Here is a 72089-nt window from a genome sequence, read left to right on the forward strand (position 1 = left end):
ACTTCATTGTAGTAAATACAATTTTTAATATATGTATGGTCTTCATCAATTCAGAAGATTAAAAACCATGTGGAAGAATATTTAAAGAATGTTAGAATCATTAGTATCTGTAATATGTTTTATCCCTGACAAGCTGGAGAAGCTTAGAATGCAATTACATTAGAATTGTTTCTTATAATGTTAATATAATGTTTTACATAAGTAATAAAATGTGAAAATTATTTAATCTGTTGACTGGAACAAATGAAATTAAAATATAATAAATTAAATAAATGTACTTTCATTTAACAGTCAACAAGCAGGGAATGTTTCTGTTACATAATAAGCATTGTACCTTAGTGGAAAATTTCTTCATCACAGTGTCTTTGTTCATTTAAATATATAAAAGGTTTCAGCATAAAATGTTTTAGGCTAGAAGAATATTTACAAAACTTTTATTCTCTTTTAGTCAATATTGAGAAATTTTGACATCTTTGCTCTGATTAAAAAATGTTCTGCAGAATGCAAAGTTTTTTCTCTTGCTGGTACTATTTACAAAAAAAATTGTTGAGGTTACTGTATTAAAAAAAAAAAAAAAGGAACCAGAATTTGACGACTCTTGAACCCATATAATAGTGCATTGTCTGGTACAAGACCAAGACTATGTCTGAGGTCTTTGTATTGTTTGTATTTTTAAATATGTTCCTATTTTTGTCCCTGATGCTACACAATTTGTACACATTTCCAACACTTGCAAAAAAACAGTAGATTCACTATTGGAAACCACAAGGAGACATGTAATATTACTCAATGTGGCCAAGAAATCCTTAGAGTTTCAAAAAAAGGCAAACATTATACACTGATTTTAAGGGGTGGAATTATAAAGCAATCAAAAAAAAATAAAACTGCATTATATATTTTGAAGACACTGAGGAAGGCATACTTACACATTTAGTCTTCCTTAAAGAAAAAAAGAAAAAAAAGAAAAAAAAGAAAGATATTTGCAATACAAGCACCAGAAAAAAGGAGTTACTCTCATATGTAAGTATATCAGAGAATAAGAGAACAAAATAAAGAGATAGCCATGTTACATGTGCTCTTTACTTACAGTGTTTCTTTAGTTCTTATGGTCATTGGAGGGGCAGGAGAAACATACTCTTGATGTTAAGAGGACTCAACTAGTAAAAGATGAAAAGTCATACTTTGATAAAAAATGTAGATGTTTTCTAATTCATACATTTACATCTTCTAATACAAGTTAATTTGAATATCAAATGGACCAAAACTCTATTATTGTGGTATTTCATGGACTGAATCATTATTTAGCAGAATCACAGAATAAGCTGAGTTGGAAGGGACCCACATCAAACTCCAACTCTTGGCCCTACACAAGACAGCCCAAGAGCAACACCATGTACCTGAAAGTATGGTCCAAACACAATATTAAACATATCAGTTCACAATATTATGAACAAAAGAAGAATCCTTATGCTTCAAAAGGATCACTCTCAGAATAAAGGGAAATACATAACATTATTTTAATCTCTAGAAGTTCATAAACCCACTGAATACTAACACCACTTCATATGACAGAAGTGAATCCTTTGAACACTGCTTATATTGGCCCTTGCCTATTCTGTAGCCAATAAAAGGTATCCACTAGATAATAATGCATATTGTGAGATCATTAGATTTCTTTTCACACTAAAGTTCATTTGCTCTACATTGTAGTGAAATATGAATACAGTGAGTGAAACATGAGTATTTCAATTTATTATTTTTTAATGTATTATGTGTGATCTATTTCGTCAGAGAATGAGACTGTCTTATATGTACCTGTAGATTTTTATTAAAGTGATTTTAGGTGAAAAAACCAAAATGTTAAAACAGCTGGGATTCCTGCACTGTATAGATCTCTCAAGAAGTAGCATATTTTTTGAAAAATACCGAACTCTCTTGACATGAAATTTTATTTTGCTTCTGTTAATTTTGTGAAGAGAATGACTTATTTTGATTGTCTTCAGAGTCAAGGAATCTTGTGACCAAGTGATCTCCAAATAGTAAATTCCTGTGGAAAAGGAGAATTCTAAACTTCTGGAGATTTAAACACATGCCAACCTAATAGTAAATCAAATCAATTTTTGAAGTTTGCCATAATTTTGGCTGAATCATCTTTCTGAAAAATTATATTGCAAATTATATATTTAAGAGTTGACAGACAATGTGATATAAAAAGTGTTAAGGTTTGAGTGATACTGGAAAACAAGTAGATGTGGCCAAAAAGTCTGAATTCAGGAAAGTATCAGTACGTGCCACCAGGTAGCCAGAGCATTTAAAAAAAACATTTATATGCCTTGATTTTAATAGTGAACTTTATATAAATCAACCACTGAAATATGGAAACCCCAGAAAATTAAAGCTGATGTGAATAATCATGAAAAATAGATGCACATTTATGTTTATGAGAACAGTTTCATTAATCCCAGCACAACAAAAATTTAGTGATTGAAATACTAGTGGGTCATCCTGATGTTGTATTAGGCACTAACCAAAAATTCACAATCATGCAAAAATTTACAAATAAAAAAATTATAACGATTTTCTCTTTCATGCACAGAAAATAACTTGCATGTAAGAATCAAAAACCTTACCATGTTGTTCCATCCTGTGCATATTTTGAGAAGGTATCATGGAGCATGGCTTTAGACAGCAGAATATATTTTCTATACTCCACTTAAAGAATCTGAAATTTTACCAAACATGTAAAAGAATTAATATTTAACAAGAACTTCCAATAATTCTTTCCAGAAATGGTAATATCATCTTCATTCCTTCTTTAAATTCTCATTGAATGTCTCAAATATTTAAATAGTTTTTAATTCATAAAAAATATTATCTTTTTCTAAATATTTATAGAATAAACATTTATATATTCTAAATATTCTATTCCATGTTTTCTTTGTTTATTATATACTTTTCTGATTTTCCTACTGAAAATCACACTTTTTTCCCCATATTTTGAAGTATTTCTTCAGCGAAATTTTAAAAATTTTCATGCATGACCATCCTTTCCTGTTGTCCACAGTATTTATTAAATAAGAGTAAATAGGTGAATTATATTTTTAAATAGTAGTTGGTCCAATTAACTTTTTTTCAGTTTACTCATCTTCAGCTTCAGGAAGATATTTCTTAGGATGGTACTACAAAGAAAGACGCTGGAAAGAAATTGCCTTTGACTTGTTTGTACTAAACTACAAGGTGAAGAAGTATTTTAGAATTTTTCTCACAAATTTCCTCGAATAGTCTTTTTCACCAATTACTCATATGTCCTCAATTTCTCTCAAGTGTTTCTTACAGAGCTATGAAAAATATTTTATTGGTAGTTTTCACAGTCCTCTTCTTACATCTTCCTCTTACATCTTCTGGCCTCAACTTTTACAGTTTTACGGTTTACTTGTCAGAAATTTCTTTTTTTCATTTCTTGCATGATTTGGGCATGACTTCCACTTTTTGATGGCTATATTATACTTCTAATATTCCCCTTTATTCTGCTATTGTCCCTTTATCTCTGAACTTCTATTATAGTGTGTCTCAAAAAGATTCCCTTACATTTCATTTTACCCATTCTCCTTCTTGCAGATTTGCCTGTGCAGCATTCATATTTTAACTAAGTTCCCATTCTGAAATAAATATGAATGCAGTTATTACCTGAGATAGTAATAAGTAGTAGTGGCCTCATCTTACGACAAATATTGACTAGTCTAAATCTAGTCAACATCTAATCAATCTAGTATTGACTAGTCTTTAATCTTAAAACAGATATAAAATTAACCAAGGTACATAAATTACAAATTCTTTTCTATAAAAACAGCCCTGATTCAGTTTATTTTCTGTTTATAAAAAAGATTAAGTATATATTGGAGTTTTATTAGGGTGGTGCAGGAGAAAGACAAAGGCAAGAGAGGGAAGGCCAAGCAAGGCAGGGCAAGCAAGGAATGAGAAGGCAGCTACTGTTGAGATTAATTTTTTCTTCAAAGCAGAATATATAGGAGTATTTTTGGTTTGTCATTTGAATCACTGTTATAATTCCCAACCATTTATCACTTATTTTGTGTAGTGAAAAAAAATTCAGATTCTCACTGTTTTTTTTCTGAGAAACTTTATCCTAAGGAGAAAATCCAAGAAAAAAAAATTGGAGGAAACAGAATAGATCTTTTTTGCCTACACATTGCATACTTGCTTAAATAACTGCAGGTCACCAATGTGCTTACTTAGCACCTCTGCTCAGGATAGTGTGCTCAGGGACAGCTGTGAACCTACATCTGCCCTCTGTGCCTGTCATTTCCTCATACCACCTCAGCTTTTATTTTGTACTTTTCTGTCTGACAGATTAAGAAGCAGCAAACCCCATTTGCACAGTTTGATTCACACAGGACTCTCATTACCTATTCTCCCATGTACAGTCTCCTTATTTATTCTCTCTTCTGAGGAAACATCAGAGAAATGACTCATGCACAGAAGGGAGCACCCATCCAGTTATTCTGGAGGGAACTGATAGACCCACTACCTGTTAGACAATCAGCTCAGTTGCAGTTGCTCCAATTCAAGAATATAGCCACAACATGTGGGAAGAATCATGAATCAGAAATTACGAAATTCAGAGCTATTATCATGAATCATGCTGTCACCTCAATGCAGGAATTGTCATTCTGGTGCTGCTCCCAGCATGCAGAAAGAAAGTGAGCTGTATTAATTTAGAAAAAAATGCCCTTTACAGAGTGTGATTTTCATAAATATCTTAGACCAATAGGTGCCACCATTGCACTGTGACAGTCACACAAAGTCTGAAAGAAAAAAAGAGAGGAAATCTTTTGTTTCATAGTTCAGAAAATGCATTTTCTGAATGCATTTTCTGGGGGCAAAAATAAGTCGGTTTCCTTTTTTTTCCCCTTGGAAAAAGCAATTTTGGAAATGTAATTTTGTTGTTGGGGTTCTTCTTTTTGTTTATTTTCTGTTCTGTCTTATTTTTTCTGTCTGATTTATTCTAGCCACAATGTCACAACCTTGACATTTCTTTGTAATCATTCAAAGCCTTTGATCACAAGTATCCAAATGAATTAAGCTTTAGTAAAGCGTGTGGATGTGCCTTTGTGTCATTTTGCTGCTGAGCCAACACTACTACAGCATAACTACGATTGATTAATTTCTCATTCCTTTCATGACCTAAATAGGGCTGCTCTTACAATTCTTTATTGGATTTTTTTTTAATGGAAGTCACACTAGATATGCTGTTGCAAGTTACAAGGTACCATGGAAAATGTTGAGAACAGAACGTTTTGATATTGGTATTCCTTTGTTCCTAATGTAAAGAATGGAAGTATGGGTTTTGGATATATTACTGACTTCTGTGCCCATACTAGATTATGCTTCAAAGCCTCTGAATACTGCTATTTACTAGATAAAGATTGAGGAGAGCAGCAATCTTCACAGTTAGAAATTCTGAAACTTAATTATTAATCAACTTACATTGCTTTAGAATGTACCATATTAAATTCAATTTCTCTTCCTATTTGTAGGCAACTGTAATATCATGGTACTGAGAAATAGCTTATACACTTGCAAAGCCAATTTAGATGATAAGGGAAGTTTCCTATACTACCCAACTTTCTTGTCTGAACTCAATTTAGTTTGAATCTCCAAGATGAGAAGAAAAATCCATAATCAATATCTTTTCAGTTCTGATCTTTCAGTTCTTAACTCTTCTAGATGAATCAGCAATTATTGAAGGATTATGTGTAATTGAAATGGATGCAGAAAATATGATAAATTAACTTCACTTTTTAGTAATTCTAAAACAATTTGCTAGCAGTAAATCAATACCAGTATGACCTGAATTACACCAAACAACATAAAGATGAAAGACTTGCTCTACTTTCTTTGGTTATTTGGACTTATCTGCATGACCATATTTTATTTGGTTTTATTTTGCTTAATCATGTAATGTGTTGCTAATGTACTAGTTGGAATGCCCCACTCAATCACTTTCAAATTGCACAGGTATCTAGGGATCCCAAGTTTTTCCCAGTAAACTAACCAGTTTTTCCATCTTTTACATGAAGCCATTGTCAGGAGAGAAAAGCAGATCTATGATGTTCCACATCTTAGTGAGTCAATGCCAGTGTGGTGAGAAATGCTAGGGGAGACCTTAAAAACACCCTGCTTTATTGGCTGACAACAGTGCAAAAGAAGAGCTTGTACACATCAGTGCAGCATAATGTCTGGACCACTATGCATTAATTTTAAAGAGAGTTTAATTAATCAAAATTAATTTCTGCTATATCTCTGCCTTATCCAGAAAAGGCATGCCATATGTTGTTGGTTGTTTTTTTTCCCAGTAAATTTATGCTAGCTCATGTATCTCTGTATTGTTTTCCCTACAGAAGGCTACTTGGAAATATGAGCAACAGTAAACTAAATAGGGTAAGGAAAGATGCTGATACACCATTATTTTTATCATTTGCTCAACTACAAATTGGCAGTTTTGGTCTTTGTCAGCAGTACAGTGGCAGCCCCCAGGCAGTGTCTGGCTGCAGCCTGGGGGTTACCTCAGGGTCGTGATTTGACACTGGCCAAACCCCAGGCACCCATGAAAATCTCTCACTCACTCTCCCCTGCCACAGCTCAGCAGAGGAGAGAAAAATGTAATGAAGGGTTCATGAGCTCAGATAAGAACTGAGAGAAAACACTCCAAGAGCAAAGGAGGCTCATCTTAGTGATACAAAGTGAGTTTATTACTAACAAAATCAGAGGAGGATAATGAGAAGTAAAATAAACACTTAAAGAACACCTTTTTTTTTCCCAACCCCTACCTCTTTCCCACTGACAGTGCAGGAAGACAGGGCATGGGGGTTTTGGTCAGTTCATCACCCAATGTTTTCTTCTGCTTGGCTAGGGAGAGGAATCCTTCTCCTGATGCACCGTAGGGTCCTTCCTATGGGAGACAGTTCTCTGTGAACTCTGGTGTGGCTCCAAATCTCATGAACAGCAGTCCTCCCAAAACAGCTGCAATGTGAGTCCCTCCCACAGGCAGACACTCCTCCCAAAACTCTTCCACGAGGTGCAGTCCTCCAAGGACAGGCTGTTCCAGCCTGGGAGCAAGGTCTCTCTCTCTCTCCACCAGGTCTCCCATGGGATCACAGCCTCCTGCAGGCATCCAGCCCCTCCGGCATGGGTACCTCCCCCACGGGCTGCGGGTGGATCTCTGCATCCCCCGTGGATCCTCACAGGCTGTGGGTGGATCTCTGCATCCCCCGTGGATCCCCATGGGCTGCAGGGGCACAGCTGCTTCACCATGGCTGCTCCACAGCCTGCAGAGGAGTCTTGGCTCCAGTGCCTGGAGCACCTCCTGCCCCTCCTTCTCCACTGACCTTGGTGTCTCCATGTTGTTTTCCTTCACATGTTCTGACCCCCCCTCTTCTCTCACCCACCATGTTGTTTTGATATTCTTCTTAAATACGTTATTGCAGAGGAGTTACTATCATCTCTAATTGGCCCAGCTTTGGCCAGCACCGTGTCCATCTTCAGAGCCATCAGGGACTGGCTATGCTGGACATAGGGGAAGCTTCCAGAAGCTTCTCCCAGAAGCCACCTCTGTGACCCCCCTGCCACCAAAAACCAGGCCATGCAAAACCAACATCCTCAGGAGGAGTACCACACCTGAGAGAGAGAAATCCAAGTCTAAAGAGAGAGAAACCTGAAATATTTCAACATTGGCAGTCCGACTTTGGTTACAAAACATGTTAGTGTCACTGACATGTTTTTATTTTATATAAAATATTTCATGACACACAAACCTTTCTTTGTTTCTGTCAGCTAATATTTTCACTAAAAATACAGGTAGCTTTTGCTGAGGAGCTTTCAGAATCTGCATCTGTCTGTCAGCTCATACATCAGGAAAGGCAGTCATACCATCAGTAAGTGATAGAGAAGCTCAACTCAGATGCAAAAGGCAAGCTTAGAGGAAAAGATGAGTCAATGAGGTGATCAATCAAGACTATTTAATGTACCAGGCTGTCAGTTGTCTGTGAAGTTGACTTGACATCTAACTCCAGGATAAGGGTAATAATGAAAGGTTCTAAACATACCAAAATACTTACCCTACTCTCCTTTCTAGTCTCTGCTCTGGCCCAGAAAACCAATTCCACTGCTTTCATGCTCCCTCTTGTACCTGGCCTTTCCTTCTTAATTTGCATACAGGAAAGCATTTTCTTCTTCTAAACCATCAAGACTTTGTTCTAAAGTGTTACAGGAGTCTGCTTTGGTTAAGCATTTCAATAATTTTTCTACTAACTGCAATAACATGTCGTAAAATATTAAGCCAGAAAAAATCTACATTGTGTTTCCAAACTCTACTTGCAGTAAGCCCCATAGCAAACCCAAATCTTTTGTTTGTTACTGTTTTGCAGCACTGAATGTTGCTGCAGAACAATTCTAGAAGCCTCTCTGTCCTCTTTCAATAACATAATTATAGGTCTTCTAGAAATGTATTGTACACCGAGCTGAGGATTATCAGCTCTGGTTCCAAAAGAGACAGTAAGGTTCAAAATAAAAGACTCTTCTAAAGCAGATCTGAAAACAGTAGGAGACATCTAAAAAAAAGTGGTAAAATATTTTGAAATAAGTATTATAGGTTCTTGTAGCTTATTGGCAGTCATTTTACAGAACTTTGTGATACACTTTTGATTAAAATCACTGATATCATTGGAACAGCTGTCATATAAAAATAAGTAAATCAGTTTTCTGGACTTGTCAAGTGAATGTTCTTCCTCTTGCAAGCCTTTGTGTCTACCAGTATTTTGAAGCAGTCCTTTGCTATTTTTGTAAACATTTCAAGGAGAGAGATTTAAGGCACATTATCCTGCCATTTTATTTTTTTTTTCTCTCAGACTATAGCATAAGTGGAAAAATTTGCCATATTTTTTTTTCTGATAAAATATCTCAGTTAATGGAATGTTCTGACCTCTTGAGATCCCTTGTTTAATTTCTCTCCCAGACCTCTTGAGATCTCTTGTCTAATTCCTTCTCCTATATCTCTGCATCTCTTGGCTTTTTTTTTTGTTGTTGTATTTTTATTTGGACCAATTTCAGAAAACATTTGAGCAAATGGTCCTTGTCATAAAGAATGATGTCATGTCATCTGATGTCTAAATCAGAAGGCATCTATATCTTTAGCTAAGTACAAATTAGTTGGGTGCTTAACATAAACCAACTGATTAAAGGCGTATTATTGTGTGTGTAGTCCAAAACAGAATCTATCCTTCTTGTCCAGTTAAGATATATGTAATCAGAATGTTTGTTGTACTGGTATTCAATATCATATTTCTTGAAAACATTCCCTATATTTAACTTCCATGTATGGATGGTCCCATTGACATCAGAGAATTTGCCATGGCAGAATCTTATGAAATATTAAGTAATCTCAAATCATTTTGTATTACCAGGACATCAGTTCGATGATTGGTTTTAGTACACTTGTTTTTCAGGTTGTCTGGGAGAAATCCTAAATGAATTAGCAAGAATCAATGCAGGTGCTCAGAGTGTGGCATCCCTCATTTTCATGCAATTATAGATTAGGTGTTTCTTCATGTGGAAAAATCTCTGTAAGAAGGTTTTTATAAGGATGCATTTTCAGGAATTTTTGTCTGTTTGTTTGCTTTTTTTTTTTTTCCCCTGGCTCTTTTTATAAGCCTTAGGTGCCAAAAGATTCAGCATCAAGGATACTCCCATTCACCGCCCCTTCCGATAAACTACAGATACTTTTTCAAATATATTGTTTATATTTCAACACAGGTGAAAGATGTTTCTAGAAAAAAAATCATCATCATCACGGGTATCATTGCAATGCTATGGCAAAAATACTGGTTGCTGATAGCTGATTAGAGTTACACAAAGCATTGTTTTAATTACATTATTAATGAATTTTTTATCAGTAGGGTTAACCAGGAAATTTATGACAGGGAATACTCCTGAAACTTTTTTGTTCAACAGCTCTTCAGTCATCAAACCAGAGACTCATAATGAAACTTGAAGAAATTTTATTCTTAAGGGAACTCTCTGTAGTTTGGTAGTTTTTTCTGAAGCTCTCATCCAGATATTGGTCCAAACATAAAGTTCACATCTCTTTTTAGCTCTACAAGTGTCAAGCAGTATTGCTACATATTACAACTGTGTAGAGCCTTCTGGCAGTCAGATCATCCTGAGAACAGGCTGCTGAGCCAGAGTGTGGGGGAGACCCAAAATAAGGAGGACCTGGACCTGTTGAAATGAGTTCAGAGTTGGGGCAGAAGAGGATCAGAGGGCTGCAGCACCTCTCCTGTGAAGACAGTCTGGGGGAGTTGGGGTTGTTCAACGTGGAGAAGAGAAGGCTCTGAGAGGTTGGAGCATCTTCCAGTACATGAAGGAGTGGAAGTCAATTACTCCGGTACTGCAAGAGAGTGGAAAAGGGGATTTTGACTAGAGTGTGCAATGACATGACAAGGGGGAATGGCTTTAAACTGAAGAAGGTAGAATTTTATTAGATAGTAGGAAAAAATCTTTGCTGTGAGAGTGGTGAACATCTGGAACAGGTTGCCTGGAGAAATTATAGATACCCCATCCATGGACGTTTTCAAGGCCAGTTTGGACTGGGCTTTGGGCAACCTCATCTAATAGTTTTGTTCCCTAGACTGAATACCAGAAGCAATGTCATCTAGTCCATGAAGACATTGTTTGGCATTTTATATTGAGATTTCACTGACTGATTCACCTTTGCAGTATAGCTGCAAGAAAATATTTAAATAAAATATGCCATTAGAAATGGAGGTCAGATGATTACCTTGTTTACTTCATACAATTTACAAGAGGAAAGAATGTAATGTAAATGGCTATCAGTCTTAAAAAGGAGATTCAGAATTTTGGGCTTTTTTCACATGTCAGGTATTTTATAAACCGGTCTTAGAGAAACAGAGGAATACATTAAGGAAATATTTTATTTGCTTTGGACAAATATTAAATGAGCAGAGTGAGATTCATAAGCCTTCTCATAAAAAGTTTCTATAAGAATAAATCTCCTAGATTTAAATATATCTTCCTATATCCTTCAACAGATCTTTGCCATGGAACCAGCTAGAAAAACCAAGCAAGGCAGCAGCTATCCCTCTGTAATTAAATCTGCACTCTCTGAAAATTACAGACCAGTAGCAGTAATGAACAATTATGCAATGAGTTGCTGCTTTGCACAGCTGAGACACAGAGCTTACAAACTTTTACTAAATCAGTTCATGAGTCAAAGAGAGTCCAGGTGAATTTTTTCTTAGCTAGGACTGTGTATGAACCAACAGTGGAACATCTGGACTGGCATGAGCTCAGATATCTCAAAATCTGCTTAAAGTGAACAGAATGAAGTAAAAATGTTTTGATGGTATGTTTTGATTCTAAAAAGAAAACATTTCAATGGTTCAAGAAATACTAATAATATATTAATTATATTTTCCTAGATTAATAATTATTTTTGAGACGCTGAGACCCCCAGATTTTAAGCTGCACAAACATAGTTAAAGGGAAAAGTCACATGACTATTATTTATGCCACCGGTTCCATTCAATCAGTAAATCACCTTAATAAATGAAGGTTCATAGAGAGGTGTTGAAGATCAGTCTGACAGATTAGTTTAGCAGAACTAACACTCACTCTTGGGTCAGTTAAAGGACTCATGATTTGACTAGGAAAATAGCAAGGGAAAGGGAAAGGGGAAGGGGAAGGGGAAAAGGAAGGGGAGGGGGAAGGGAAACACTAGTTGTAAAAAGAATTGTATATATATCTAAGCAGGTATTCACATTTTGGGGCATGAAGGAGTGCATCATAGATGCATTGAATCATAAATGGCTTGGTTTAGAAGGAATCATAAATATAATCTAGCTCAAGTTGCCTGCCATACCCATGGACAGCTCCCACTAGATCAGGTTGCTTAAAGCCCCAGCCAGCCTGGCCTTGAGCACTAAGGGAACAGGGCATCAGCCCCATCATAGCAAAGAATTTCTTGCTAATGTCTAATCCAAATGGCTCTTTTTAATTTAAATTTTTCCCCTGTTATCCTATTGCTATCAGCCCATATAAAATAGTTATGTTATTCCTTTGGGACAGTGCTGTCCTTTAGGAAAATGGCGTGCATTTTTCTGTCCTATGTGGCAATTCTCTGTGCCCAGGTAAGTGTGAGAAGTAACTAGTTCCCCATCTGAACCCGTCCCGGCACATTCAGGTTATTCAGAATTGATCTACACAGTGTATGACAAGCACAGTGTGGCAGCTGTCCTCACCTACATGCCAAGTCCCCTGTTCCCAGACCTAGGAAAGGCAATACCTGCTGTGCAAGCAGTCCTTCTGAGCAGGTGTGCATCCTGGAGTTTTCTTAAACAAGGAGTAATAAAGCTTATCTCATTTTCATTCCCTTGAACTCTTCACCAAAGAAACACCATGTCATTGGCTTCAGGAAGTTGCTAGCTGTAGTTTCTAAATTTATAAGAAATAGTGCATCAAAGAACAGAATAGAAGACATCAGTTTGGAAGGTTTTCTTTGGTATGTTTGGTGTTATTCTGGTCATTTTTTTGGTTGGTTGGTTAGTTTGTTGGTTAGGGTTTTTTGGTTTTTTTTAGTGTCTATATAGAAATGGAGTGTTGATTTCCCTTATGGATTGGTTTGGAGACTACCTCAAGAGGTTCTGCCTAGTAAGTTCTTCTTTGATTTTTATTTTTTTCCTCTTTAGCAGGTTAAGTATAGACCAAGTGATCTGATAAGGAATTCAGTAGAGGTCTGTCAATCTGAACTAAAACTCTATTATTTAATACTCCCTCTTTAAAAGTAATAAAGATTTGATTTTTTTTGGTTAATTGAACCTTCTAAATTGAAATAGACACTGATGGTTTGAACAGTCTCAGTAACAAAACCATCAGTCTCAATATACACTATGGCTGTTAACTTTGTGAATTTTATAGGAGCATCAGTTTTATGTATTTATATAAATATTTTCACATTCTTTGCTGTGTATAAAATTTGAAGGTAATTTCTTTAGTGCTCTAAAAAAACCTGAAGTAATTTGATCTTTTTATAACATGACTATCAAGTGCATATCCAAGCAACGATGTGTTACATACAAATATATCATGTTATATATGGCTGTCAGAGGCAAAGCACTGTCAGGAGTTCTAGACAAGCTGACTGATAGCAAAATAAAAAGGAGACTGTTGTGTCAGATCAGCATTTCATGGATTTAAGGCAAAATGTTTTCCCCGTCTTCTTAAGTAAAGCTAAATGAGACAAAAGAACAATGTACCCAGGTTGACTGGGATTTCATTGGACACGGAATAGATGTGAAAAAATCTGGTTTTGCAAAAGAAATTAATTTTCAGTTATCCAAATGAAAATTATTTCCCTTCTGAAAGTGTATAAGATTTAGTAGATAATTTTCACTTTTCTGGAAAAAAACCCCCCAGTACTAACCAATTACTCAAATCTAAACACAACTTAGAGAAAATATTAACAGAAAACCCTAGTTGGAGAAAACCACTGCTGGTGCCAATGACCTTATGCAATTGCAGCATAAGTACCTGATTTGTGGTTTTGTGCTTTTTATGATTTATTCAACTCTTAGATACTGACATATAAACTTTTTAAAGACAATTTTAAATTATCTCAAAAATGCTATCAGTGTCAGCAAAATTCTCCACATAACTAATTTCAGATCTCTGCTCATTGTTCTTTCCTTTCTGGGACTGCCTGGACCTGAATTTCAGAAGCTGAGATGTGACTGCCTAGACTGTAGTTTCCCCACACTCTCTTCCCTTTTATTGAAAAAAGGTGTAAAGACATCAGCCAGCTTCATCAGCACCTGAAACTGCAAACGACCCTGTGCTATGGGCTGCAGTGTTAGACCAAGCGGGTTAAGTGATCTCTCACTCCGCCTTGATTTTCACTCCCACAAAGTCTGAATGTGGAAGGGGGCCTCCAAGACCAAGGAATAAAGCTTTTTTAAAAAACCCAGTGAGTACCTCATCTTTCTCTATGTCTATCATCACCAGGTCCTCTTTCCATGAAGCAGTGGACAGCAGCGCACTCAGCATTTCTTCTCCTATGGGTGAATTTCCATAAGCTTGTCCTCCTGCCCTTGACATCTGTTCTGAGTGCTAACTCGCGCTCTGCTTTGGCTTTTGGATCTCCAACCAAGCACATACAAGCAATGTCTCCTTGGTACCACTCAAGTGGCCAGTGCTTGCCTCCACCCCTCCTTGCACCTCCTTTCTCCATCTGAGCTCAGTCAGGAGTTCCTTCTTTATCTGCACTGACCTTCTGCCTCACCTGGTTAATTTCCTGCATGTCAGAACAAATCCTTCTGTGTTTTGAGGACATTGTCGTTGGAGGTCAACCAGCTCTTGGGTGCCATTTTTCTTTTCAGGACAATCTCCAACAGGATCTCGCCAAGCAGAGCACTAAACACACAGGGATCCTCCCCAGAGGCTTGTGGTTGTTGATCTGTTGTTTTTCTTGGTCATTTTTCTCAGGATCTCAAACAGCATTTTCTCATAGGAGCTGCAGTCAAGGCTGCTCTCAATGGGCATCTCACCAATCAATTCTTCTTTATTCATTCATGTGAAATAAACCCAGCACAACTGCTTCTGTAGATTCCTGGCATCAAGAAATTGTTTTGGTTCTCAGCAGAAACTTTGTATAAAGTTCTTCTCTCAAAGTTAGCAAGCCAGATGAGAAAGAGTGTGTGTGTGTGTGTGTGTGTGTGTGTGTATCTGTGTCAGTTCTTTATTAACTATTCTTGCAAACGGCCCCCTATTTGTTTGTGAGCCACAAGACTTTGCTTTACCTGATATTCTGATATTAACTAATTTGTATGATTTTCCTTCTTCCAATAAATATTTGCTTTTAATGAAAGTTAAAAAAATGAGGAAAAAATGTAAAGTATTCACAAAACACAATTCATTTCTATTTTTTATATTTTAAACATAAATATACAAAAAAAACCCCCCAAAAACATTCTTGCACCTTTTATTATAGACATGATTGTTTCAGGGGAGGGATAAGGGGAGGATACTTTGTGTAGTCTTTCTCACATTTATTTTATGCTTATTGAAATATGCATATGAATTTTTGAGCTGCATTAGCCTAATTTAATTTTATGAAGGCTTCACATTTTAGATGTTAGCAGTGCTTTATGAAGTAGAACATTTTTGTACTTCTCAGCTATCAAAAGTAAGGGGTTTTTTTAACTTAGAATAATAGAAAAAATGTGAAAATATGCCTTCAAAATAAAATAAAAAAGAACAAAGCAAAATCCCTAGAATTTTCCTATTTTATTAATGCTGTTGAAAACAAAATAAAAAACTGTGTTTTCCAGGTGTTTTTAAAGTTATAATGCTTATAAACTAAGGGGAAACTTTTAAATGGGTGCCATTTGTTCAAAGCTACCTTTTAACAACTTTTTCGACAGAAAGACTTAAAAATTTTGGTTGCAGTAAACAGTAAAATTAATTTGACTTGAGGTCCTTTCTTTTCCTTTGGTTATTATAGTAGGAAACTTCTTTTCCTTCCCCCTTTAGCAATAAAGTTGCAACATTCAGGCTTTATTCAAGTAGAAAACATTGAATAACATGTAAGAAATCCTGAGTAACATCTGTGATTTAGTCAGTTTGCTAATAAAACATGACAAGGTACATACAGAGTGTCTACTCCCCAGGAACTGGCTGGACATTAGATATTGCATGAGGACTGGACATAAATAATAAATCTTCTTGCTTTGCTTCACTTCTTCATGTAGCCTTGCTTTTCTTCATTAAACAGACTTTATCTTAACCCATGAGTTTTTGATCTTATTTTCTCTCTGCTGTGCTGCAGAGGAGGGGAAGTGAGAGAGTGGCTCAGTGGGCACTTGGCAGCCAGACAAAGTCAACCCATCCCACTAAAAAGAAAAAAAAAAACCAAAAAGCAGGGTTTGAATGACCCCATGTATATAAGAGAGAACATGATGAAATTATTAAATTAATGTTGACAGGTCATGCAGATTAACACAAATCACTTAGACATATATTTCAGTAAATATTTGTTAAATCCCCTCTTCAAAAATTACACTGAAAGAGCTTTAATAGTTTTCTATAACCTTAACAGTTGTGGTAGAGATCAGTTAGGTGTTGGGTCATGAAGACATTCATAATAGATCATAGTGAAAAAAGATACCTTAAAATGAATGCAAAGAGTTTTTTGTTAAGATGGAGACAAGTGAAATTGGTTTGATTGTGATGGCATTTTTGTAAATGACAGAGTTAAATTTTTATGTTATTTATATATACAGATTGTATTATATAAATTTATAGAAAATTATTATCCATAGGTTATGTGCATTTAATATTTTCTGGGAAAATATTATTGTAAATCCATATGAAACCCTTAGCAACAAGTGGTAATAGGTAATACTAAACAGTAGTTAATTATATTGCAAATATTTGCAATAAAATAATATATAAATTCAGAATAATAGTTCATATCTAGATGCACATTTTGCAAAAGATTTTGTTAAAAAAGTATTTAAATGTTCAGTTGTGTGTCTAATCACATGTTAGTCCATGAATTTTTTAGTACAAACTTTGTATTTTTTCTTTTTTTTAATTCTATATTTTTATTAAGTTAAAATGAGAAATGTCTAATACTGTGGGATACTTGTCTGTCCCATGCATGCTGTAATAAATGTTTGCATAGACTAATCATTTCTTCTAAGTCTCATGAGATTTTACTTCTGGTTCAAATATGCAAATGACTGCATAAAGAATCATCAGATCAGTGTGCTTCCACCATTCCTGGAAACATGTCTAATTTATCCTTCCTAATTCCTTTTCCTCAGTATGCAAAAAGATTTCAGTTAACATTGCAATCCTGTCATGGTACTCCATGAAACAATCAGAGCAAACTCTGCTGAGAATACATTACACTTCATACATTGAAGTGTAGTTGAGCTTGAGCACTTTTATAGATAGGGAACAAAAAGCGGAAGGTAGTGACAAAGTCCCTAATTACTTAAATGGCACAGGATTAGGCCACTAGTGGATTCTGCATGTTGGAGTTTCTATAGTGTATTAAAGCTTGTTAATGATTGAATTTTTAAAAGCCAGAATGTCATGAGAAAAAAAAAATTCTAAAATTTCAGTCAATAGGTTTTATTACTTGGTGCCAAAACATACATTAACAGTTATCTGTTAAGCTGACTAACAACAAACTCCCTCATCTTTTAAGAACTGAAGATACAGAAAACACATAAAATTCCTGTAAATTTACTAACTTCTTGGTGTGTTTAGATAAAAGCAATGCCCTGTCAGATACAACATAATATTAATACTAAGTGACAAATTGTAATTCATTGTAACATGTTGTGATGCACTAATAAAATACAACTTGTAAATGTGTATTACCTATGGCAAACTAAGTCCTGTCAAAACTAATGAAAATTAAAATATTTTCCTGTCACTGATGAGTAGAATTTATTTTTATGCTGTTTCTTTCTGGCATGTAAACATTGGGGTACTGATAAAGTAAGTCTAAAAACTATTTCTGTCTAAAGAAGTGGAATTTAGAGAAAGATCAAAACAGTTTGGAAAAAGTTGGAATTTATGAAAGGGAAGCACAGGTTGAAAATGTTGCACTTGGCTGGCTGTGGTCACATATGACATGGCATAACCCATACATCTGCAGTGAGATGCTATTGAGTTTCTCATATCATGCCTGAATACTGTCCTCAGAAACATTGTTGTCAAAAGAGATTCAGCTGAAATAAAATGTTGATTAACAGACACAGTGACATTTTCCCATGAGTAGAACCTGTGGCAGTTCTGCATCTGGCTGGTATTTGGAAGATATTTCAGCTATTTTTCAAGTTCATCTCCAGTTGAAGATGACTAATGTGCTAACTATAAAGGATTGCTGGAAGCTAAGCCCCAGGGCTGCTTGAGAGCATAAACTTTAGCTCATAGTTAATCTGACCAGACTTCCAAGTAAGGAACAGGTATAGAAAATGTTTTCTAAATATTGTGTGCTTGGAAGGATCAGCATGTGTGCCAGCAAATCTGACTGCTAGAAGTCTTTGCCCACTTCCCAAAATTTAATTCTCTGTCACTCTCTTCTAAATCCTCTAAAACTTCATGCCTAAGCTCACACACATATTGGTGTGCGCACTTAAACTGATTCTTTTTTTGCTTAAGTTCCAGCCAGCATTGCTTCTCTATGTGCTTCATATCATGCTTGCTGTTTTATTTTAGCTTTTCTAGCAGTTGAGATTCATTTTCCCTACTAAAATATCTTTACTAAGACATTTCTAAGCCAGCAGATGATTACATACACAAAGTGAATGATCTAGGCTGGAGGTGCCATACCACTCATAATCAGGACGGATAAAAGTATTAAACCTTCAGTTAAAACATTTGAATTTCCCACTTGAGATTTGAGTCTGATCTTCCCTAGTGCAAAACTTGATTGGTGTAAAACATGGAGATCCAAAACATTGGAATGGGAAAATCCTTTACATACCTCATATATGGTCTTGGTCTTCTTTTTTTTTCTCTGATGCTACAAGTAGGGTCACAAAGTAGTTTCACAAAATCCCTTTCTAAGGTTAATAATTTGTATACATTTGAATGTTATTCTCAATTCTTTGTATTTTTCTGGTGTACACTTTTGTGGAAGAGGTTTTTGACAGGAGTTTTAAACTCTATATCTATTAAGAAGCTGATTTTGATAAAAGAGTATTATTTACCTAGTACGCACACAGCAAAGTAAGTTATTCTCTTTTGCTTTTTAGTCATATTTCAGGGAAACACTAAGTGCTGTTCTATTTACAACAGCTGAAGTAAGAAGCAATCTTGTGGTAAATAATCAATCTCTTCTCTGTGGTGACCAGCAACAGAACCCAAAGGGATGGCCTGATGTTGTGTGGGAGGTTTAAGTGGGATATTATAAAAAGTTTCTTCACCCCAGAGAGTGGTTGGGGCACTGGAACAGACTCCCCAGGGAAGTGGTCACAGCACCAAGCCTGAGACAGTTAGAGAAACATTTGGACAATGCTCTCAAGCACATGGTATGACTATTGGGTACAGTCCTATGCAGAGCGAGGGGTTTGACTCAATGACTCTTGAATGTCCCTTCCAACAGAGCTTATTCCATGATTCTGTGATCTATTTGAGTTTAAAGATTAAATGAGAGTACAGAGAAACAGAAATTAAACATCACTACTGTGTCATAGTAGTGAACAGAAGTTTGAACTGAACTGAAAATTAAGGGAGGAGCATCATCAGATTAATTAAAAGCCAGATAAGAAGCTCCCAATGAGCAAAACATTGGAGAGCCTGCCTAAGTAATCTTAAAGTAATTTACACTCAGATTAATGTTTAATTTATTCTTACACATGGCACAAAAGCATTTTTCTCTTCAACTGACCCTGGCCATTATTATCACCCCTAAAAGAGAAGCTGAGCACTGCAAACTGGACTGAATCAGGCCTGCCAGTGTATGAGGCTGTCCAAAAGTGTGAGCGCTTCTTCTACAGAAATGTTTCAGAGAGCTCATCCCATGAGTGTGAACTTCTTTGCAGCTACTAGTCAGTGTCAATAAAATTAAAATTTTGGTAAGTTTTAAATTATTATATCTTTAATCAGCAGGAGTCATCAAGGTGAGCATGAAAATGTATGAAATTTGCTGATATGCTACTAAATAATTTGGCTAAAGTATTTAGGTTTTTATTCCTACTGAAATTCTTTAATATTAGAGCTAATATTAGAGTTTAATATTAGTGTTTTAATATTAGAGTTACAATGGGATGAAGATCATGGTCATTGATCTTCATTTCACTGGAACAACAGGTATGGTAAGAAACTTATGAAAAGGCATCACATCTAAAAATATAAACTAAATCTCTATTAAACTGAAAATTAAATTTTCATTCATAACATCACAATAGATTATTACCTATAATTTCTGCATATAAACATCCCAGAGTTATGTCCTGGCAGAATAAGACTTAGAGTGGAGAAAAGATCCTAGAACAAAGCAATAAACAGATGCAAATTGAGATGTACAATTGAAAGTCTAATAGAATTTTAACTATTATGACATTAGTAATGGAAAAAGATTTCCTGATCAAAAATTTCCATTGCAATGTTTAGAAAATTTACAAGTTTCAGACAGACAGGGTTTGGTTTTTTTTTTGTTTGTTTTGTTTTTTTGGTTTTTTTTTGTTTGTTTGTTGTTTTTGTTTGTTTGTGTTGTTGTTGTTGTTTTGTTTTTTGGGGTTTTTTTGTTGTTGTTGTTTGGTTTTTTGTTTTGTTTTGGTTTTGTTTTTGTTTTTGTTCTTTAATAAATTCTCCCCAGTGAAGTGAAAATATTTTTTATTCTATAGTGGACATCTTGTTACCTGTACATTTCTAATTGGAAATAAAAGAGCCTTTATATTCACTATATGAATATTCATACCTACCAATTTATTGAGGAAGACAGTTGTGATGTTATGAATGTGCATTCTCTAAATCTGTTAAATTGTGATTGGTTTCATTATGTGCAACTGATTTGTCCTTCACAAAATTAAGTAATATAACTTCCTTACATTGTTACTATACTGAGATTGAAATAGTATTTACCATCACCATGTACTGTAGGCTGTAAGATATCAATGTCCAAAATTTCTAATTCCTTTACATTGTACTCCTGCTTTTGGCTGGGATGGATTTAATTTTTGTCCTAACAATTGACTGATGTTAAACTACAAGCACCTTTTCACAGAACTTTATTTTGTAATTGCTTAGCTAAGTCTTGGGAAGAAGAAAAATGAGACATCTACAAAAATAAGTGGGAGCATTTTCTTAGGATAACTTGAGAAACAAACTATACTGAAATAGAACTATGGTGAGAATTTCCAGCATAAATAAGGGCTTCTCCAAACATAACTATAGAAGGCAGAAAATAAAGCAAAAAAAAAAAAAATCAAGAAAAGATAGTTTTTAATAGGATAAAGAAGGGAAAGTGAGATTATTCAGCATATACTTCAGTTTTTCCCTTAAATGACTAGGAAAGGACCTCAGGAGGCAGTGCAAGACACTTACTATTATTTATGAGCAGGATATTTTTAATATAAACTATAGTACCTGTTATAATATTAAGAGAGGTGCTACCTTTAAAAAGCAAATACACTTCAGATTCACATTTTGTAATTTATCTGTGGACTCCTTCCAGCTATATCTCTTATGAACAAAGGTTTGTTTGTTCAATTTATTCCATTCTTTACAGACAGGATCTAGTACTTCCAGCTCTCTTTCACTTGTGATTCCACAGATGGGTTTAACTTGCCTCTCCTGCCACAGATTTCCCATGTAACCCAAAATTACTGGAAGTGACCTGAAAGTGACACCCCTCTGTGTTGCATGAAAGAATGAGGTTCCGTGTTCTACTGCTGTGCTTGAGGGGTAGAAAACATTGTTCTCTCTTCATTCCACTGGGATTTGGCAACCAAGATACACTACTTAGAGGAGGACTCAACCTTCATATTGCTAAAATTGAGATGAATCCTTAATTCTCTTGTACAGTGTCATAGACAACATCACTCTCAGATCAAGAAAATATATGTGAAATATTGTATCAGGAAACACTTCTCATGTTTGCAAGCAAAATGGAAATAATTATATTCTGTAATGTTAAAAGAAGGCTTTTCAGAATGCAAGAAATCTTCAGGCAAAATAAAGGACAGAAGGCCTTACTTTGTGGGCCAGGATCTAAAAATGAGAAAGGCGCAGATTTCCTCTTCCAAATTTTATTTTCTTTGATCTTGTTTCTTTTAGTTTTTTAATGTAGAGACAGTTCTAGGTCACAAGCGCCATAGCAAGTGTTATTAGATAGTTTGCATTTAAATACCTTAACATAACAAAGAACAAATTTAAAATCATAAATTCCATCCTTTTGAGTTTATATTCAAGTGAAAAAAGAATTTTTGAAATGAATAATGGGGATTGTCTTAAATATGTTGAACTGTTTAAATATTGTTATATTTTGTTCTAAAAATTATCAAAGAAAATTAAGTATACATGTGACTAACCAGTGTCAATAGCATGCAAAGTTTAATTACCTCACCCTGAAGTACATCTAATGTTAAATTCAATTAACAATGCCATCTAAAAAATGTTTTCATAATGAATTTCAAACAATTGACTGGTCTTTTAATAATAGTTGATGGTTAGACATTCCAAAGGCCAGTGGCAAAACACTGCCTTTTAAGGAAGAAAATTACAGCAACATTGAATTTAGTTGTGCTATTTTTTTCTTTGAATGGTCTTCTACAGCAAAATAATAAATGTGAGAAGAACCTTTGAACAATCAGAAATTAGTCAAGGCATCTTTGCCTAAGAAAGACACAAAGTAAAGGTAGTCTGCTGAAAGTATCACATTAGGACAAATTAGATTTCTAAGTTTTGACTGATTTCAGAAGACAGATATTTAAATATTGCTGAATCTATTATAAGTGTCTTGGATGTGTTTTGAAGTAGAAACTCTTCAGAAAAATCTAGAGAAAAAAATGAACAAATTCTATTGAATTTAATTCTAAGGAAAAAAAAATCATGCATGAACAATGGATGTGATTGAAAAGAAGCTAAGGAAAAAGGGAGGATCTTTAGGGTTGGTTTGGAAGAAACACCTTTACAACATTTTCCCCTCTCGTGGCTTTTATTGCTGAGCAGATGTTATAGGTATGACATCTGACAGCAGATTTCACAGATATGGAATATCCCTTTGGTCAGTTTAGGCAAGCTGTCCTAGCAATGTCCCTTCCCATTCTCTCTCTACTCCACCCCCACCCTCTTTTGCTGGGGAGGGATGTTGGAGACACAGCCTTCATGCTCTGTGAGTACAGCTCAGCACCAGCCACTGTTCTGTTATCAACACTCTTCTGCCTACAAATACAAAAGAACAGTCCTGTAAGTATTGCAGTCTTTGGTTTTGGTTAGCTTGGAACCTAAATAGCAGTCTACAAAAGGTTTCCCTGTTTTTACATCCCTAGAACATTATATTATCTCACACCAATTATATACTGTGTATAATTCTAAAATGTTTTACAATTCTAGCATAAAAATTGCTTTATGCCCATTATCATTACAAAAGAGGAAATAACATGTTATAACAATTTAAATTCAAGGAAGGGAACTCGGCACTTATGATTCTTGTAAAAAATCTTCTTTGGATAATAATAATTTTTATCATAGCTGTTATTTAATATATCATATGTCATAGCTTGGAAATGTCAAGTGATACCATAATAAATTGCAAATCCATTCAAATTCTACCTTTTGCTAAGTGCTTACCCCCCTCAAATCTGAAATATGACTAGATAATATAAAGGAAATGATGTTATCCTTTAACTACAGGCTTGGAGAAAAATCACTGAGGATTTAAGGAAAACAATCTTAAGAAACATGATACATATGCTTTTTTCCTAATCCTCAGGAATGTGTTTGTCTAGCAAGGCTAATAATTTGATTTATATCATATTTAAAAGCAAACAAGGTGACCTTAAAGAATTTGGACCCAAGTGAGAGGTAAAGCTAAGATGAACAGCCTGTAATAGTCTTGCAACAAATCCTGAACAGCGCTTTATTCTCTAATCCATTACTGTTCTCCTTGGATTCACCTCCACTTCAGTTAAAAACTAACTAAACAAGAAAAGGTCCAGCCACAAAAAAAGAAAAAAAACTCCAAACATGAGACTCTGAGATCAATCATATACATTTCTTGTTAATAATAAGTAGAAGACCTCAGAACTGTGAAAAACCCTTTTATTAGAATTCTTAATTGATGAACTTAATGCATAGCCCATTCCTTTTTTGTATGCACTGCACACAGCACAGCAGTGATGCATATTGAGAAGGAGAGATATTATTTACCATTATAAAATGTCATGTCTTATCCTGCCAAAACTCTTTAAAGTAATTAGTTTTGTCACAACTATTGAGAAGTCATTAATAGGAAATTCTGGCTGATTAAGCACGTCCAGGGCCAAGACTCACAAACAGCAATTCCTCTGATTTTCATGGATTCCCAAAGTAAATGTTTATCTGATACTGAGCCAAATTGCCTACATCCTTTGTATTATGTTGTTAAAGATTACTTTTGCTCTTGATCACACAGTTTCACTGCCCTTATAAAAAAAATGGGAGAAAAGGCTCAAATACCTATTACTTACCTGTGGGGACTAAACTCTAAATGCATTTAGTCACTGTTCAAGAGATAGCAATTCCAATAGCTTTTGAATTTCCCTGTTGGTAGGAGAGAGAAATTTGAAACATTAGCACAAAACCTGCTTTTTTTAAAAAAGAGCTCCCACTCCACACAATAAACCAAGAGCGTGTAGTCTCTGTTGACCGTTTTGTTTCTTCCCCATCTACCATTTTCATATATCCTATTGACAAGCCTACAGAGAAATTGCATTGCTCACATTTTGAAAATGTCTAAATTAACCGCTGTGAAAGTTAAGAACATGTAAGAGTGGTCTGCATTCAAAGAAAGGGGCAAAACAAACAAGGAAACAAACTTCTGTGATGGGAACACAAAAGTAAATTCTTAGAAATTAATTTTCTTCTGAAATTCATATCATTACTTAAATTGCTTCTTTCAACAAATTGTTTTCTAGATTTTTCTGCAAAGGCACATGAGTTCACAAGGAGATAAACTTGAAAACTGTCTATAACATTGTGTGTGTTGTGGAACTCTGCTGATTAAGCAGAAATTAGGACATTTCTATTCAGGAGTTGTTTCCAGTAAGATAAAGAACGTCATGAATCATTCTTAAATTGTGGAGGTGGTGTTTCTAAGTATTCTTAATTATGTTCTGTGATGCCTTATCAATAGGAGGAAATGCCAATCAAATTCTGTATGCACTGTTATGAATAATTTTAGTGTAAATATTTTATTAACACTGGTCTTTTCTGTTGTGAGTTTATAAGGTTCCAGCTTAGTATTACAGCTCGTGCATTAACAATATCTGTTTTCTATTAAACAAAGGAGCCACATAAATTTGTTTTATTACTGTGAATAACATATAACAGTGAGGGAAGCTATATACTGAAACTCATGCTGAACAGAAAGCTTTTAAAATTACACTGGCATTGCAGCAATGGAAGCCCACTAGGATTTGGATTAATATTCTAAAAGTTCAAGAAGACAGGTGGAAAGTAACATTTTGAAAGATTTCTACTCCCATTAGACCTGTAAAGTTAAAGAAGGTTTGAGAAGTGTTTGTACATTTGGATAAGCAAAATGTTTAAGACTATTTCCCTTGACAGTTTTGCTCACAGCTACAAAAACATGAAAAAGAAGTCATTCACATGGTAGCAATGATGCAACCTAGGAATAAAACAAAATTATCTCTTTCTGTCCTTCAGCTTCCTGCCAGACTGAAACAGTTTATATATAACCTTTTACTAATTTTTTTTTTTTATAAACCTCCCAAGGCTTAGTTCACATCAATTTTCATTAAAGTGATAGCTGTTTTGTAACAGTAACATAAAAGTGTAAATAAAAATAACTTGAAGATGATGTAAATCAGGGCATTTTATAGAGAATATTCCACATATAGAATAAAACCTAGTCCCTCTTAAAGCAAATTATTAAGGATCATACATTTGACAACATAAATATGCACATTTATATTGCTGTCAGCAGAAAAAAGTAAGTTATTTACAACAGCAAAAATAGTTTTTCATATTAGTTTTTGAACACTTGAGGAATGTTTCATTTCCTGAATACTGTCTCTGTCAGCATTCTGGAAGTGAAAGAGTCAGAGAGACTTTGCTTCAGCATCCAACCAGATGTGTCTTTCTCTTCTGAACTTAGTTTTGTGAAGTGTATAAAAGCAAATAATAGAATCGATTACTCAGCTCCATAATGAATATTCATTGTGCATTGTTTGATTGCAGCCCCTGGCAGGAAGAAATAAAAATAGTACAGAGGCCTTCAGAGGATATATTTTCGCTCATTTCCATACTTCTCCTTTGACATCCTGTACTAGTTTCACTACTGTTTCAAAGAGTGAGAAAATTATTGGGTTTAGATATAGACTCTCACTTAAATCTGTTGTGAGCTACTAGTGTGGTTTCAGTTTAGCAGCTTCGAAAAATGGTCTTTCTATGCTTTAATTCATTTAATGAAAAAATAAAATGCAGGACAAACATTCAAAGCAACACTCAGTACCATTACAGTAAATTATGAAAGGTTATAGTTGTATTGAACAAATAAATTATTAAACACACCAAATAAAAATAAAAGTAAGATAAATAAGTATAATAATATAAAAATATTTTTTTCAATTTTACACTTAATAATCATGTGATGCCAGGTTAAAAAAAGTGCATGTTTTTTCTTTTTTTGCCTTTCCAGAAGTCCATTCTGGGACTTAACATTAGGACAATAAAATCCATGTTTCCACATGTGCAGGTAAGCTACCTGTTTAAGGTCCCATTATAGTCAACAGATATTTTGTTGGGTAGTCAGTGTGACTTAGACTTTCTCAGCTTGTCTGTAGCACAGGTGAAGGTTAACCTCCATAGCAAATTGAACTGGTTTCATGAGATGTCATTTAGGGGTGATGTACATGTATCTCCCACTATAGCTCATGCTTTCTTATATTTAGGCAGTATGGTAATCAGAACCAGAATATCTTAGTGCTCTTAGACTAAGATATTCGCATTTCAGATGGTAGTAATGAGAAAAAGATAGAATTGTGGATATTTGCGATATCAGAGGTGATTTATCTGTCTTGTGGAAAAAGGGAATCAGTCTTAAGATTGCCTGTAGGCCAGGAGATTTCTAGTGTGTGTCCTCATAGCAATAGTGAATTGTCCTTTGGAACAGGCAAGGCACAAGGCATAGATATAATGTACCAAATTCCATCTTTTCCTTGAAAATTCTTTAAGATGAGAACTTTATATCATTGGGGGATTTTCTGCCAATTTTTGCACATTTTCTGGCTTTTCTCATTAAGAAGCCTGGGGAATCAGTTTTCTCTCCTATTGCATTTCTACTCATAGGTCCAGAACATGTTATTTGTGATCTGACATGATTCTTTAATTTCTGATGGAAGATCAGTAATTTTGTAAAAAATTGTATTTTTACTTCCAGAGGATTCTTTATATTTTTCAGCTAGTTAATTGTAAACATGGAGAGACTGGTAAAGAGTAGATTTCCATGTATAATGTGCAGCATTAGACCTTATTTGTTCTACAATTCATTGCATCCCAGAGGGCTCTGATTCTGTGTTATTATGCTCTTATTGGAGTCCTGCCTCTTCTTTAGGATAAATGTAAAATATTCCTAATCAGATCTGGAAATTTATCATACTCATTTTGAAAAAAAACCAATTTACATCTGCACAAGGAAAAATACCAGGCAAGGAAATCATCCAAGCATTTAAGACAAAAAGAAATATGATGCAATCAGTTTGCTCCTCAACTACAACCCTGCAGATATTGAACAGTATTAAAATCTCAAAGAAACAAAATATATTTTACTATTAAATAGGATATATAGCCAAATGTCTTTACCCATTGTCTCAAGACCTTCCAGTAAGCTGCTAACAGCATACAACTATTTGTTACTTTCCTCTCTATATTCTTACCTATATTTTTCAAACTAAGGCAAAAAAATGGAGCCTGTACTTTTATATTTTATCTTGAGTGACTAACACCTTGCTTAGTGATCTGAAAGTGTTCTAGTGCTGCTAGGTACCCCATATTCTTTCTGCTTCAGCAGCTCAATTTGTGACCCAGGGTCATAGAATTGTTACTGACTCTATCTTTTAGTTTCTTGGTTGTCTTTTGGTCAATAGAAAACGACAGGAGCTGGCAATGTGCACTTGCAGCCCAGAAAGCCAACTGCATTCTGGGCTGCATCAATGGGAACGTGGCCAATAGGTCAAGGGAGGTGATTCTGCCCCTCTACTCTGCTTTTGTGACACCCCACCTGGAGTGCTGCATCCAGTCCCCAACATAAGAAGGACGTGGAACTGCTGGAGGAAGTTTAAAAATAAAATGTGCCATCTTTGTTACAGTATCGTGGGCTGAATATTGTGGGGTTTTTACCACTTAAAATTTTGCACAAAATCCATACACATTCTGCTAGAACATTTCTTTTACTGGACAAAAGTATACAGCAATATATTCACATCTCAGACACAAGGGGGTTGTTGGAGTTTCTGTCTGTGACCATTGTTACATGTCAGTGAAACAGTGAATGAATTAAACAAGTGAGCATGGAACAATGAAAACTAAGTATATCCTGGGAAACTAACTAGGGATATGCATACTATTAAAAGTTAAAATATTAATAGCCTTATTGTGTTCCAATAATCATTGAAAGGGTTTAGCCAATGACTCTAAAGACTCTAAGGAAGTTATTGTCTCTTTAATTTGAGCACAATTTGTTGAAGAAGTAGGAAATAATAAGGACTAGCAAGAGAACACAAAGACCGGAAACAATACAGGGACAAAGTGGAAAGATAGTTTAATAATTAAGACTTCAATTTACAAGCAATAAGGTGAATCTTGTACTTGTGTCATCTATGAGCTCTGGGACAAATTATCGCCCATGGCACTCATCTCAGCAAATGCTATCTATAGTCATAATCAATACAGAGAAAGTGTGGCTGAGCTTATCAGAACACTTGAGCAGATGTTTATGGTCCCTAGATGTATCCGTTTGGCTTTAGAAACCACCTCATGATTAGTGATGGCTAGATAAAGCAGCTGGATGTCTCTCCCTGAAAGCAGTTACAGTACTAAGTGTAGCAGATAAAAAGACAGGTTAGGATAGTAGGCAGAGTTCAGACAACTAATTAAATATAGTGATATAGGCACTTAAACTTAACACCTGGAGTGCATCAGACTTCAGGCTGCACAGTCTGAGTGGTATAGCTAATGCCTCTAAGACCCCAGGCAAAAATTGGAATATCCAGCAGTTTGGTATCCCATGGAGAAGAGGAAAAGAATCAGTAACCACACAGTGGTAACCAGTATTAGTAACAGAAAATCCTACTTAATGTCAACAGAGTAAGACTTGTAGACAAAGGTTTTGTCTAAAAGAGGATGGAAGAAAATGTAAATGTGAGGATTAGGATGTTTATCTTAATCCATACCAGAAAGTCTGATAAAAAAGGAGCAGAATTATCATCAAAGGAATCTAATGAAAAATAAGTAACTCTCATCAGTGCAAGCAGCTAATTACATAACTTATACTAAAAATAATGAGCTGTAACTTTGATTTTTCCAACTTTTTCTTTTTTTTTTTTTTTTTCTCCCAAGGATAGCTCTGCAAAACCATTAATAAAATTTTGCTTGCACAAGCTGCCTAAGAAACAAAATGTCTGACCTGTAAAACATGTCAAACATTTATAAATGGCTGCAACCTAATTCAAACAATGCAAAGTTAAGAAGTATTGGGTTTTGTTTAGCAGAACTAAAATTCCACAGGATTGCAGTGAGTTTCCAAATTTCTCCAGATGTTCATTAATGAATTGCTTCCTTTGTAGAAACCAGCACACTAGCTAAGCGAGCTCTGTGAGTCAGCAAGGGGAGCATGGGACAGTAGTTTCTAGAGCTGCTGATAGAATGCATCTGCTACCAGGAAAAGTACTTCTACCTTCTTGGGATTTCAATAGTCCAATGAGCCTGGCAGTGAGGCGGGCAGCTGTGTTGGAAGGGAATTGCTCTGGCCATCTGGAAGGCTTGGGAGATGGTTAGTCAAATCTGCAGACCATGGGAAAAAAAAGAGAGTGGCTAAAGAAACCTTGAAACTTTCACCTGTGAAATGCATTTAACTAAATATTGGCCTACAAACCTGGTCAAGCTTGTGCCCTGACACCTGGATATGCTGCTGTCTGCCTCCCTGGGACCTCTGGTGCTTTGCTTACCAGTGCTGCAGTCTTTTTGGCTGGTTCACAGGAAGAACAGCTGTGGTGTGCACAGGATTGGAGAGACAAACAACTCAGCAGATGGGGAGCAGCAGAAATGTGTAAAATGAGTTGTAGGAGCCTGGGAAAATCACTCTAAATTTATTTGGAAGACAGGAAACTTAATGATTTGGTTTCTTGATTTCCATATGAAATATGGATATGCTTTAGTATTTCCCTGAAATATTGCGTTTCTGTCAATATTTTTTAACCAGCTCTAATTTCATGACCTATTCAAAGAAGTTAAACATTTGTGCTTGTTCCACATAAGTGGACAACAGAATAGCTCATACTTAATATTATTATGCATTTTTAATTTATACTTTTAAATTGAAGAGTCAATTTAGTCTTGCAAGAAAAACAGACTAAAAAAATGCCAGCAAGTTTCATATAAGTTGGGGCTGTAATATCCAATTGAGAAATCCAACCCAGCTGTTAAAACTGTCAGCATCCATTCTCTTGATCTTTTAGTCCTGAACCCATGTCTTTTTCCTTGACTCTTGAGGTTTCTCAGCCTGGAAAGAAGTTTTTTTCTTTTAATTGTAAAAGATCACTCTCTAGCTTTGTGGCAAGATTCAAAATCTGCTTGTCTGATTTAACACTTAAAAATGTTATTGGTTTTCGTATCATTACCGACTAAAGTATTTGCTGCTCAGTTGTGGGTGGAAAATAGCTGCTCAGCATTGAACCTGGATTGATTTTCATTCATTAACTTTGAAAGGACATAAACATCCTGAACAATGTATTCATTCAAAATATATCATTTCTCCTTATGTTTCAATCATGCTTTAACAACTGAACTCATTCTTGAAAGTCAGTAATAAGATAATGAATTAGAACTCTACTAAAAAAATGAGTTGAAACTGCTTTTCAGCAGATTATTTAGCCCTACTAAAATGAAACATTTTAAGGATTTACACTTAGACACAACATCATCTTCCATGTGCATATATATATATATGAACATATGTGTGTATATGTATGGAAAAATGAAATCCAGCTTCATAGTTTCTATTTGGTGTGATTAGCATGGACTGTAATTTACAATAATTTTATGTACACACACACACACATATATGTATTATAATAATTTTGAATTTATTTTCTAAAATATTTTTCAAATCCTCGTGGTGGAATTCACACAATTGTTTTTCTGATAAGAGGAGAAGCTGAAGAAATGTGTAGGGAAATCCATTGTCATACATACACATACATCCTACATTTTACTATTTATCAACAGATATTGGAATGCCACCACATTTTTTTTTAGTTCTTAAAATGTTTATTTTTGCATCTGTCATATGAATTGCTTCACTATAAAATTTTCCAAATATAGCAAACTACAAGTAGTTAAGTATTTCAGGTACTTACCAGAGGATGGGGAGTTCCACAGAGTGAAAACTGCCAAAACCTTGATCTTCACACATCTTATGGCTGCCTTAACCCTTAGAAGCTTTGGCACCCTATTATGTCTTTCTCTTGTTTACCATAAACTAACTTCTGGTTAGATATTTGCTCTTCAGGGAATTGATATTTTCTCAAAAAAAGAAAAAAAAAAACCAGAACTCAGCAAAACTTTTTTGTTGCAAGCTGTTTAATCAGAGTTATTATTTGGTTAGGTAGCTGAGCAAAAAGGGTTGAAGGAATCAAATCCATCCACACTTGTACTGTGAAGTTTTATGAAAGTCTCTAGAGATGGAAGCATTATTTTCTTGCTTTGCAGGTATGTAGAGTTGCTTTAAGAAAACAGAAAACTAAAGAATATAGGGAACTTCTACACATATTAGGTAAAAACGCTTATAGAAAGTTCATGCTGTTTCTTTCTACCTTCTACACACCTAAGTACTTTCAAATACAGTTCACAATAAAAAATCTGTATGCTGCATCATACAACAGTGTGTAATGAAATTATTGTTAAACCATTCTAGATTTCAACTATAGCTTGATGCCTTATCACGTAGAAAGAACAATTTTGCGTAAGTAATTTATTGATTTAGAAGCCCAGAATTTCTTTTTCAGGATGCTAGGATGGTCATAGATACAAATCACTTTTGAAAGGTGATTAGGCAAAATCTTGGGTGAAAGCTGAACTCAATCATTCTTATGTAATACAGGTATGAAAGTTCCTGGTAGTAAAGCTGCCAAAGGCGGGGAGAGAGGGAAATTACGGCAACAGAGCAGTGAAGATTTGTTCTACTCTTTTGGCTTCTTGTTTGGAAGTACAGCTTAACTGTGCTAGAAAGAGAGTTTAGGATTATTTTAACTGGAAGCTTTGCCTTTACACTGTAGTGGTAACAGTGCACTGAGAAATGATCAGCCTGGAGGAGCTCCCTTTTTTGTTGATGGTAGTGAGGAACTTCAGAAATACGAATCACCCATCTGAATTTTTTATGGTTTAGTTTTTCAACATTTCTTATCTGTGCTAGAGTATATGGCTCATTTGACAAAGATGAGAGGTAGAGATTATGTGACCTGAGCTGTGCTCAGGCATTAGCATTGTTTTGACAACTCTGCAGAAAATGTTACAGCACATAAAAGCTCTAAAATATATTGGCAACTGAAGAGAAAAGGTGCTATGACCTGTCAGCAGATGATGGCTCCTAACCCATTCTACTAAATCTTGTAGCTCAACAACTGACAGTTGAAGCCCTCTGTTGATTTTTATGAAAAATGTTGCACTTTCAGAATTCATCCATTACTCCTCCCTGAAGTAGCAAAAACCTTGCAGTGTAATTCTGTGCTATCTTCTTCTATAAATATCTCTACAGGAAGACTATGCATGTATGAAGAAATAAATGATAAATACATATGAATGAAGGAAGTGAAATGAAATTTTTAAAATTCTTCACATACTATTCTTCAAAGGCAACTTTTGGATTTTAAGAAGTTAATAGTAATGAGCGGTCTTCACAGACTTTTCCACCTCTGAATCTTCCTTTTAAAGAAATTCAGGATATTGACTGCAAGTCAATTTACAGCTTCATGAAACTCTAATTCATTGACTTTCAGACTAAAAATGTTTGTTCAGGCAGCAAGGATTGCCTTATTTCTGCATTTCTGCAGAAAGATGCTGCTTCTTTTCCTGAAGAGATCTCAGAGTTTTCTCTGATTTTATGAAGTAATAGGGCATGAAATAATTTATATTTGGGAAAGAATTTCCTGTCTGGATTTGTTGTCTCAGGACAGGATGGTTGTAGGACCACCCTCCCTCCTAAAAATGGGAAGGAATTTCCCAATACCTAAAAAAAAAAAAAAAAAAAAAAAAAAAGAAAAAAAAAAGAAAATGGAACAAAAAAGGCTACTCTAATAGCTAGTTTTTAAGCACTCTCTGTGATTATGTGTTGCGTACATCTTCATTCTTCATAAGTGCATTCGCATACCCTACTTAATTTCTTTGTCAAAATTTGCAAGCATTACATCAATTTACACATACAAGACTACTTTTTTTTTCAGTAAGTTGAAAATAAAAAAATAAAGTTCCAGATCAGTGAAAAGAAAGACACAAATAACCTACAGTTCTGAATTTTGCCTTATTTTCTTCAAAGCTATGATTCATGAGGCTGACAAACACTCCTGTCACCTTTTTAAGTTATTTTTCTTTTTCTGGCCTTTCTAGACTTTTGACTAAGATTTCTTTCAAGTAGAAAAATATGAGATAAAAATACTTAGAACAGCTCCTGAATTGTTTTGTATAGTTTTTTTTATGGAACAAATAATAATAAAAAAATCTCCTGTGTAAGTTTTAGGTAGGTAGTTGGAAACTTTCCAGAGAAAATGTTATTTTTTAAAAATACACTGAATTATCAAAATGTTGAATTCTATGGGAGCTCCTCAATCATAGAGACTTTGCCTGTAGGATACAATTTCTTCTTAGAATTATTAATTAGGCAAGTAAAACTCAGTGTTCAGGGATCATCTATAATGTTTGTCACACAGAGTCAAGAGTCTGTTGTTAAACCCAAGCTACAGTTTCAAAACCTACCTCACCACCTTCAGCTGACCAGCTAAGGTGAGCTGAAGGCATAGTCTTGCTCATTTCCTATTTCTTACAGTGTCTGACAATAATGAAATATACTTCAGAGTAGATCCTTCAGTTTGCTCTCTCCAAGGCTTTAGATACGAGACTTTGATTTGTTTGCTTTCCTTCCAACATGAATGGTAAATTTTTGAAATGCTTTCACCCTTTAATTTAATCAGATGTATTAATTTAAACAGTCCTAATATTCTCAAGTCTCTTTCTTCAGTGCTACATAGCTCTTTCCAAAATTTAAAAATAAATTCTGAGGTTCTGGAAACAAGTTTGGACAATAGGGAAACTAAAATATCCTCCTTTAATCTCAGTGGCTTCTATTTTAAAATATTGATTTGAAAATATTTCAAAAACTTTGCAAGAATGAGTAAACATAAAAAAAAGTCCTTGCTATTTGTGTCTGGAAGGCTCCAGAATTGTTTTCTGCAGTATTTTTATTATCCTTTTCTTTTCTTTTAGATAGAAAATGCAATAACATTACTTTTCTTTTTCAAAATAAAATAGATTAACCTTTAGACAGAGTTATTATGTAAAATCACAGAATCATAGAGTCACAAAATAGTGATGCTTGAAGGGACATCTGAAGGTCATCCTGTCCAACTCCTCTTCTGAAGTGAGACTAAGTAGAGTTGATTGTCCAGGATCATGTCCAGATGGCTTTTGAATACCTCAGAGGAGGGAAACTCTGCAACACACCCAGTTTATGCATGTCAGAGATCACTCACTGTCACTGTATTCTGTGATATTCAGAGGGAACCTCCTGTGTTTCTGTTTATGTCGTTTGTTGTCACTGAACACCACTGAAAAGAGCCTGGCTCCACCTTTATGCATCCTGCCTCCAAATATTTATAAGGTCCTCCCTCCAAGCCTCCTCCAGGCTGAACAGTCCCAGCTTTCTCAATCTTTCATCATTTGAGACCTGCTGCAGTACTTTAGTCATCTTAGTGGTTGGACTCTCTCTTATGGGCCTCTCTTGTACTGAGGAGCCAAGAACTGGACACAGTATGCCAGGTGTGACCTCACTGTGCTGAGAAGCAGGAAAGGATCACCTCATTGAACCCAGTGCCAGCACTTTTCCTAATGGAGACCAGGATCCCATGAATCTTCTTTGCTGCAAGGGTACTTTGCTTGCTCACGTTCACTTTGGTGTTCACTGGGATTTTGAGGGTTTTTTTCTGACAATTTGCGTTCCATGCAACTGTCACCCAGCATATGTTGGTGTATAGGGGTGCTTTTCCCTAGGTGCAGGACTGCTCTCCTTTCCCAGTTTAAGATTCACAAAGTCTGAGTTTAGAAAAATATATATAAATAATGACAAATCAAGTATCTTTTCCTGAATCCTCCAAATAATGAATCAGAAACACCACTTGGGAAACTGATCATACATTGTGCCTGGATAGATTGGAAAAGCCAGGGACAAAAGCCTAAGAGCAGTGTTCACCAAAAAGAAGTGGCCCTGGAAAAAAAGTATTGAAGGTACTGGTTGGAGAAAAGATCCTGGAGGTGGAAGAAGTGTGTGAAATTGGGGAAGATACATATAGATGAATAGAGAGGGAAGATGGGGGACTCTGGATGGTAACATCTGAGACTGGTGGCTCCAAGGAGTGACAATTCAAGCAAAATCCAATGCAACTTTGGGATTTTAAATTGTCACATATATTTGAACTAATTTTTTTATGCAAAACTGAATAAAGTAAAAATTTATGAAACAGTTTAAATTATCCTTAACAGCTGGTATGCTACTGAAATTCAGAAAATAAACATTTGATCAATGATAATATAAAAAGCAGTGTTTATTTCCCTGTCTTTACTGTATTGATCCATCCAGGAAATGACTATTTCATGAAGCAGGAGATTTGTTTAAAAAATAATGGTCAATGTAATTCAAATGTATTATTACAATGATCATTGATGACAGTAACCTGATGTGACCCAACTTTTTTTTTTTCTTTCTTTTTTTTTTTTATTGTAATGATAGCTACTAAGTAATCTAATGGTGTTGTAACACTCACTGTCTGAAGACATCCAAAAAATGTGGGTTTTTTGGTTTCTTGGGTTTCAGAGACCATGGCTACCTTGGTCTTTTATTGTAGTGCCATGTTAGACTTGACAATATTTGTCTCTGGCAGATCTATAGCATAGCAGGTTCTGTCAACCTTCCTAAGAGAGCTCTAGAAAAATAAAATCCTCAGTGCTATTATGCAAATAAGTTATACTTCCAGATGAGGTCGTTGAGTCATGATTGATTTAGTTTGGAAAAGGCCTTTGACATTGTCAAGTCCAATCCTTAACCCAGCATTGCCAAGTCCACCACTGAACGTCTTTATACACCGCCAGGGATGGTGACTCAACCACTTCCCTTGGCAGCCAGTTCTAAGGCTTGGCAACCCTTTCAGATAAGAATTTTTTCCTAATGTCCAATCTAAACCTCCTCTTGGTGCAACTTGAGGCCATTTTCTCTTGTCCTAGAAGTTACCAGTTTAGGTACAAAGAACAGAAAATACTTTGCTTGGAATATTCAGCGTATCTTAAGGATCTTTTATCAAAATATCTAATAACTCTCTAAAGCACATCTAACCAGTTAACATGACATAATACCTAGTGTTACTCTACATTTCTTCTTTTTCAGCAAATAAATGTAATCTGGCAGGCTAACAGGCTATTGTACTTTTCCTGTATTCTGTATATGGGAAGAAGACAGCTGAGAAATCCAAAATCTTTCTGACAGATCTGTCACATATGTCACATGAAAAACAAAAAAAAAAATCCAACCTTTTATATGTTCAGTGAATGGTATATCTTTTTTTCAATTATTATACATCTGTCAATCGTATTTTTTAGTTCTATCTTATTATAACTTATCTAACATTATAATTTATTATAACTTATTATAATTCAACAGTTATTGATTTCAAAACCTGTATTAATATAATATCCAATGGCTTTATATACATTATCTCTAATCTTCCTTCCCTCATTCATTTACTTCTCTCTTTATAAGAAACACTAGCCTGCACTCATATAAATGTATAATCTCATCACTAGCTACATTATATGATTGACAATGACTGACAGAATGTGTTTTAAAATTTTACAATTTATTTTTTATAGATAAGTATCTGAAAATATTTTCAAGATGATTAGAAGTAAATGATTTTTGTAAAATATCTAAGTTATTGAAATATTTCTGTTTAGTATCTTATAATTCTTCTGAGATTATAATTTTGAGTTTAATAGAGATATCTTTATAATGTAGTCAGATGAAGTGAAGTGACATTTTGGAGCGAAGTGACTGGTTTTAAAGCATGCTGGTTTGGTAGTCCCAGAGCACAAAATCTCTCAGATCAACAACAGAAAGCTCAACATTTTCCACAATGCTCTGTCAAGACTATAATCACTTCATTTTTCAGAGCCTGCCAGTAAAGATGCCAATTTTACTCCTATATTGCAACAGACAATCAAGCAAGAAGAATCTTGAGCTGTAAATTGATACTTATAAGCAGAGGATATGTTTTGAAGTTGAAGGATAAAATATTTCTATCTAAATTGGTCCATCTGAATATGATGTAAACCCCATGTAAACCACACATATCCAGAGATTTCCATCTAACAAAGCAAACTCACCTGTGGAATGTGGCATTCCTTAGCTTTCATTACAATATTAATTACAATTTATACAACAAGGCATGTGCCACCTGGGTGGTTGTATATGCTGTAGTAGGATATGCAGGCCATACAACTCTTACCGACTATATTCTTGGATTAGTGCTCACATTAATCCAATCATGCTTCTCCATGCTGTAACCTCCATAATGCCATTACAGGGACATTTCCCACAACATGTATTAATTAAAGAAATACTGCTATGCCTGTGCTTGCTTTTCCATTTGCATTAGATATACTTCTGAAATTGCATGCTACACCTGACTTTCCAGGACATCTTGAGTGAATTTCAAGGGAGATACTATAATGAAAAATTTGAGAGGAAGGATTGCAAGATCTAAAAGGTAGTGTCTGTGCAGATGCTTATGCCAATTTCAGATCCCCAGACACCTCTTGGTTATCTCAAGAAATTGGGTGCACTGTCCCTTTGCCGTTCTAGCTTCTTTTGGTAGAAAACCCAAGAATACAGAGAAACAAACTAATAAAGCAACAAACAAAAAACTAAAAGGAGAATTAGTGCTCCATTTCTCCAGTCTGTGTGGTATGAAGAAAAGCATCTTATGGTCTATTGTACAGAACTGCTATTCCATAAAGTAGTTTTGCTCCACTTGTCTCCTTGCTTGTTTCTTATTCCCTGTGTAGATTTGGACACACTTATGATCTTAGCAACACTCCCAAAATAATGACCTGGTTTGATAAATTTGGTCAAAAATTTTTCAGCTTTGGAAGAAATATACTAAGACACAGTTATCAAGAGTCAAAATGAAAGTTTGTTTTGTGTTGGCAAGCATTCACCCCTATAAAAGGGGTCAGCCCATATAATTCCGATATCCTAAGTATTAGAAAACTTAGATTAATCATTCTAAACAATGAAAAAAAATATGATTTTAACTTTGCCAAGAACAGGTTGTTCTTATTACCAGCACTGAACTGACATTGTTTCCAGATTGTTTGGGGCTTTTTTCCTTCCTATTTACCTATAAACTCATTCAGCCAAAGAGTTCCTTTGACTTATTGAAGCGCTACAATAAAGAAAACTAAAAACCACTGGGAAAATGGTAAACATAAAGGAATGTTTCAGAATGTAGGTATAAACCCCACTTTTGAATTTCCATGATTTTCATGGTCTACTTGAAACAATTTGTTGCATATTAGCAAAACTAAGTGCTGTCAGTTAACACTGACCAAATGCCAGGCACCCATGAAAGCTGCTCATTCACTCCCCTGTGCAGCTGGGCAGAGGAAAAAAACTTAGTGAATTTAATGTTAATGGGTTAAGATAAGGACCAGGAGAGATCACTCATCAAATACTGTCAAGAACAAAATAGACTCAACTTAGAAATATGAAATGAATATATTACATAAACAAAATCAGAGCAGGATAATAAGAAGTAAAATAAAACCTTGAAAACACCTTTCTTCCACTGCACCCTCCTTCCAGCTCTACCTCCTACAATCCAGTCCAGTGCAGTCCAAGGAGGCAGGGAATGGGGCTTATGACAAGTTCATCACTCAAGGCTTCTCCTGCTGCTTAGGGAGAGGAATCCTTCTCCTGCTGCACCAAGGGGTCCCTCCCAGAGGAGACAGTTCTCTGTGAACTTCTCCAATGCGAGTCCATCTCATAAGCAGCAGTTCTCTTCAAACAGCTCAGTGTGGGCCACTCTGGGGTGCAGTCCTTCAAGGATAGACTGTTCCAACAAGGCAGCAGGACCCCTCTCTCCATGAGTGCACAGCCTCCTCCAGACATCCACCTGCTCTGGAGTGGGGCTCCCCCACGGGCCGCGGGTGGATCTCTGCATCCCCCGTGGATCCCCATGGGCTGCAGGGGCACAGCTGCTTCACGGTGGCTGCACCACAGCCTGCAGAGGAGTCTCGGCTCCAGTGCCTGGAGCACCTCCTGTCCCTCCTTCTCCACTGACCTTGGTGTCTGCAGAGTTGTCCTTGTCACATGTTCTCACTCCACTCTTCTCTGGCTGAGATTAAAACTCAGCAACATTTTTTTTTCTTTCTTCTTAAATCTGTTATCACAGATGTTTTACTACCATTTCTAACAGGCCTAACCTCAGCCGGTGACTCTTCTCTGGCTGAGATTAAAACTCAGCAACATTTTTTTTTCTTTCTTCTTAAATCTGTTATCACAGATGTTTTACTACCATTTCTAGCAGGCCTAACCTCAGCCGGTGACATGTCCCTCTTTGGAGTCACCAGGGACTGGCTTTGCTGGAAGTTTCTAGTAGCTTCTCACAGAAGCCACCCCTGTAGCCCCCTCCACTACCAAAACCAAGCCATGCAAAACAAATATACAGAATAAAATGACATTTGCAATAATAAATTAAATTTGTTTCTGTTAATGTTGGTGAACTCCATTTGAGGCTGTCTAGTACTAAGTTTTTATTATGCTTGTATTACAGCTGCAAGCAAACAAAAAAGAACACTTTTTTTCCCCCTCTCTCTTTTTTCTCTATTCTTTTCCTATGTCTGACCACTCAAAGAATATACAGAATACAGGGCATATTCTGACACAGCTTGAATTTTTTCCTTTGGCTATTCATGCACTTTTAAGACATGAGTATTTCTTTTTATAGAGTTTAACATTTCTTGTGTTTAAATTCATGCTGCTTTTAACTTTTCTTTCCTTTTCCCACTCGCTATAAATTGCAATTCTTCAGGTCTTCCTCATGATATGATTCATCACCAATGAGAGAGCAAGACATTCTTAGTATCCATGAAAATCACCTTTTACCCCTCTACACATTCTCATCAGAATTTTGCTAATTTAAAAAAGAGGAAAATTATCCAGGAGATTTCTAGCTAGGATGAATGAGTCTATTAGTCATATTTCCTAAAAATAATTCTTATACAGTTCTAATGAAGCAGTTAAAAATTACTTTTATAGAAAAAATTGAAGAAATTTATAACTAATATGCTGGGTTTCCAAGGCAAGGTTTTGGTAGTGAGTGAGATGAAAGTTGGTTTTTGTGAGAAGCTGCTGGAAGCTTCTCCTATGTACAGCAGACCAATGCCAGTTGACTCCAAGACAGATCTTCTATTGATCAAGGCTGAGACCATCAGTGGTAGTGGTGGTGGAGCCTCTGGGACAGAGTGTCTGGAGACAGCGAATATGTGAGAGAAACCACACTACAGAGACCAAGACCAGTGAGAAAGGAGAGGGAGGCAGTTCCCCAGGGCCTGAGCAGAGAATTCCCTCCAGCCCGATGCACACACCTTGGAGTGGCAGCTGTGGCCCTGCAGCCCATGGATGTGCGGTGAGGCAGAGAACCTCCTGCAGCCCCTGGAGGACCTCACACCACAGCAGAAGGACGTTCCCAAAGGAGGCTGTGAACCTGTAGGAAACCCACCATGGAGCAGGTTTGCTGGCAAGACTTGTGACCCTGTGGGGGGCTCATGCTGAAGCAGTTCATAAACAAATTCAGCCCATAGGAATTGCTGGTGCTGGAGAAGCTCATGAAGGACGGTCTCCCATGGGTGAGGCTCTGTGCAAAGCAAGAGAACAGAGGAAAAGTATTAATACAATTTGCTTAAAGCCAGTTAAATAATCTTTCTCAAGATAAAAATAATCTGTCTAATTGCTACAGCCAGTTTGCTTCAGGAATAAAGCTTCTGACAGGAAAAAACTAAAGTAATATCATAGGCTCTGTTGCTGTTTCTCTGATACTGTGGATTAAGCACTAGAGAGAAAAATATCTCCTTGTTTGTACATTTCATTGAGTGTGTAGGGAGTGCTGAGGGTTTCTTATTCCTTTAAGAGTGTCTTTTACCTCTATTTCACTGATGTTCTAGTCTTTCAGCCACACTGAGTCAAATTAAATCTAGAATATAATAGAAGGTTTTATATTTTTATTTTGTAGAATGAAAAACTTAAAACTATGAAAACTATTAAGAACATAAACAGTTGTTATTAAACTCAGGGTATTTTACTATTTGCAGCATAATGAGAAAAAAGGATTTTAAATAAAAAAACCCCAGATTATACAGAGTTGGCCCAATAATTAAAACAGCTTCCTCTTGCTAATGTAAAATGGAAGCAGATTTAAAAAAATGTTGATGAATAAGAGCAAATGTTTTTCATGGAATCATAGCATCATTAAGGTTGAAAGAGACCTGCAAGATCATCAAGTCCAACCATCCATCCAGCACAACCACTGTAATCCCAGCAGTATCACCATAAACCACTAAACCAGATGACCCAGTGCCAGACCCAGACACCTCTTAAACATCTCCAGGGATGGTGGCTCCACCCTCTCTCTGGGCAACTTATTCCAATGCCTGAGCACTGTAACAGTGACATTTTTTTCTGATGTCTACTCTGAATCTCCCCTATCTCAGCTAAAGACCATTTCCACTGGTCCTGTCACTAAAGACACAGCAGTAGAGACCGGCCCCCACCTCACTTTGTCTTCCTTTCAGGTACTTGTAGAGCATAATGAGGTTCCTCCTGAGCTTCCTCTACTCTAAACCAATGAACCCATCTCCATCAGCTCATATGACATTTCCTAGACCTGTTATAAACCTTGTAACCTTTTTCTGGACTCACTCCAGCACCTTAATGTCCTTTTTTAATTGAGGGGCCCAGAACTGAATGCAGCACTCCAGGTGTGTCCCCAGCAGTGCTGAGTACAGGGGGTGATCACTTCCCTAGTCCTACCAGCTGCAGTATTCCTGATAGAGGATGCCATTGGCCAAGATGCCATTGGACTTCTTGGCCACCCAGACACACTGCTAGCTCATGTAGAGCTTCATGCTCCATTATTCCATTACCTCTTGCTTTATACACATTGGACACATAACTTTGAGGAAATATGCAAAACAATTTGCTATAATATAATTTTCCATATTTTTTATTTAATTTCTTATTAAACAGGTGTCGTGGTTTGGCCCGGAAATGTGTTTCTGGAAAAGTCTAAGTCGGGCCAATCAGTGGCCAAATTCAAAATTGGCATGTGATGTAGCCACTGAGGATCGGAGGATCAGGATACGCCTCTGAGAACACACGGGGTTAAAAGCAGGAGATTCCCAAAGAACTTCCTCTTTGGGAATCCTGCGTTGGTGAGTAGAGTCTGGCCTCTCCCCTGCCCAGCTGTGTCTGGGTGGGGGAGGGGGAGGCCATGACAGGGAGGAGGCCAGGAGCCCCAAAAGGTGCAGAGGTGGAGGAGAACATGCAGGGGTTGATGAGAATTGAGATGTCTGGGCAGCCCCCCCCCCCGGAGAGAGGGACAGAAATTGTGCTAGCAACTCAGCCGGCCAGAAGCGGGGGATGCGGCAGAGAGGTGTCTGGCAGCTGTGGGAGTCCTGGACAGGCAGAAGTGAAGATTTTAACCCCTTTGTAGACTAATAGAAACCTTACAAATACTGAATCCTCCTGAATCAGGATGAGGTGAGAGAGAGATGAGAGATGAAATGGGCAAGCGTGAGGAAAGCTGGAAGAGGAGAGAAGAATCCTGAGTGGAAGAGATGATGGAGTGGCCTTGGGCTGGACTCTTTCTTGTATAGCCATGGACAGACCCGTGTTTTTTCCCTGTGACCCAGAGACTGTATTTAGGTCAAGAGTGAAGCAGCAGCGTGAACAGAAATGGCTGAAGAGGGTGTGAGATGCCCTCTGTCTCCACGGAGAGGAAGATCTCTGTTCATGAGGCCCCTTGGCCCCAGGGGGTGAAATGTGGGGGGGACTGGTGTCCCGAAGTCGAGACTGTTCATGAGGCCTCTCAGCCCCAGGGGGTGAAATATGGGGGGGACTGGTGTCCCAAAGTTGAGAGACTGCTGTTCCTGGAAGTGGGCGAAGCATCTTTAAACGGGGAGCCCTAAAGGCAGTCCTGGCCCGTGTCCAGTGGTGAGAGCACTGGACATGGGGGGGAGAAGTCACGAGGGCCGATGTTCTCTGGGTGGCGCCATGGGTGACACGGAAGCACAGGAGGTTTCAATTGTGCTTCCGGGGGAGGCCTATGAGGCAAGGGGGGACTCCTCTCTCCCTGATGGATTTGAGGGTTGATAATTTGAGGGGTGGTGAATCTGTGGAGAAAAGGGAGGGGGAGGAGGAAGGTATCTGGAAGGTTTTTATTTTTAGCTTGGTATGTGTTCCTTTTTAGATTTGTAATAAATAAAGTGTTGTGTTTTTCCCTCCATCCCCGAATGGGAGCCTGCTTTGTTCTGTTCCCGGGTCACATCTCACAGCAACTATTTTGGAAATATACCCTTCATGGGGGCCGTGGCATTGTGCCAGGGTCAAACCATGACAACAGGTTATGTAGATCATTTCAGCTTACATGCAAAACCTTAAAATTGAAACATTGTTGTGAACCTTTGACACCTACTCAAAGTTTCAACATATGATATGAGAATAAATTATGAATATGTATGAGGTAGGGGTCTAAGGAAAAGAATAATGAAGACTCACCATCTCCTGTCATCAAGAAATGCAATGGTCCACCATACATTCAAGTTCTTGTAACTTCCACATCCTATATTGGACACTGCAGGCCAGCAGTCCAGTGTGGCTGTTGCATTTTCAAAAAAAACCATGATGGCTGATAAACAATTCCATTCAAGCCAAATATATAATGATGTATATTTATTTTTTGTACTGTTCAAGAAGTGTTTTAGCATACTGGCTTATTACTAAACCAACCATGATTTAATTTCTTTTCCCAGGTGAATTTGAAAACTGAAACTAAAAATGAAATTTTTGACAAGTTTTGCCTATAATATTTATTAATTCTATTATTCAAATTATAGGATTAGAGGAGTATTTCGGTATATTCTAATATTTCTTATGCATAAAATCTAATACTGAGCTGAGGCTCTCTTTCTGATTTTATAATTGTTTGCATTTGAAATGCTGAGAAGTCCAACAAGTCTTATAGAGACTTGCAAAGTTTAACATGTTGAGAGAGAAAGGTTAGTGCTCATCCAGGATAGGAGCATACACATGGACATCTTTTTAAATGCATATTTAATGAATAAATTAAACTGCATTTTACCCTGAAATCCTCATACAGCAGAAATTAGACCTCTACTTATTCTTTAATAAGAACATTCTTTAATTTTGCCAGAACTTTTAGAAATCTAGGGACTTAATGACAGTTTTGGTATAATTTTCTTAGTTGATATATAGACAAAGCTTAAGAAAATTCCAAATTATTAAACAGTTCCATATTTCCCACTGGTAATTTATAATAACTCAATGTACAACTGGAATATTGTCGTACAGTAAAGAGTGTTTCTTCCCCATAACTCAGAATCTGCAACTGAAGTAAAAGACAGTCCCTATGATAGGGTTTCTCAGGTTTTATACTTGATCCTGTAAACAGATTTTTAAAAATTTTTTTAGCTTGAAATTTATTGGCAAAATGGCCATGTTTGACATACCTGATTATTTCTATACCTGTTTATCAACTGCTGTCTTTTACATGCACAAGCAACATACAAGAGTTACTGAAGGACTGAGGAAATTCAATATTCAAATTTATAGTTTAATATTATATTAGGAAACGTATATAGAAAAATAGTTAATAAAGGTTTCAGATGTCTGTAAGATATTGAAACTCATGATGGTTCAAGGAATTTTTTCAGAGTTGGGTGATTAAATTTCTTCTCCAGTGTTGTTGCATTGAACTTTTCAGTTCAGTTTATTTCTAATTGTAAAAGCTTTTTCTTTTTTTTTTTTTTTTTTTTTTGGCCCTGAAATCTCTGACAGGATTTGATATATTTTTATGAGAATTTAAGCTATCTATTTTAAACCCAGTACATTTCTTGTTACTTCAGGCAAACTTGATAAGCAGACATTAGCACATCTAGCAGTTTAAAACATAATATGTAAATAAAAGAAACCTCTCACATATATGATTTTTCATTTGTTCTACTTTTAGTTTTTTCAATATTTGGGGTTCATAAAGCTGTGGATGTTTCTCTTTCTTCACTGGTACAAATATAATGATAAACCTACTTCTGGGAAGTGAAGTTCGAGATTTTCATACATCTCCCACAGGGTCTCACTTCATTCTGCCTTGAAAAATGTTCCTTCAAAATCAATACAAAAAATCATAGAATCTTCATTATAATGTTTTCACTCCTCTTTTGTATCAGTTAAATATAGCTATGCTCTTTCAAAGGGGAGGTAAATGAACTTAAGTGACAGAATAACTTCCTTATTTATGTTCCTTATGTGAAAAAAAAAATCCTCAAAAATGCAAACAATATTATCTCTCAATTATTCTATTCAATACATAAAAAGGAATAAGAAAAAAAGCTTTTCAACTAGAAACATTTCAAGCATGTAACAGCAGACTAGGGTTTTGGAAAAATCTTCAGTTCAATACCTCTAAAATGGACAATTGCAGTCCTACAACAAAATCTTCTTGTTGATGCCATCTCATGTATTTCAAAAGAAATGAGACTACCCAAGTACAGAATAATAAAATAAAGTTGTGATTTTATTCAATGTTTGAGCTAAGGTAGATTTAAATGAGTTTTATTGGGGTTTTTTTGCCAGTTTGGTCAGGGGTTTTGGATTATTTGTTTGGGTTTTTTTAAAGAATTTATGGTGATAACCATTTATACACAATACCTACGGTGTATTACAAAGGAGAATCCCTATCTGATGTTCTTTGCAATAGTACATGATGTGTGATATGAACAAGGCTACCTATTGAACCAAAGATTTCAATCTACTTTTCATTTCAATACCTGAAAGCTCTGCTGTAAGCCCTGTGAGTACAATAGGCAAGAGAAGACCTTCTTTTTGACAACTGCAGATGAGGATATTCCAGCGTTAGCTATGTTCCATACTTTTATCCTCAGATTCAAGACGTTTATGCGAGAAATATTTTTTCCTTTTTCTTCCTTTCATTTCCTGTTAAGCTAAAGGTTTATGAGACATAAACATAGAAAACTTGGCAAGGAATCTATGAATGGCTAGTTTTTTTGAATGGGAGGCTATATTCTGCTTTAGAAGTATTATAATTTTTGGCAGTTATTAATTTCCCTTTCTACGGCAGAAAGAAAATGATAAAATTGAAGTTGTAACATAGGAGGAAGTGCATAGGAAATCTTATCAAATATGTATAGTAAATACTAGAGCCATAGTAACTAAGCCTCTTAGTCTAATCTTCCCCTAAGTGATATTCTCCAAAGCAACTGTTGCTCAGTAGAAAAGGCAATGTTAAATATAGAAGCACATAGCTTTGCTTTCATGTTGACAATAGTTCTTAAACCCAAATCTACTCAGACATGCACACAACCCTTCTCTTATTTATATCCTTATTATTTATTTATTTATGGTAAGACACGGAGTTATTAGTTTCAGTAGAAGTGCTTACAAGCACATTTAAATTCTCGATCTCAGATATATAAAGAATTTTTTCCTTCCTTTGAGAAGGATTTCTCTATTTTTGTTTACACTGTTGTCAAAGCAGAACAACAAAAACTTTTGTTTCTGAAGAGAATTATTCAAGAATTTAGACAATTAAACCCAGTATAAATGAAAATAAATCAGCACTATCCTTCTGTTACAGTTTTAATATTGGCTATCTTTTTTGTGGTTTTTTTTAATAATAGGTTTATCTACTATTATGTAACCTATTACTTAATCTATCTAAGCATTATCTAATCTAACATTTGAGAGTAAGAAAATTATATGTGAAACTTCTCATCTTGCATATAACATGTACCATAAAAAAGGCATATTAGACACAGAAATAAATTCTTGCATCTTGATAGCTACCAATTTTTAATATAGATTCAATCAAGTTATACGTAATATTTTTTAATTTTTTTAGTCTTTTTTAAAATTGTATTTATTGGGAAAAAATATTTTTTCTCTTACTGTCTTTGATTGCAAAACGCTTTTTGTTTTGTAGTAAGACATAAATTAATGATCTTACTGTCTGTATCTGGTGATAATACCATGTAGTTATTTCAAAAACATGGTTAACAAAATCACCAGATAAAGTAATTCAGCAGACTTATACGATACATATATATACAATACAATACGGTATTGTGCTCTTGGTTATTCAGCTATTTGTTTTACTGTCATATCAATAGTTTACAGATGATTGATGCATTATTTCTTTTGCAGACTTTATTGGGGACAAATGTCTCTTCTGAAGAAAATACAGGAAAAGTTGTAAAACACCCTCATATTACTTATGAGTTCCTTATATATAAGGAGATTTGATTATTTCTTTTTACTAGATTCAAGTACAAGTACTCTTCTCAATAGTTAATGTTAAAATGTGATGTGAAAGTTGATATGTCTAGTTGTGAGAACTTCCTTGGGGATCTGAAATGAAGTCAGACATCTTTGACTGAATTTTCCTGAAGTCTTACTTATTTTTTGTCATTTGTCGTTTGGAAAAAGAGAGCAGGAACTCTATCTTTTTCATCTATATTTTAATCACTGAAAGCAAATTCAGTAAATCACATTGTGCTATTCTTAGAACAAGCTTGTCTTGAGTTCTCATTAATGTTTCCTTTTTCTCTCATTTCTATTTTTTTTTTTTTTTATTTTAAATTTGCTTGAAGTGCTAGGATTCCGTGGAGTGCATTTGCCATCATTTTGGAATGTGTTCATTAGCGTGCAGCTCTGATATTTTATGGTAAGCGTTCATTTTCACTTTTTACTCTTTCATGGGACATAAGGAGTATTTATTTTTATGTAACTTCGTTGTGTATATAGGTCAAGACTTTCTTTTTCTTTATTCAAATTTGGTTTTCTTTTTTGCCAATTTGATTTGACTTGTGGCTAAAGCATGTTCTACCCCTTAGTTGTCAACTGTGCTTTGGTTATTCCTTCTTCTGCATTAGCCTGACCTTAGAAACTATTCCACTTACTTTTACCCTCACAAATGAAAACTATAATATCATTATTTATTCCTTAAAGCCTTGAACACTGACAGAGTGGAGATTAACCATTAATATAGGAAAAAGAAAAGAAAATTAATATTTTCCAAAATTAATTAAACCACAAAAATGTAAGCTTAGAATTCATTTTGCAGAATTAAGGTAATATGATTCTAGCACATAATCTTCTATGATATGTTTCAAGTAAAACTAACATTTCAACAGGGTTTTTAAGCTTTTTGACTTTACATTTTAAGTAAAGTTATCATGTCTATCTGTCCATTAGTAACAATTCTATTCCCATTGCTGAGTCACATGATGAAAACTACACAATATGAAACACTTAATGAAGAGCGTATACTTCAAATTTCAAGAAAAGGTGATGCAGTTTATTTGAAGGAATGAAGATACATGATTTTCTTTCAATATGTTCTCACCTTGCCCTTTGAATGAGATCAGAGAAGAAAAGTAAGATTCTTCTTCAGAAGAATATAATTACAGTCTGTAAATGGATCTTACCTTCTATTTGTAACAGGTTGTAAATGAGGAAGACTGCAACACCTGCAGATTTTCTCCTTTTTTTCAATGAATAGTAATAACCCAGTGGACCTAATTCTGTCCCTATGTATACAGCTGCAACTTTTTGTGTGTAAAAGCATATAAATCAAAAGGACAAGCTATATTCAACCTCAGTTTGGAACACAACCAAATACAGAGATGAAAAATAACTACAAACTCTACATCTTTTTTACTTGATATCTAAAATAGACAGACTAAAATAATTTAGTCTACTATTTCCCAAACTATGAAAGTAACACAAGTAATAGTCTGTCATGGAGAGAATGACCTGCTAGGACATCCAAGAAGTATAGAATAGACATAAAAGTGAAAACTGAAATTCAACATTACTACTTATATATTCTAATTTTGAATTTATTCCATGAGATGTTCTCTTATTATTAAGAATGAAGAGAGAAAAGTTAAAATTTGATGCATTCAAATATTGTAAATATGAGCAAAGCAGGAAACTAATCTTACATTTTTTTATTTGGAGTTCTTCAAAACATTCCAGGGATGGAGTAAGGTAAAACAATCTAAACCTTTAATGGAGGTTACTATTTTCTTTCTTAGATTCCAGATGAAAGGCACTTTGATATTCACAGACTTCAGAGGTTTTAAGAAAAACTAAATAAAAACTCAGAACAAAACAAAAAGCAAACAACTCCAACTAATCTATCTATATAAAAGTGTATAATAAGACCTCCTGAAACCCTCCACTTGACAGATTTATCTCTCCAAGTCTGTGCATCTCCACTGACTTACCAGAGGCTGCTTCAGACTGTACTTGGCTGCAGCGCTGAGGTCTGAGCAAACCCCAGGGGGGAGAGGGGGCTGTTGCCTTCTCTCTTGTAGCAATACCTTGGTTCTCAGGGGAAGGAGGGATCAGCAAGCAGCGGTGCTGAATGCTTTTTTGCAGATTATGGGGTGGCTATATGTGCAAGATGCCACCCAGAAAAAACATACTGCTTTGCTGACCTGAGCGCAAGACTGGGAGAATCCAGCCAGGATGACAAAGTGACACCTATCTTGCCGACTCCATAGTGTCTGTTATTAAACACAAGTTTTTATATGGCAGTAGTTAATTTTTAATCTTCAGACTCATTCCTTTTTTATGAGAAATTTCTTTTATCGATGCAATTTATCAACAAGACTTGTAATAAACATTTTCTTATTTGCATTATATGCTTGAATTGAAAAACTCTGAAATATGACCAGCCACTGAAATTAAATAAATATAGTCATCTTGCAACATGATGCAAAATATAGTTCAGTTGTTGATAGTGGGGGGAGAGTTGCTGTATTTTTCAGTAAAAACTCATTGGCAATGTATAAAAATACGTCAGTAGTTAAAGATTATAAATCAGGTATGTTGTTAGATAAAATAATACAAAAAGCCTTCTGTGTTTCAGGAGGTTCCACCTGAATACGAGGAAGAACTTCTTTATTGTCCACACACTAGAAGAGATTGCCTAGAGACGTTGTGGATCTCTCTTTCTTCTTTGCTCTCATCCGAGGTATTGAAGATCTGTCTGGGCAAAATCCTGTGGAATGTACTCTGGGAGAGGTTGGACTGATGACCCACTCTGGTCTCTTCCAATTTTAACCATTCTGATTTGCTTCTACAGAAGGGCACATATTAATCCAAATTCTTTGAGACCATTTCCATAAGATTTTTTCCTTCTTAGTAAAATTTTTTCATGTTTATGTCAAAGTAAATTAATACTAATAATTGCTTTTTGTAAAAAAAAAACCCAAAACTCTATTTTCATTTGTGTCCTCTCAGATCCAGAGTCTTTCAGGGAAAAGAAGAATGGATATGAGAATTTTTCACTCAAAGATACACCAATTTAATATCCAGATTCGTATGTACAATCATCTCTCCCTTTACTTCATATTTTGTGTTGATGCCTAAAGATATTCTGCATGTTTTTCAGGGCAGCCATCCATTCTAATCCTTCATTTTAAGCTAATAAGTTCTTTTTATCCATTATTTTTATTACCATAAAATTTCTTTCTCAGATCTGTGTTTTCTCACTGTAACAACAAGAAGAAAAAGATATTACTTCCTCTGGGCTTATCCTATCAGAATTCACATGGAATTATTTAGATTCCATAAATTATTATAAGCAGACAGCATTATTCATAATTCATTATGCATAGTTCATAATTCTTCTGTCTGTTCAAAGAACAGTTAACTTCAGATCTAATTCTGTGTCATTGATCAACATTAGCCAATTAGATACAGCAAAATTAAAAGAGAAACAGAAAAAAAAATCAGTATCAGATAGAACACAACTTTTTTATCCTGTATTGTAAAGACACAGAGGTAAAAATACTCATTAAATTTTGGGGTTTATTTTGTTTTGTTTTGTTTGGTTTGGTTTTGGGTTTTTTTTTTCTTTTTGTTTGTTTGTTTGGTTTGATTTTTTTTTTTTTGTTCTGTAGCTTGTTTTTTTTTTTTTTTTTTTTTTTTTGCTAGTGGAAATCTAACTCTGCATGAATGTCAATTTTTCCCAACAAAATATATTATTATGTTTGAGATGTTTTTTAATAGAATAAAGAGAGAAAATTGAAAACAGGAAATGGCTGTTTTTGACTGAATAAGATATATTTTGGATGAACATGAAATACACTCTGTTTAGAGACAGGTGAAAAATTACCTCAGCACAAATAGAGCTGATGTAAATTTTCACTTTTGATTGATGAAAAGCTCAAGTAATCTTTATTCAGTTCTAAACTGGAAGTCATTTAAGTCTGTCTGCTCTGCCAGTTTTATTTGGCCAGAAAAATTGCTATCAGGAAACAAGAAAAAGTAACAACTCTTACAGGTACTCCTGGGCTGCTGTGTTAAGGCTGATGATCCATGACATCTGAAATGTTTTTACCTGAACAGATTGCTGCTTTAATTTTTTTATTGCTTTATTATAAAACAAGTTGTCTGTTTTCTGAGCCAAGCATGATCTGTTTTCTTAGTTTTAAGTAGGACTAAGCCAACATTTCTAAGGATGTTAAACTTAATTAGTGCTGTTATATTACTGATATAGATAACATCTCTATCTAATTTCCTCTGAGTTACTTAGAGAACATTGAAAATAATACCCTTCTTGTTTACTTTGGTCCCTGTTCTTTCTATCAACTACATAGCAAGAAGAAAAGATATCATTTTGTGATCTCGAATATCGAAGAAAAATGTGTCAAATTTTTTTGAGGAAAATATAATATTTATTCAGTTGTTTTAAGACACTTCATGTTACTGAAATAGACTTTGCTCTATATAAAGTACAGTATTGCCATCATACAGAATTCTAGGATTTTCAAATAGAATATTATTCAGCTACATTATCTATGTAAGCATGATATATGCACAGAAAACAAACCTCTTTGCATGAATACTGCTGTTATTTTACAGCAGTCTGTTACTTATTCTGTTTCTCTTAGGACCACGCATGACAATATGATTAAACCTAATGTAAGATTATTTTCCATAATTTTAAAATGCTGTCCGTATCTTGGCACAAAAATTTGCTTGGCATAAGCCCTTTAGTTTATTGTTTCCATGAAGGTTTTATTAGAATTTTTCACATAGTGCTTAAATTTAAATTATAGATTATATTGCTTACTTACACACATATATAAATACAAAGCAGAAAACTTTGCCATCTCCAAATTAGTGATAAATTACTTTAAAAGTAAAAGGGATTTTTTTTTTATATTTAAAAAGAAAAAAGAAATATTTTGATTAAAAACCACTACATGTATTTCTACTAAAAGTTCTATTATTCTTTTTACCTAAATCATTCAGAAGAGAAAGTGATTAGTGAGCATTGAAATTAGCTGGTATAGTGTGTTTCAGGAGAACCAAAAGACGAGGTCTGGGAGAACTTCCTGATATTGAGAGACAGGTGAATCAATTAAAAAAAAAAAAAAAAATTCAGGGAAGGGAAGGGGAATGGGACAATCCCACAAACTCACTATTCCCTATTTTTCAACAAAGTAATTGTGCATATGCACAAAGATAGTTCTTAAACTAGTACTAGTTAGAAAAACATTAGCACTTCAGAATCAGGGCTTTCTGAATATAAATATAGTCAAACATTGCTAAAGATCAAAAAGAGAAACATATTACTATAAATTACTAAAAAATTAGCTGTGAATAAAATAAACTGCGTAAATCTATGTAAATCATCTACACCTTAAATGTTACAAGTTTTTTGGCCTTGTGTTCTTGAAAGGAGTTAGCGGTATTGATTTGTAGAAATTATCAAAGAAATTAAAAAATAAGTGATTTGTAATGTGAAATAGCTGCAATAATATGTAAAAAATATGTAAAAATAAACTAAGTAGTAAAGATTTTAATTTTTTTTATGAGGTAAAGGTTAAGCTACACATCTAAAAAATCGTTATTTGTATGGAGAAAGTGAATAGAGAAATGATTACTTTTTGACAAAAATAATGTTTGGCACCCTGTGGAATAATCAAACAAAAAAAAAATTATTCACACTATACGTAATTAAAGAAGGAGATTCAGGCCCAGAATCTCCTACTGAAGCCTGAAATTTTGATTAGGTCACTGATTAGACCAATTCATAGAAAATAGATATATCAATTCATCATTCCAGGATGCCTGCAATCTCCTGTTGAAGAAGATTGTGAGACTATGGAGTGTGTGTGTCAGTGAGTGCCAGCTACCACCCTATATTTAAATTGTTTCTTATGTTCTTTTCCCAGCCACCTGGTAACACAGAAATTCTTATTGTTTTTCTTGGAGATAAGATAGTCCTAGACATTTAAAATAATGTAGAATACGTCCTAAGTTGCATCTAGTCTTGACTCCTTGGATATTATTTATAAAATATATTTCTACCCAATTCAATTGTTCAATTGAACTGTTTTTCAAAGATGGATCCTACACTGGGAACACTGGGATTCTCCCTCATTAAAAATTTAAAAGATTTAAAAGATATACTCACAGAAAAACTTTTCAGAAATATTTTTCCTTGGGCTAAGCATGGATAATAGGAGTGCATGCACCAGTATTAAGTCTGACACCAAGGATCTCCTCAAAGCAGAAAACATTCAAACTGCAGTCGGTGTCCTTATTCAGACTTGATGGGGACTTACTTGCTCAGTAGCTACTTAGCTCCTTGACTACTTTTTAGGGTGCATAATGTAATTTTGCTCAATCAGGCACAAAATTAGATCCTTCTACTGGTTTGGATGGCACAAGGCTTTAATAAATTCAGTAAGTTTATTATTGTACTAATTAAGAACTATAGTCATTGATATTTAACCCCATGTATCATAGCAAATTAGTTATTTTTCTGAGCTGTGGAAGTTTTAAAATTCATAGAAGCAAAAAAAAAAAGTTAAAACATCACATAGTACTAAAGAGCTCAACATAAAAATTAAAAGAAAAATAAGAACAAGTTTTTATGGCAGTAACAACTGATCACCTCATGCACACTTGTAATGTTCCTTCTTGTGGGATTTCACCTGTATTTCATCTAGTAACCTCAAGTACTATAGCACTGCCAGATTTCCAGGGCAACAAAATCTAAACAGCTTTTTTTTTTTTTTTTTTTAAATAAAGATGACTAATTTCATTATTAATAAATCACTGTCCTACCAGGACAGAGGGTTTTGGAAGAGTCAATAGCCTAAGTTCCTTGTTGCTGTTTTTCATCATGGGCCCTACTACGCTTTTGTAAAAACAATGATTTTGTGGAAAAAATGCCCTTGAAAGGTTAGAAGGTGGAAAATTACTACCTGCTTGTAATATCCAGCACAAATAGCTAGATTTCTTTGCAACAGCCTGGTCCATTTACCATCTCTTAATCTTACAAGCAGAGTCCAAGACAAAATCTGTGGTCACTTTTAGATGAAATACCTTTGATCTTTATTTCTGTTAACAGCTACAAAGACACAGCATCTTGTTCCTTCAAATTCCTCATCAAAATTTTCCTGTGATGACCTTTAAAATAAATCTTGACAGAGGTGAGGTGATCTACATGCTTAGACTGCTTCCTGACCTTCTGATAAATATTATCTCACTGTCCCACTGAAGTCCATTCTATTGTCTTTGTTATCCTCTCATAAACTCATTGCTAAAGCTGTATTATATTATTATGTAACTGTCTTTGACAAAGTAGTTTCTGTTCAGATGGCCTTGTTTCCATAGTTATACAGCAAAAACTAAATTTAGTCACCTTCAAAGTTTTAGGAAAATAATCTGAACAGGTCGTGTGCAGAATTTTTCTAAATAGAATCTGGCCAGCTAAAGGTGATCAGTGTGGAAATAATTATCATTATTTGTTTATCAGAAGAAGAGAACCTCTTTCTTATAAACAGTCTCAAACACAAAAAGGAAATAACTGGTTTTGAACACTATACCATTTACACAAAATAATTAAAAGTGGTTCTGACTAGTGTCTCAATCAACCTCAATATTCAAGCTTGAGACATGATAAAAAAGTAGTCTGCTGGGTTTATACTGTCAAAATGATTATATAGATAACTTTAGATATTTTGCTACATTTTGTTTCCACTTTTCAGAGATTCTGCCAATAAAACTACAAATCAAGAAGTTTAATGCCAAGTTTTGCTAATAGTATCAAAGAAATTAATTACTTTCACTCATTTTATGTATGTGGAATGTTTTACCTTGGTTGCCAGGTGACCACCAAGCCACTTTAAAACACCTCCACCTTCTGAGAGACTGCATTGTTAATGGTTAATGATGCAAAACAATTGTGGAGGTGCCAGAGGGCTTTGTTGAGGCCAGGTTTGCATCCCTGAGGGGCAAGAGGTAAATTTTGGGTGTGGTGGCAATTCCCACAAGACAGAAAGGGCCATCTTTGACACTGACAAGAGGCAAATCCTGCAGAGTGGGATGGCACCTTTTATCAAGGTGATTGTCCTCCCCTACACAAGTGCTTAGATGTAAAATTCCTCCTCTCCCCTCCCTGGGAAAGGTTTGATGGGGCATGACCCAACTGCTGATGTGAGAGTCAGCTCTGATGTCTTAAAAAGTGTCAAAAAATATTAAAGTCCCCTAAAATGCCCTCAGGCTCTTTTCTGAGGTCTTCCACCAGAGGATTGCACATGATCCAAGGGTTGCAACAGATCCAGAATCTATTGCAAAAGACAGTGCAATACCCCCCTGCCCTTAGAGGAGGTGCCTGGGCATTCCTACCTATCCTGAATGTGAAACAAGAGACTTATTTTTTTGCTAAGAAAGCTTATGATAAACAAACATTGAGAATCTTTGCCCATTCCACAGGTTTTATACTAGCCATCTTTTTTTTCCCTCAGTGGGTTTCATATTGAAGTTTGAGACAATATCTCAAAATTTGCACTAAATTTGTTTAATAGCTGATCAAATTTCATTTGTTGGGAAAGTTAGTGTCCTGGTATAATACACAGGTGGCTCAAAACATTTTAACCTCCAGTTTGTATATGTATAGCTGACAATTCAGTCAAGAATTTCAACTGTTTTAGCAAGAAAGGAAAATTCTATCCTTTTATTGCAAATTCTGGATATCTTGCTGATATGTACACATGTATTTATATAATGATACATTCTTTGTCTCATAACATCTGAAAGCATCTGAGGCCCTAATACATTTTACAGTAATAAACATAATCCAAGTCATGCATTATTTCTCTTGTAGTGCTAGGTCATCCTGCTAGGTGAAACTTAACAATGCAAGTTCATTTTTATCAGCTTGTTTCTATTCATTTTTATTCCTGTAATGTAGCAAGCTATGGACTGTTTCTCAAATGGGAGGAGAGAACTGTGTTCTCTTGAATTAGTTAGAAAATATACAAAAAGAAATACATTAAATTAACTCAAACACTACAGTACAAGTTTAACAATGAATAACATCCAAAACAATAATACTTGATATGGCATCATTTACATGACATTTGTAGCTAAGGGTCTTCCAGGGCTATATAACCACTGTGTGTAAAAATTGTCAATACAACCTGTGTATAATACAAATTGTATTATACAATTAATCATGTTTTTTAACACCTGAAAGACATATCATTAAATATTTTTATCCTGTAATACATGAAAGGGTTGAGTTTAGGACTTTTATGCAAATATGTGTAGCTTTGCATGTATGCACGTGCATTTCTGTCTTGATATTAAAAGAAATAGAACAGGTTATTTTTGCAAATTGTTTAAACATTCATAATTATCATTACACTGCATTTAAATAAACTGATCCATCATGGTCAGAGCGCTAAGTTTCCTTATGGTGCCCTAGGGAAAAATTTTATTTACCTAATTATTCATTTGTTTGAAGGAAGCAGGGAGAGAAGGAACACTTATTTAGTCTCTTTACCTTTTTTTTCCCTACGTACTGGAAGCACACAAAGATACAATCATGCTGGGCTGTCATAAAGCTAACAAACTCCATGTTTTCACCTTTCCTTTTTCTGTTCTGTAATTGACTGTAGTCCTTCTTCAGTGTTCCTAATTTGAATGGTACCTCTGCAGTACACAGGGAGGTATAATGAAGGATTGCACTCATCCAGAGCTATGTTAGGTATGAGGATGTCAGATGTGAGAACAGAATATGTATGACAAAGCTGAGGAGCATATTCTAAAATGTGGGAAAAGTTGAAAACCCTTGACCACAGCTGCTCCATGTCTGCTACAGAGACCAGACACAAGTCTGATCCAAAATATTAGTAAAATAAGTGCTAAGGCCATTATGGGGGACAAGTAATTTGGTTTTATTTTAAAATCTATTGGAAATCCTGTAATTTTACAAAGCAATATTTTCTCTAGTTGCTAAATTTCCCAGAATTTCCAGGGGAATGATTTTTTAAATTAATGTCTTATCTGTAAGAACCACTATATTTAAGCTGATCAACCCTTGGAATGTTTCCAAAAAGCAGTTTTAGAAATTATTTTTCAGGCTTCTGTTTTTGGAATGCAAGTTCAGTGTCCTTAATGAAGTTTGGTCTTTCCTACTGTCTCAGGGTAACCTTGGGAGGGACATAATCTCTCAAAACAAGGTTTGTGTATGTGATCTTGTGGCAGAAATTTTCTCTCTCTTTTGAAGGTACTTGTACAATCCATCCATTCATGTAATTTAAAGAAGATCAACAGCCTCCTCACATTTAGATTTCTCAAAGTATATTCCAGCTGCAGTGCTCCAACTATGGAACACATATACACTCTCATGAAAGCATTAAGTGGTAGGCAGGGTGGAATAAAATATCTGTGGTTTTTTTAATATTGTCATTTAGATTCATTCAAAGGAAAAACATACAAGGCCCAGAGAAGTTTGCTTTAGTCATGGGTGGACTATGTGGTGCATCCTACCCCCTAGGCCATGCTATGATCTGAGAAGATACCCAACACTTACATCATTCATTCCATCTATTCAAGTTGTTTATGTAACACCCAGCCTCAAGAGATTTTTCTTTTATTTTAAAGATGAAAAAACTTTGCTACAATATGTAAATCCTGGGGTCTTTCCACACAAATGTCACCCTGGCACATAATGCATGTTCTAGTAGTTTGAAGTTTGAACTGGGTCACTGTTTTTTGGAAGAATAATAGTTCTCCATGAAAAAATTAGCAATTTTAAAGTAAGATTTTTAAAGGGTTTTCTTGTATGCTTAAGATCCACAACTAGGAACTGTTTGAACAGAATTGACTTAGGGAAATTAATTTAATTCATTGCCAATCAAATCAGAGTAAGATAATGAGAAGTAAAAACAAATCTCAAAACACCTTCCCCCTATCCCTCTACTGATTATCTCTACCTCTTCCCCTCTTTGTCTTTAGGAGACAGGGAATAGGGGTTGTCTTTGCGTCGTTCCTCCTCACTCTCTTCCTCTGCTCCAGTGCTGGGGTTCTACCCACAGGAGACAATCTTCCATGAATTTCTCCAAATGGGTCCTTCTCATAGACTTCACAAACCCGTGCTCCAGAACAGGGCTCTGGGGGGTCACAAGTCCTGTCAGCACACCTGCACTAGTGCGGGCTCCCCAAGGGTCCCAAACTCCTTCAAGCATATCTACTTATTCCAGTTTGGGGCTCCCCAGAGCTCCCAGTTTGGGGCTCCCCAGAGGTCCCAGTTTGGGCTTCCCCAGGTGTCCTAGACTCCTTCAAGCATAACTACCTGTTCCTGCGTGGGGCTCCCCAGGGGCTGCAGGTGCATCTGTGCTCGCTGTGGACCTCCATGGGCTGAAGCAGGACAGATTTCCTTCCCACAGTCTTCACCATGGGCTGCAGGGGATCTCTGCTCCAGCCCTGGGAGACACTCTTTCATATTGGAAGAGCTGTTTCTCTCCACAGTCCTACTCCCCTGTTCAGCTGCAGTTGCACCAATTCTGTTTGTACAGGGTTTTTTAATTCTTACATATATGTGACCCCAGAGGCACTACCACCATCACTGATGGGCTTGATCTTGGAGAGTGGCAGATCAGTCTTGGAGCCAGCTGGCACTGGGTCTACTGGATGTGGGGAAAGCTTCCAGCATCTTCCACAGAAGTCAACCCTTATAGTCCCCTCCTGCTACCAAACCCTTATTACTCAAACAATCCATTGTGTATTTTATATGCAATTACAAATAAATGCAGTGGAAAATAGCTTTCTGAGGGATATAAATTTAAATTTTGAAGTAACATTGGAAAAAATGCACAGCTAGAAATTTGAAACTGAAAATTATAAAATTAGTATGAATAAAAGGCAAAATTTGCATTTAACTGCCTCTTTGGCTCTGTAATTCAGATGTTTATTTTTTATACATAGTTTTGCTATGTTTAATTTAAAATTAAACAGGTAAAATATGAGCAGTATTTCTTGTCTTTTTACTCATTAGCTGAAGGAAAAATTGTGTTGAATCAGACTTTCTTACTTTCTTGTTTTTTGCTGAAAGAGGCTAAACCATCTCCACAATGACCTAGTCCTTTTGATAAGTTTGTTTTGTAGAAGATGACCACTACTACAGGACAAAAAGGAGGAAAAAAATGTAGAAAATTAAGAATGACAAGAGAATTAGCCTTTAATTCAAAGTGGAGCAAATTTGTGGAATAAACTATCAGCTAGGTCTGAAGAAAATGGAATTCAAACTGAAATATATATACTACAGAATGACATATACTATGAAACAAGAATTTCTGGAGTTCAATTAGCAGGAAGAGCAGGGATATAAGCAAACCTTGCAGACTATACTAGATTTGTGTTGTGATTGTAAGAGTTGGCTTACTTTATAATTCCTATTGTTGAAGCAGAAGAAGGAATCAGAACTTTGAAAAACACTATTTAACTTTGAAAACACTATTTAAATGTGATATTTATGCTTTTATCAATGAGCCTTTGCCATTCTATTGGCATTTGTTTTGCTACTCACCTTTTAGTTTTTTAATTTTTTTTAAAATAAGCTCTATGTTAACTTACAGATATTTCTTGAACACTTTTATCTTAAATTCTGGGTCAGTACAGGGGTTACAATATGCTTTTGCTACAAAATATATTCATTAGCAAGAGAGTACCAAATCCTAAGAAGACAAAGGGCAGCCTGGGACTGTTGTCCGTACATTAGCTAATCTGCAATCAAAATCTAGAGCCAGTAGAAGTCCATCTATTCTTTGTTCAGATGCAATGGCTCTTTGAAGACTGTGGCCTCAGCCAATGCTATCTGTTTCTAGATTTATTTTTTAGTACAGATGGAAATCTGTACAGATTTTTTTTTTACAGATTTACTACAGATTTGGAAATCACAGAAAAATTTCCATGGTGTCGCGGGATGCATTCAGTTAGAAGACACCTAATGTCATATTCTCATTCAACACTTTTCTATTGGAATCAGCATATATTTGCAGATGAAATAAGGATAGTGTGGCCAAAACCATTGTATAGCTGAAACAGGAAAAAAAAGTCTCCACATTTTAAAAAACAATTTATCCATTATATATACATACATACATACATATATATATATATATTCATATGTATTCATATATATTAATACATTCATAATTGTGTTATTTTTATCTGCATAGTATATTAATTAAAATTTTAGGAAAGCAATGTTGCCAATTCTCAATTATTCCTGCATTGCCTTGCTAGTAATGGAAATGCCTCTTTCTTACCTTGAGTTGCATCACTGTGAGATCCCACTTATGCCTTGTGTGACAGAAAGATGCAAACTTGAAACAAATTTGAATACAAGCATTTCTGGCAAGATGGTCACTTCTTTTCTAATAAAGCAATTAATTGTTTTTTTTTCCCCTTGACATGATGAAAATTCTAAGACCATATTATGAAAATTCTAATTGCACATATGTACAGGCACACATCATGCTGTGCCTCTGGTAATGATTGCAGCCAGCAAACTTAAATATTAAGAATACTTCTATAGTCATACTTAGATTCTACTGCTAAACTTTTCAAAATATCAAGTATTCATTGCAGAAAGTAACTTTCACTTTAACTGAGACTTGTTAAGCATTGTGTCAGTTAGGAATGAATTCAAATCTATCTCCTTAGACTCTCGGTGAATTCTCATTTTCAACTGAACACTATAAACTCTTCTGGGTAATGAAACTATTTATTTAAATAACATGAAAGAATAAATGGAATTCAGAATGTAAATAAAATGAAGCAGGAGAACCAAACCTAGTGTTGGATAATATGTCTCCAGTTCTGAAGAGACACAAGATGCATATTATTGAACCACTTCCTTACTGTAGCACATGCCTTATCAACCCTAACATCACAAGCCAAACAAGATTAAAATGAGAAGTGGTTACCATTTATTGAAGGTCCTCCAGGTGCATATATTGCAGAATGCACGCAGGATGTAAGATTTTGACATTTTTATGTTTAGCAAATTAGCATGATTGGCAAGAATCCCAAATTACAAGTACAGTTAGTGAAGTAATTCCCTTTCTTGGTTCAGCCCCCTACTGATGCTGCCCCCCTTGCTCCTAGCTCCACATTGTTTATGTCTAAATACATGGAAAAGTGGAATGTCCTTGGTTCACTGAAAAAGCGGGATTAGAATAAGATTCCAGGAATGTATTTGTCTAAAAAAATACTGGAGTTAGCTAAGAAACTATATAACTACACAATAATAATTTGCAGAGCTATGAATATATGAAAAATAAATAAAAAGCAAAAATCTATTTTCATCATAGACATCTTCAGGAAAGCAGACAACTATTTTTACTTTTCTTTTCCTTTCTCTATTAATACCACTGAACTATTTACAAGTGTTCAGTGTTTTATGGACTTTACATAGAGATAAATCATAACATCGGAGTGTTGTGCTAAAGAAAAAAAATACAGGAGATTTTAAGAAATAAATCATGAACCACTCAGCCTTGCTTCCCAAGACAGCTTTCTTAATGTTGCTATGGTCAACACCCATTTACTGTGTCAACTCTCAGGATTCAGAGCATTTTATATAAATAATAGACAACAATAAATACAAATTATTGTGACATATTAATGTGTGGAAAATTAATATTTTAGAAGTAGGAATGTACTATGTAGTTATGGTGAGAAACTATTTCCAAATACAAAATTAAATTTACAGAAAAATGAAGCTTTCACCCCCTACAATACATGTGTCATAATGGGAGTATTCATTACTCTTTCTTCTAAATATTAGGTTAACAAAAACAAGGAAGGCTTTCATAGTGTGTAGGATTTTTCTCTTTCTAAGTAAGATTCATCGTTACTCCCTGGCCACTAGTCAACTTTTGTTTCAGTTTCTTCTGTCTACTGGAATGCCTATAAAACTGTTAAGCATGAATTTTACTCTAGAGAGCTTGAGATCATATCTTGTTGATTAAAATATTCATCTGGAATATAGAAAGCCAAATTCATACCAACAATTCTCTTAAGGTCTGATAAATCTTTGACTCTGAAAGAAGGACTCATCATTAATTGACATTTCTAGGATGTTTTATCCTCATTGCAAATTCTGCTTGTATCAGATAAATCTAGTGCATTTTTCCGCCTGCACTTTATAATATTCTGAAACTCTGATTGCCTTAATGCTTCATGTATTCTAAATCTAACCACATTACAAGTAGCCGTGGTAAAAACCACCTTAGGGAGTTTACTAGATGTGGTCCTCCACATTTAAGTCAGACAATCTGCCCAAAGGAATATGGAAACATGTTCCTGTGGTTTATCTTGACAGAAGATTATCTCTCTCCACAATTCTCAAGTGAAACTTACAGCATTTAAAGGATCATGTCTAAAAAAAGACAGGCTGTTGCAGTGCATTTAGGGAGTTTGAAATTTACACACATGTGAACAGGTCTCTCCATCTATTACCAGATTCCATTGTCTCTCTGGCAGTTGGACTGGACATTCTGTTGTGGTCCCTGTTGTCCAGCTGCCTCATTCCAAGAGACCTACTCACACCCCTGGCTCCCAGGCCATGTCACCTTTTTGCTGAATTGCCTGCCTGATCTCTGGTAGCAATCGCAGCCTGACTTCTGCACCCACACTCAGTCCAGCTGCTGGCACCTTGGGCACACAACAGGCTGGTTCCTCTCCAGGCCCCATAAATGCTCAAGTGCATTTATGCACTTGTCTCATGAAATGAGTTAAAAATGGTGTTTAATTAGAAAACAGAACAGACTGCACTAACCTGCAGGACACAGTCAGACAAGCATTCTGGCCAGCACACTGTTTACAGATGGCCAGACCTTTTTTTATCCCCTTGTGCCTTTATTATCCCACATTTGCTCCTTCACATGATTTCTTTATGCTGTGGTGAAAGAAACACAGTGATTCATTAACTTGCAGAATATTTATTTTGGCACCTTAATATACAATAATCGTACGTAGTATCTAAAACATATATCTCAGCTAAAAAACTAACAGGTTTTCACAAAATAAGAGCAGGAAAATGAATATTACATATTGGTCTTGACTTGCCAGTCTTAGCCTCAGTATTTTAGCAAAAGCAGTAGGAATAAATTTGCATGGAATATTGTTTAGAGAAGATGGCTGGAGAAAGACTTAAAGATATGGTCATTACAAGCATTTTCAGTGATGATTGAAAGAGAAATTAGACTGGAACAGTAAATTTCTAGGGTAGGAACTCCATTAATCTGTTCTGGTCAGCAATGTATGTAAACTAGAAGGAGGACCCAAGAAATTAGTGGCCAGTCAGCTTCACCTCCACACCTGGAAAGGTGATGGAACAGGTAATTCTGGAGGTTATCACAATACATGTAGTAGAAAATAAGGTCATCAGGAGTAGTCAATATGGATTACTTAAGGGGAAATCATGCTTGACCAATCTAATTCCACCTTTTTTCCACTAAAAATTATGCATTTCAAATGTCCCTTGGTAATTTTCTATGGAGCAATTATACTTAAAAGACTTGATATATTTCTTGGGTAAGGGGGTTAACCTTTAATTATTTTATATGTTTGTTCATGATGAAAATTAATAGCATATTTACAATGAGAAGTTATGCTCTTGCAAAAATGAATCAAACCCATTGGCAATCCTTAAAAAAGCAGCAACAACAGATATTATGTATTCAAATGCACAAAGATTCATAGTGGTTTAGACAAAAGTAAAAAAATATTACTCTTAAATATATTGAAAGGAAGGAAGGAAGGAAGGAAGGAAGGAAGGAAGGAAGGAAGGAAGGAAGGAAGGAAGGAAGGAAGGAAGGAAGGAAGGAAGGAAGGAAGGAAGGAAGGAAGGAAGGAAGGAAGGAAGGAAGGAAGGAAGGAAGGAAGGAAGGAAGGAAGGAAGGAAGGAAGGAAGGAAGGAAGGAAGGAAGGAAGGAAGGAAGGAAGGAAGGAAGGAAGGAAGGAAGGAAGGAAGGAAGGAAAATATGTTGGGAAAATATGCAGGGACTTTAAGGAACATTTGCTCCTGACTTTTAGGGGCAAGTTTTAAAAAAACAAGACTGTGAAATTAATGGAAATTCATTCCTAGACGTTGAAGCCAATTGAATAGAGGAACAAACAGCTTTCCTAAGTACAGGGGAGGTAGGTGATCAGAAATCTTGGAGAGAGATGGACAGACTTGCAGATGAGTGGTGACTTGCATATTGTCACAGGCTGACAAGCCTGAAACTTGAATCCTTAATTTTTCCTAACAGTAAGAGGTTTTGCATTGCATGGACGCTGTACACTTTCTGATTCTTCTTGTGAATCTCCTGAAAAATTCCAGATTGTCATAACACTGTAAGACCCAATATGAGGTCACAAATTCAAAATGTACAGATATAAAACCACTAGTGGACTTTGAAAACCATCTTCCCTTGTTGATACTGTTTAAATATATAATGATTATTGTGCAAATTAGACAAGAGAGTAAGCTTTTTATCTTTTTGGTTTTTTTAAAAACCAGTGCAATGACAGAGATTTATAAACCTCTAAGGAAATTGATGCATCAAATAAAACAAGTTTCATTGAATTAATTAAGCACTTCCTATTTCTCCATTTTTGTCATTTTTATGTGTACATGTATTGAAGCTGATTGAAGATACATATACATATATAAATATAAATGATAATATCATTATTCTACTCTCTTTTGGGTTTTTGTTCCCTTTTAATTTTTTTCCCCTGTGAAATATAAATCAAAGGAAAATTGCAGAATACCAGGTGCAAGTTTTTCTGAGATGTCTCTTGCCAAGTCATCCTGAAATTTTGTCTCTCAGATAAAGGTCAAGGACAGAAGGAAGCAGTAAGTATGCAGTATGAAAGCAATCAACCCTTACATTCATTTAAAAGCAGGACACCTTTAAAAAACCATTAATAGTAGCAGTTTGTCACAAAATCAATGGGTCTGATTCTCTTTTCACTAGCACAAATATAAATTGGGAGTAAATCCAAGTTTATGAATGAAGTTTTATTTGCATAAGTGTCAATGTATCTTGAGCCTAAAGGACAAAATTATCAACTGGTTTCTCCAGTATCACTCTCTTATGAATATAAGTGCATGTATAGGCTTATGTATGTTTAAATTCTACATTCCTTTTTTAAAATCTGTGTCCTAAAATAATTCCATTTCTGAACGCATGTATTTAACTCATTATACCATTTTAAAAATACTTTAATTTTTCTGAAGTTTAAATTTTTCTACAGGATTTTCTGTATTTAAAATATAAAGGTATATTTTGTCAGGGTTTGGGTATATTCTAGCTCTGTACTTTTTTAATAGCATGATTACAACAAAGTACTAATTTTACAATCAGTTGTTAAATACAAACCAAAGCCTTACTGAAGAAAAGTGATTTTGCCATTTAAAACATTGTGCTTTAACCTGGTGTTCCTTCTGTGTGATAGCCTTTTTTCCCATTCCAAGATCAGGCTTGTGTAAATAAAGTTGCAAGGGCCATGCTCTCAGACCACGACAAGAAATGATAGTTTACTGATGCACATCTCATGGATTTCTTTAGACCAGAGACATACTGTGATAAGTGCCATGCTCAAACATCCAAAAACAATGCCCCAGTACTAAGTTTTTCTTAGTAGATGCCTCCAGGTCAGCAAAGACTACTATATTGATAGTCCCAGGGATGTTAACTGTATTGGAATTGCTGTCTTAAAAAACCTCAAAATTTGACAAAACAGTCTTATTCATTTTCCTGACACCTGTACAGCTCACTGAGTAGGCATTGGTTTTGGCCTACAGTGAAATTTCTCATGTGAAACTCAGCCCGAAAAACAAAGCTTCTCACAATAACTTTTTTTTTTTTCCTTCTAAGCATAGAAACCAGTAGAGTAATGACAGCGCTGAAAGAGAAATTAAAAAACAAAAACAAAAAGAACCAACCAACCAAACAAATGAACAAAAAAACTCTTAAACTTTCCTGGTAGACCTGAACCAAAACTGTTCATGTGTATCTTTGTGGTCAAATTAGCTGTTACAAGAAAACAAACACACAAACAAATATTGATTTAGTAAATTAAAAACAGTAATAAAAACATGATCCATCTTTTAAAAATTATTTTGCTTATTTGATATATTAAATACAAGTTAGACCTACAATCACTCTTTTTTCCCAAATAAGCTGCCACTCAGAAATGAGGGAATGGCTTCACACCAACTAACTTCAGAAGACAAGTGCAGACAGGGAATGAGAACAGACATACTGTATCACTATCTGGAGCTGACAATATCTCTGCTGACTGTAGAGGGAGCTGAAAGAGATGAAAATTTTAACACTTGGTAGCCAAAAATAAGTGTTATGCTCAGCATCATTAGCTGTGATACTACCTCATCATGTTTGGGCAAGACACACTCATTATACCAGAACATATATGATGACATTCCATGCAAAAGCAGTTATGACTAGGCCAGGGTGCTAAATGCAGTAAAATGAAACATGAAAGACAGTGCTACAAATATGGTTATATTTCATACTACAGTTCTGTAACACATTAATCTCTTATATGGTCAGGTTTTACAGAAATTACAGAAGTTTAATGTGAAAAAATTGCTCCTTTTAAGTTAACTTGAAATATAACACAGTATCTTAATCACATTTTAACTAAATATGTGTTTGTATGGCCAGTGTGGTCATCCTAAATAACTAATAAAACACTAGAGAGTCATGGAAAATATATTTCCTTACCTCAAGAAATGTTTATCTTTAGATTATATATTGGAAAAACTAGAGTTTGTTATAGATGCTCTATTTTCTCTCCTGAACCTCAAGCAAAGTCATGCAAGCTTATAAATATTCTTTGTCCTGTTGAAGTCAGCATTAAAGTTAAGTATATCTGAGTTTCTCTGCAGGAATGTTGTTTTGGGAATTATCTTGAAATATCCTTTGTGCTAGTAGTCCATTGCATTGACCTGAAGTGCCACTGACCTGACTGAATCTCAGGGAGATGCAGAGTTTCAGCTGCACTGAACTCATTACGGAGCTGTAGGGTAGGAACTCCCGTTGCTTTTCAAAAGCTCACGATGCCTTCAGTGTGGCCAGAACATTTTTCCCAAAGTGCAGGCTATTCAAGTGAAAACAAAGAAGAACGTAAAGACTCTAAAACTTAATCTGAGGATATGCTTCACCAACAAAAAATATTTTTAAGCAATTCGCTATTTTAAACAATCTACATTGAAACTTTTAAGATTTGTATTCTAATTTTATTAGGTATGGTACATCAGCATATTTTTTTTAATAGGGAAAATATCATACACTCAATATTGCCAAGTTTTGTGTCATTTTACTTAATTTGCAAAGTAACTATGGTTATAGATTACTTCTTAATTTTCTTTTGTGCTTACACTGGTTTTTAAAATCTGAATTCCAAGCACCTTGCTTGCACATAAAAGGCATTTTTAATATTAATATAATTCAATGATAATTTATTTTAAAGGTTAAATGTTACTGCTCACTGAGTTTTTGGTAGGCTACATGGGGTGGAACAAAACCCTGCAGCATAAATTTAAAGAAAGATGAACTCTTATTTTGGTCTGTACTCTATTATTCAATTTAATTCTCTTGCATTTAAGAAAACAGCAACACAAATCTTAAGGTGAGAGATCCAGCTAAAATTAGAATTATTCTGGTTCACTTTGTTTTTCTTAGTAGTAATTAAATTACGATTTGGATAAAATTTGTATATAAAATAATATTTAGCATAAATATTTATATAATATTTTATTTATATAATATTTGTGTATAAAATAATATTTTAGGTGCTTTAGTAAGAATTTTCTCAATGGATACTATTTCAAATATAGTTTATCTGACCCTGTTTGTGCAAAATGGTTTTAGATCCTTTTAGATACAATAGATAGCTTGCATTTTTCTTGCCAAAATTATTTTACTTTTATTTTCTTGGTGAGCGGGAATTTTGGAACATATTATCATAGTGGTAATATACAAGTGAGATCCCACTAATAAAGTGGTGTTAATCATTTTCATACTGCCCAATGAATTGTAGCATTCAGATATTAAACTTTACAGTTTTAAATTCACTGGACGCTAATATACACACAAGTAAAAAAAAGCCATCCTTGATCAGAAGAATGTGTGCAATGACAGTTCTTACCTGCTGGTGTTGCATGTTCCCATCAAAATTTCTGCTCCATAAAGATCTTTACTTCTTGGTCTTTGCAGAACTATAATTTGGCTCCTATGAGTCCTTGAGTGTTTATTTTCAGTTGCCTATCATGTCTCACTTTTTTTTTCAGAAGACTATATGGACAAATAATAAGAAATACATAGTAAAAGTAAGAGAAATATATCATAATTATGAAATGCATAGAGCATCCTCTTGCTGCTGATTAGCAAGAGAGTACCAAATCCTAAGAAGACAAAGGGCAGCCTGGGAATGTTGTCAGTTCATTTTAGAGTCATTTTATTGCCAGACAAAAGTATGTGTCCATTTTTAAAAAATGGAATAATCATTTTGCCATAACATCTGACATACAACTGAAGACATTCTTACTGATTTTGCTTACTACTCCTTCTATTCTTATATGGTTAATTTTGGCCAAAAGATTCATACTGTCTGCCAAAATAGGAAATTTCCATTCACTTCCAGGATAGCAGAGTTGCTACTCTGAACTTCGGTAGAGCAAAGATTAAGCTGGTGCTATTCAGGAAGCTGTTTAACAGAGCATCCCAAGAGTATGTATTTGAGGTCTCAGGAGTCCACAAATGCTGGTCAGTTTTTAAGAACCCCTTTTAGAAGCACAACAGCAGTCAATTCCATTTTGTCATAAGTCAAAAAAGCACAGCTCAAGACCAGCTTGACAGGCCAGGAAAGTCCTCTTGAAGCTCAAGGGAAAGAAGAAAATGTATGATCTTGGGAAGCAAGGGATGAAAAGCAAGGCTTCTTAGGAAGCGTACAGAGTTGTGATTCATTTATGCAGGAAGAAGACATGAAAAGCCAGTCTAAGAGTCGAGACTGACCAGTGTTACACCAGATAGCAAGGGTTTTGTTAAATATGTGTCACTATGAAATTTTATGAAAAATCCTTTGTTAGGATTTTTCCCCTCCTGAGGATCTGAGGGCCTCAGGACAGAAATATAAACAATAACTATCTGCTGCTGTGTAATGCAACAGGTGCATCTTCCATTGGTCCATGTGGATTGTTTTCAGTTGATGACCAATCACAGCCACCTGTGCCAATGCTGTGAGCAGTCACAAAATTTCATTATGCATTCTACTCTGTTCTTGTTCTTTATAACCTTCTGACCATTCTTTTCTCTCTGTTCTTTTATAATTTTTATATAATATTTTAGTATAATATATATAATAAAATAATAAATCAACCTTCTAAAAAAATTGAGTAAAACCTCATCTCCACACATAGAATGTTCACTGCAATAAATATGTTATTAGCAAGATATGGTCTAAAACAGTTGGAGCTATACTTGATATTTTTCTATTATAAGGTAACACTTGGACATAGCAGCGTGTGTGGTTTTTCTGGATTTTACTAAGGCTTTTTATTATTATCTCTGACAGCATTCTTCTAGTCAGTTGTCCAGTACAGGATGAGCTGGTATGTGGTACACTTGGTGAAAAAGAAACTGAACAACAGGGCTTAGGCAGGGAAGGCACCATTAACAATTTTGCTGATAATGCTACACTGGGAGGTGCTATTCTCCATCTTGAGGGACAAGAGCATTTGAAGGGTCTAGATAGTTTGGAGTACTGAGCTATGATTAATGGAGCACTGAGCTGTGATTAATGGAGCACTGAGCTATGATCCATGATATTTGACAGGATGGTAGATTCTGAAATTAGGAGGAAGTAATACGGGACACAAGTATAAACTGGGACTTTGACTGGGGAGCAGCCCTGAAGACAGGGACCTGGCAGTGTTGGATCCAGGGTAGCAGGCTCAACAGAAGTCAGCAGTGTGCCCTGGCAGCCCAGAGGATAAACTGCATCTTCGAGTGAATCAAACACAGCATGACCAGCTGGGCTAAAGGGGTGATTTGGTGTTGGTGCTGCCTCAATTTGAAGTGAACAGTCTTTCCTTAGAAGTGGTCAGTCAAAGTCCCTTAGAAGTGGTCAGTCAAAGTCCCAAACTAGTCAGTGGTTAAGAATCATTTGGACAATACTGTTGGTAATATACCTTAACTTTTTTTAAAATCAGTCAGGCAGTTGGATTAGATCATCCAACTGAACATCCCTTCCAACTGGGTCTATTCTATTCTATTCTATTCTATTCTATTCTATTCTATTCTATTCTATTCTATTCTATTCTGTATTTTCATCTCCAGCCCAAATACGATCCAGGAAAATTTTATGGACAGCTGAATAAATTTTTCAAAAGATGCAAACTGCTCCTGATTCATAATTAGATTGCACACCTCAACCCTCTCACTTGTGTGGGATCAAACAAGAATGGGTGAGCAAAACAAGACAGAAGCTGCACTCTATACTCAGAGTTCCCTTCCAATGCTGCATACTCTCTGGTACTAAGCTTCTTAATTCAACAGAAAATCAGTTTTAATTTATGACTTTCAGAACAGGCCAGACTAACTCTCCAGATGTCATGCCCTTTAAATAGTTGCAGGGGTGGCAATTAAAATTAGCAAACAGCAGTAGGTAGAAGACAGCAAAATGCCCTTTTCAGCAGCAGATTATACTAAAATAAAGTGCATATAATGGAATTTCTCTCAAAAGATGTTTTTCAATTTAAAACTGAATTCCTTCGTCACTCTTGGATTCTAACATCACACTTGCATTGCTTTATACCTGAGAAAAGTTATCAGTTGTCAGCTCAGTTATCACCAACTATGAGGATACATCTAGAACATATCTGAACACATTACTGTCTTTTTCCAGTCATGGTGAGCTTCCTCATTTCATTTGTCAAATTCAAAATTCAGTATTATTATTTCAGTCTTATCAGTCTGAAGATATAAGCAAGGCAGACACAGAAAAACACACAAGTTTGAATGTAGAGTATTTCTTTGGATGTGAAACAGTAGTAAAGCAGACTCTTTAG

General features: G+C 35.3%; 3 long non-coding RNA genes across 4 annotated transcripts; 1 reads left to right on the top strand and 2 right to left on the bottom strand.

Annotated features, from left to right (window-relative positions):
- Positions 1-21851: 21851 nt before the first annotated feature.
- Positions 21852-28034, bottom strand: LOC135283842 (uncharacterized). Its single transcript, XR_010349447.1, has 3 exons — positions 27708-28034; positions 24279-24351; positions 21852-22992 (listed from the first exon to the last, which is right to left on the bottom strand). It is a non-coding gene; the product is annotated as an uncharacterized LOC135283842 (long non-coding RNA).
- A 2021-nt stretch (positions 28035-30055) lies between these two features.
- Positions 30056-42811, bottom strand: LOC135283847 (uncharacterized). The gene is made up of 3 exons (XR_010349448.1): positions 41508-42811; positions 34018-41222; positions 30056-31572 (listed from the first exon to the last, which is right to left on the bottom strand). It is a non-coding gene; the product is annotated as an uncharacterized LOC135283847 (long non-coding RNA).
- LOC135283852 (uncharacterized) lies at positions 42703-55142 on the top strand. Of its 2 annotated transcripts, none has more exons than XR_010349454.1 (5): positions 42703-42795; positions 48274-48341; positions 50556-50660; positions 50930-51008; positions 55059-55142. It is a non-coding gene; the product is annotated as an uncharacterized LOC135283852 (long non-coding RNA). The 2 variants fall into 2 exon arrangements; XR_010349452.1 differs by lacking the exon at positions 42703-42795 and adding an exon at positions 43464-43576.
- The last annotated feature ends 16947 nt before the right edge of the window (positions 55143-72089 follow it).

Source organism: Passer domesticus, chromosome 1 (assembly GCF_036417665.1).
Source record: "Passer domesticus isolate bPasDom1 chromosome 1, bPasDom1.hap1, whole genome shotgun sequence".
Classification (NCBI taxonomy): domain Eukaryota; kingdom Metazoa; phylum Chordata; class Aves; order Passeriformes; family Passeridae; genus Passer; species Passer domesticus.